At 41.0% G+C, this 69,052-nt stretch overlaps 1 protein-coding gene, 1 long non-coding RNA gene and 1 other non-coding gene across 11 annotated transcripts; 2 read left to right on the forward strand and 1 right to left on the reverse strand.

The window, feature by feature from the left end:
* The first annotated feature begins 14,247 nt into the window (after positions 1–14,247).
* Positions 14,248–19,935, forward strand: LOC129734700 (uncharacterized). 8 transcript variants are annotated; one of them, XR_008730201.1, is made up of 5 exons: positions 14,248–14,487; positions 14,720–14,879; positions 15,048–15,187; positions 15,873–17,300; positions 18,838–19,236. It is a non-coding gene; the product is annotated as an uncharacterized LOC129734700 (long non-coding RNA). The 8 variants fall into 8 exon arrangements; XR_008730202.1 differs by lacking the exon at positions 14,248–14,487 and adding an exon at positions 19,800–19,919 and having other exon boundaries at positions 14,504–14,879; positions 18,838–18,976; XR_008730205.1 differs by lacking the exon at positions 14,248–14,487 and having other exon boundaries at positions 14,504–14,879; positions 15,873–16,022; positions 16,128–17,300; positions 18,838–19,919.
* Positions 15,534–15,662, forward strand: LOC114016281 (small nucleolar RNA SNORA47). The gene has a single exon (XR_003560665.1). It is a non-coding gene; the product is annotated as a small nucleolar RNA SNORA47 (small nucleolar RNA).
* On the reverse strand, positions 17,095–40,887 carry AGGF1 (angiogenic factor with G-patch and FHA domains 1). Of its 2 annotated transcripts, none has more exons than XM_055698804.1 (14): positions 40,482–40,887; positions 39,624–39,720; positions 38,980–39,185; positions 38,002–38,148; positions 36,892–37,080; positions 31,849–31,918; positions 25,935–26,046; positions 24,075–24,126; positions 21,820–21,921; positions 21,303–21,468; positions 20,976–21,058; positions 19,851–19,978; positions 18,848–18,947; positions 17,095–18,016 (listed from the first exon to the last, which is right to left on the reverse strand). In XM_055698804.1, the coding sequence occupies exons 1-14, from the start codon at positions 40,650–40,652 to the stop codon at positions 17,816–17,818; spliced, it is 1,824 nt and encodes a 607-aa protein (XP_055554779.1). In that variant the 5' UTR covers positions 40,653–40,887; the 3' UTR covers positions 17,095–17,815. The 2 variants fall into 2 exon arrangements, with proteins under 2 accessions (XP_055554779.1, XP_055554777.1); XM_055698802.1 differs by lacking the exon at positions 31,849–31,918 and adding an exon at positions 27,693–28,044 and having other exon boundaries at positions 40,482–40,886.
* Between the last annotated feature and the right edge of the window lie 28,165 nt (positions 40,888–69,052).

Here is a 69,052-nt window from a genome sequence, read left to right on the forward strand (position 1 = left end):
ATACCAACAGTTTTACTCGGAAAGTGGTGATGTGATATCTGCCAAGCCAAGGGCTCCCAGTCTGGTTGCAGCCTGCAGTTCCTCCAGCCTGCAGGCTCCACAGGGGTGTGGATGGACTGCTGGAGTGGCAGTAACCAGCTCCTACCTACCTTGCTTCCTTCTTTGCCATTGTGCTGGGCTGCTGTATGTGCTCTGCATGGCTGTGTAGTAGAAGTATGTGTCTGCTTCCTCCCTGGTTAAGACAGCAGAACACTCTGGGCCTCTTGTCAGCTTCTGTGGTTACAGCAGTCACATGTCCTCCTTTAGGAGAGACAGACCAACTGATCTGCTCACAGGCCCCTTAGGCTAGAAGGGTTATATGCTGGTCATACTGCACAGCCTGTGAGATGTCCAAAGCAAAACACTCCTGACGAAAGTCACAGACATAAGCAAAGCCACTACCCAGTTGAGTGAAGGCTTCCGATGTAAGGATAAAGGGTATGAAAACTATGACTCCTCCCCAACTCTCTTCTGATTACAGAATAAACATATGAAATCACAGGTCAGAGAGCAGTCCTACCAACTTCTGGAAAACACCTTCTAGAAAATGTAATGAACTCCAAATGTGAAAAAATAGGCTTTTTCATTCTGCATTGTAATCTAGAGTGTGAGACCATTTGCAACAATATGCAGGTGTTTGCAACTTGTTTGCTGACCCAGACCATTTTCATCCACAAGTCATGTTGGTAAAATATTCTTCATTAGCAGTCAGAAATCACTGTGTGCAATGTTTCCAAGCTCCTATCAATAAACCAAATTCAAATCCATTTTAAAATTTGACCTTTAAAATGACATAATGGGTTTCTCAGTGCATTGTGTGAGAGTGATTATTTTTCCATAGTGGGTAATTTCAGAAAATAATGAATACCACAACTTCAGCTAAAGAAGGAAACAAAATCCAGGAAAAATGATGCTGCCTTAGACTTACAACAGTACCAGTTAATTTTCTTTTTTTTTTTTAAAAAAAGAAGGATATGTGCTTTTGCAGAGACTATCCTGACTCAGTTTCCCTTCAAACTTCCAAATTCATCCCATTATTTCTCCCTCCCTTGTATCTTTTTCCTTTTCTCTCTTTAAGCAGTTCCCCTCTTACAATTTTTGCCCTTTTCCCCCAGCTGCCTACAGGGGTACACCTTGGCTTTCCATTAAAAAAACTCTTCTCCTTGGCTGTAACCGTTTATTAAACTAATGCCTTTTCTCGCTGTTCTTCTCTTACCTCCAAGATTGTGGACTATGCTGTTTGCTTTCTTTACTTAATTTTCTTGTACTTAAATGATGAACCCTTAGAGTAGGTTTCTGGCTTATGCTTTCTCTTTATTCCATCAAATTACTCTTTTAAAGGCTGATGGTGTTCTCCATCTATCGGAGTCCCCCATACTGCTGGAAGAGTAAAGAGCAACAGTGACCATTTACTCACAGGGCAATCTGGTCACCTCAGAACAATCAGAAGCATGATTCTACGTACAGGAAGGATCAACTGGAAACAAGGAATGATCAAATACAACCAAGGGAGCAAGACTATCCCAAAGCAGTTCTGCCTCTTCCTATCTTGACCATTATCTCATTTTCATCCTGTCTCATGGCCAAGAGTAGCAGGTGATCAAACTGAAATGAATCTAACAGCATTCATATGATATTCCTGCCCATTGTGAGGTGATCATCTGCAGCTACCACTGCTCTTTTACTCACATGGCTCTGAAATGAGACTGGTAAGAAATACAGAAGGCAGATGGATTATTGCCTTCTCATCATCCTTTATGCAAAGTAGTTTAGCAACAGCTAGTACTTAATGAGACCACCATTATACAGATACGTTTTCTTCAGCAGAAGGTCAACAAAACCTCCCTGAAGAAATGTGGTATCTGGTTCCACAGAGAGGCAATGGAGGAAAGGATAAGAGGCACAATCCGGCGAAGGGAGTGACCTCATTGAAACTCTAAGAAAGTTCCGTGTCTTTGTCCCTGAAAGACACATTCTTAGCCCAAGTAAGTAAAAACTCTGGTTTACTCTGGAGCAATTTAATCCGCAACATGCCTGCAGAGCTGTATACAGCAAAGGCACTCAGTTCTGTATCCACAGGGTGGTCAGGCACTTTTCCTGACCTCTTTCTTGACAGAGACTTTCTCTCCTTTTCCCCACCCAAATCTGTATGTTGCGAATGGCCTACAGTCACACACTTCTTGCTCATCTGGTGCTCACTTTCCATCCAATTCATTCATTCTAGGAACCCCTTAGAAGGTGGGAATTGTTTTTTTTCAGCTATAGTCTCCCAAACCTACCTTTAATTAAATAATTGTTCTTTACAATGTCTCAACCTATATTGTAGACTGGAGCAGAAACAGAAGAATGTAATGTTGTTTGAGTTTTGTTGGCACTGTGTAGGTATGTGGTGTTCCACAGATTACTTAATTACTGCTAAAGCCTAGTTCAGCTATGAGGCAGGTTGCCAGCTATGAATCTCTCTTGACTACGAAAAATTTCCTCTCTTTGACCCCGGAGAGTGTATAAACAGTCTATGTGCAAAGTTTTTAGCGTCACCACACAGGCTCCCTACCTGGTGGAGTTTTTTTAACACAGGGTGGTGACATTGCATAGCACAGTGAAATGTACTTTCTGGGAGAGCTGCAACAATCATCAAGCATGAGGCTTATTTAAGTGCTATGTATTTGCTTAGGCTTCTTAGTATAAGTGACAAAGTGAGCAATTTTAGTACATGGAATGTCTCCTTGCATGGGAAATGGAAGTTGGAAGGTCTGGAGAAAACAAATATGCTTAGTTTTGGGAGGGGATAGAGGAGGGAGTGAGCTAAGTACTACAGGTTTGCTTACCCTGAAACGGTCCTAGATCCCTGGATGCTACCACATCTATTTTAATAACTTGGAAGCTCTTGTTTAATGCTGGTTTTATGTCTGCTGTGTGGTGAGTCACGTTTGGCCGTGATGTGAGGAGCAACGCAGTGAGACTGTGAGGTGCTGACAAATGCCATTAAAACAGCATCAAGATAATGAACCAGTAACTCATTCAGCAAGAGTCTCTCAGCTTGCAGAAACTCTAAATAAAGAGACAGAGGGAAAACAAACAAGCAAACAAACAAAACAGCCAAAGCAAGTAGGAGGATGAGAATTAAAGCCACAACTAGCTGCACAAAAGCCAAAAATCTCAGAACTGACGATTTACAAATTCCCGGTAATACTGCTATCTGAGCACCCTCTAGTGGTACCTGGTTGAGAATAAAGAGCTCGGAGATGGAAATGTGACCTCACGGCGAAAAAATAATCAGAAGACATAGCGTCTTATTGACTTCCAATCCCTGTGACAACAAGATCTATTTTAACTTAAGTGCAAATACATACTGAACTTGTTTGGTTTGAAGAGAAGGCTCTTCACCATTTCGCACTTCTGTTTAATCTGGAAAAGGAGTGGAGACTGGTCTAATCATGCAGTGATCACATATCACAGCTTTATAGTTCAACATTTTTCCAGAAAATCTTATCTGTGAACAGAGTATGTTTCATGTTTGCTCTTTTCCACAATTTTTTTGATTTACAGTACGTTACCACACCTTACCTGAGCTTCCTACACCAGGGAAAACATTGTTGATGAGTATATCGCTGTTGATTCCTATGGAAAATAAATGTGTTCTTAGGGTTATGGCCTGAGAACAGACAGTGGAAAAGACCTCATGTCCGGGATGAATGGCATGGAGGGTAATTACTCCTCTAAGTAATTAAAAAATCCAGGGTAATACATCACTCTAAAACCGTCTTCAAGGTGGAGATCTAAATTCTGGAATATTTAAGACAGTTCACAAAGTCTTGTGAGCTGACTACTGCTCAGAGTTCTGAATACAGCCATGATACACTAAAAATGCATTTTCCATCTTTACCAGTCATCTACTGAGGGAATAAATCAAAGTGAGGACCTAGCAAATATGTCTGGTTTCCAATTATCTCTTATTTTTTCATCTTCTCCTTAGATACGTGAGAGAAATAATTTCTACCTTGATCATAAGATACACAGCCAGAGGGGACATTTAAAATCTTGGTGGAGCATGTATTTGAGAAATACAAGCAGAAAAAAAAAGTCTTCATTAAGTTAATTACAGTTAAAATGGATTTGGAAGATAAACTACTCATATTTTAAAGTCAGCCATGGAAAAAAATGTAATGAGAGCCAAACCCTGATCTGCATTTACCCCAGTTTGCATTGATATAACTCTTCTGCCTTTGGAAGAGTTTTTCTCCCTTTATACTCCTCCAAGTGAGATGAGAATCAGGCCCATAGCATACCTGCCCACCCTTGCCATGATGATGATGATAATGATAATGAAAAAATTAATGGACCTGGAGTCAGTATTAAAAATTGCTTGTACCTAATACTAATTTTCTTCATGGCTGTGAAGTCCTCTTTTTGAAATGAGAAGGAAAACAGAACAGTTACCAGCTGTTCACATAATGACAAACACTAAGGGAAGACATGCATGTTAATGAGCTGGGGGAGGGGAATAAGAGGGGGCACTCATCAGTGTGCAGCTGTAAGTGCAAATCCTTTCTCTGAGTATTTTGGAAATCTGATGACATGTCACACTGGCAAATAGGCTTGAGACTGAAATCAGTCCCAGATAAGGAAAACAGTACTTCCAGAGTCTGCTTCCAGCCCTGGCCAGGTGGAGATCACCTGTCTTTCATCATGCTGTTAACAGTATTAGGGCAGGTATTTTCACCACGTGTGACATCTTCTAATAAACTGTTATTGCAGTCACAAATGAACAGTCAAACTGAGATGACCTCATGGGTCCAGCAGAAAAAAACAAGTGAAGAAAGAAAGAGACGTGTGGATCAAAGCTGGGGGGGAAACAACGATTCCCTTTGTATGCTTTGGTCTGCACATCACGCAAACAAATTGAAGCTTAAAGGCTTGCCTGCCTGCAGAGTTATAGGGTCTTCTTTCAAAGTGTTATTTAAAACCTGGTGTAGTTGATTTAGTGCAAAGCCCAGCGAAAATCATTCTTCCTTTAGTTTAAATCCAGCTTCTTTTCATTAGGTTTAGGTCAGATAAGCCCAGGCTTACGCTGAAATATGCCATCTAGCCCAAGGTAAGGTCTGCATATACACTGAGAGCACTCTAACTAACCCACTTCAGGTATATGCAGACAGGACCTGTCCCCAGGTCTTGTAGAGGCGATGGACTTCAGGCTACCATGGGTGCAAACCCCTTACTTGCAGTTCACTTCCTCCTAATTTTCTGTAAACAGTCTGAAGGGACATTAAGTTCTTGGAGGACCTCAGCAACATGAGTCCTGGCAGTTTTATTAGAAGATAAATTTGTTCAATTTGTTCACCCTGAGCAATCTTAGGAGGCTAATCATCAAAACTGAGCAATGTTAAAGAGTAGGTCTGAAGAAAGAGGCCTGCTTAAAAAGAAAATCTTGCTCCATAGCTTTTGACCTACTGAGGACTGCTTGGCCGTGTCCACAGGTGCCAGTCCACAGATCTATGGATTATAGTTCTAGACAGCCAGATGTAAGATTGCCAATATAAAGGAGAGTGTTTGGTGTGAAACAGAATAGATGGTGTTAAACTGCATAGCTGGGCCTATGCTGATTTACATCAGCTAAAAATGTCTTTTTTGATGTTTAAATAGGTCATTACAAAAGGGTTAACATTTCATGGAGGGATGCTCACTTACTAGGTTTTTACTTCTCAGTAACGAATATGGCACTTAAACCAGTACTGCAAGTTGCTATACCAATCTCCAGTCAGGCTCAGATTGAAGAGAGGCTGCTAGGGACAAGTTTTCTCCTGATTAATATGAAGATAGAGGGTTTTTTTTCTTTTTCTTTTTTTTCCCCCCATTAATGCAAAGAGGAGACTGAAGAGAAACATTTACCATTCTAGCTCCGTTTCTACAGGAAAAATGTATGCTGCACAGCAGTCAGCACTTCTAAGCAGGAAAAACTGAGATCAAGAACATAGAGAGATGTGAAATCAGGAAGAAATGGAAAATGTGATGATGAGAGATGAATTCTGAAAATCCTTTAGAAAAACTCATTTTCCTAGTAAGTTCTAGTTAGTCTCACAGAATGCACTGAAATGAAATGCAAAACAGGGAGTACAACTCCATCAAAATGCAAAGGTTGCACAGTATGGAAGCTAGTGAAATATGCATTCATTTAACTCTGAAAAAGTCTTCAGAAAACTAACAGCTTCTGTTGCTTTTGCAAATGGCTATAATGGCTGAGCCTGAGAGATGTACCAACACAGGATGAAATGCAGACTTAAAAAAAACCCCATTTTTTAAAAAGTGTTTTAAAACCTACAGTTGAGCAGATAGCACTTCAAGAGGTGAACTGATCTGATGCCTGCCTGACCCACAAGCTGATCCCTACCTGAGTGATCCAACAACATTGCTAAGTTACTCCTGTATATGTTTCCTGCAGCACTCAACAGCAGGGAGAACAGGGCTGGAAGAAGCATCAGGAGATCTGCCCTGGCTGCCTTCTTGAAGGCAGGTGCTGATGAAGGGTCTGGAGCACAAGGCTTGTGAGGAGCAGCTGAGGGAACTGGGGCTGTTCAGCCTGGAGAAGAGGAGGCTCAGGGGGGACCCTACTGCTCGCTACAGCTGCCTGAGAGGAGGTTGCAGACAGGTGGGGGTGGGTCTCTTCTCCCAAGTAGCAAGTGATACGACAAGAGGAAACTGCCTCAAGTTACGCCAGGGGAGGATTAGATTGGATATCAGGAAAACTTTCTTCACTGAAAGGATGATCAAGCATTGGAAGATGTTGTCCAAGGAGGTGGTGAAATCACCGTCCCTCGAAATGTTTAAAAAACACGTAGATGTGGTGCTTAGGAACATGGTTTAGTCTTGGCAGTCCTGGGCTAACAGTTGGACTTAATGATCTCAAAGGTCTTTTCCAACCTAAATGATTCTATGATTCTAAGAAGAGGACTCATTGGGGACAGCTTTCCAACTTGCTGCTATAAACGTGCACTCTGCTCAGAGATTTCAACACATTGGCCCATGGAAGGGGAAATTTTTCCAAACCTGGTTGTCTTTTGCTGCATGTTAGGATCATTTATACTTGTTTTTTCCCTCAAAGGTTTGGCATAACTGGGTACTAACCTCTTCAACACCATGTCTCCAAAGTCTTTGTCCATGTCTACCCACTCTTTATTTTAACGACAAACAAACTAAATTTTTCAGCTCAACCTCCCAAGCATGTTTTCCATTCCTCTAGTCATTCTTGTTATGGTTCTCCAGACTAGTTCCAACTTCTGTCACAGTACAAGCTGGGTGGTGGGAATGCACAGAAAAAGATGTTTCTGAAGTCCAAATGAATGCTCAGGCTGTTTAGATGAAGCTAATTCCATAAACAATCAGGAAGACCACTGCCATGCAGTTGGTGAAATCAGTCTTTGCAGAATTTCTAGCACTCTTCCTACATGCAGATGAAGGGCTTTTATTCTGCAGAAGCATGAGAGCAGAGCTGTGTAAGTCACTCTTCCAACCTGAGGAAACCCAGACCTCTTGTCCCCGTGATCATCAGCCAGACAAGCAGCTGCATTTTCAGATGCAACTGCAATTATAAAAGGTGTTGAAGCCGCCAGATTGGTAAGAACAGACCCTCTGCATCCCTTCAGTCCTCCTCTGCCTCAGCTCCCCATAACAGCTCATGTCAGGCTAGTGCAGAAACTTCTTCTGCACCTGGGAGTTGTGCACTTACATTCTTCTTGTGCCAGTGCTCTGATTGTAATCTCCACTGATGTGGCCATGCTGAAGATACAGTGGTCTCCAACTTTGCGCTTCTGGTAATAGTGTCACTGCCCTACAGGAATGAGGCAGTGCATAGCTACTGTGTGACCACTTCTGACAAGAAGCAAAAATGGAAAGTGTAGTGAAAATTTAGCAAAGGGAAAAATTATCTGTATGGCGTTGTAATTCTCAGGGTTCAAATTTGGTCAAAATACTTCCATGTGTGCTGAAAACCTTGTGGAAACCATAACGGCCCAAATAAGTTAAGATCTTGGATTTTTATCTCTTCTGGAAGGCTGCAGCACAGTTAGACACTGGCCAGGTACTGATCAGAGCCTTCAAAGATTGGTTTTGGACATCAAAACACGGAAGCATGTTGATTAACTTTAAATACAAGAATAACCAACAGGATAGCCAACATGACTTCAAGGGCAAATTGTGCCTGACAGATTTGGTGGCCTCCTCCAAAGGGGTTAAAGTATTGGTGATAGGGATAAGGGAGCACCATGTACCTGCACTTGTCCAATGCATGTGATAGTGCCCCGCAAAACATCCTTGTCTCCAGAATGCAGAGACATGGATTTGACAGATGGACCACTAAGTGGATAAGGAATGGCTGAATGGTTGTTCCCAAAGATTGTGGTCAATGGCTCAGTGTCCAGGTGGAAACCAGTGATGAGTGATGTCCCTCAGGGGTCCATACTGGGACCAGTATTATTTAACATCTTTGTTGGGGGTGTGGACAGTGGGGTGGGTGCACCCTCAGCAAGTTTGTGGATAACACCAGATCAGCGGTGTGGCTGATCTGTGGCAGCAGGGAAGGGATACCATCCAGAGAGATCTTGACAGGCTTGAAAGGCGAGCCCATGTGAACATCACAAAGTTCAGCAAGGCCAAGTGCAAGGTCCTGCACATGGGTTGGGGCAGCCCCAAACATGGATAAAAGCTGGGTGATGAGTGGATTGACAGTAGCCCTGTGGAGAAGGACTTTCGGTTACTGGTAGATGAAAAACTGAATATGAGCCAGCTATGTGTGCTTGCAGCTCAGGGAGCAAATCATATCCTGGGCTGTATCAAAAGAAGTGTGGCCAGTAGGCTGAGGGAGGCGATTCTCCCCGTCTACTCTGCTCTCACGAGAACTCACCTTCTGCACTGTCTTTCCCACAGCATAAGTAATCATGGACCTGCTTGAGTGGGTCCAGAGGAGGGCCATGAAGATGATCAGAGGGCTGGAGCACCTCTCCTGTGAGGAAAGGCTGAGAGAGTTGTTAGCTCATAGAAGAGTTGGCTCTGGGGAGACCTTACAGAAGCCTTCCAGTACTTCAAGGGGGCCTGCAGGAAAGATGGACAGGGACTCTTCATCAGGGCATGTAGTGATAGGACAAGGGATAACACTTTTAAACTAAAAGTAGATAGATTTAGATTAGATATTAGGAAGAAATAGTGTACTGCGAGCGTGGTGAGACCCTGGAACAGGTTGACCAGAGAGGTTGTGGATGACCCCCCTCTCGAAGTGTTCAAGGACAGTTTGGATGTGGCTTTGAGCAACCTGGTCTAGTGGAAGGTGTCCCTGCCCATGGCAGGGGGGCTGGAACTAAATGATCTTTTAGGTCTCTTCCAACACAAATCACTCTATAACTATGATTTTATGACTTGAAAATAGTAGGTGACTGATGTGCTTATATGTGAAATCATAAAGGAGTAATTTATTCAACTGTTGGCACCACTTGCTGCAGCTTCTTCAGCCTGATGTTCATGCACTAGTTGTAACTGTACTGCTGTAGCACAGATGGTGCAGTGCAGGCAGCATAGGAATCCTAATGATGAAAAGAAAGGATGGTCCAAGGAAGAACATGGGATTTTTGGTGCAGGCCAGAAGATGTGAATGGGAGTCATGAGCGAGGAAAGAAAAAGTGAAAAGAAAAAGTCTTTTCCAGTTGCTTGCTAGCTAAGCACACTCCCTTCTGTGCAAAAAAGCTGTAGAGGAACTTTAGAAATAAAGAGGGCATAAGAATATAATTATACATTACATTGTCAAGCAAGAAAACTGCATTGAAACAGTACTGTTAGCATCACACAGATAAACATTCAACAGCTGGAAATTCTAATAAATGCTAAGGCAACTATAGTTCTTGCATTTCTGCAACACTTGAGGGCCTGACTACAATGTTCACAACATACTCTTCATGTTGATTTTGTGTGGGGTATATCAGTGTGCTCAGGTATGTTTTGGTTACTACCTCCCATTCTGAGGATGTAGGGTTGGGGACCTATTTCTCTTATTAATACTAGTGTAAATTCCAAGTAACTGTATTGAACTCAGAGAGATGCCATCATAAAAAAAAACAAAACAGATGCAAGCATCGATGAAATGATAACTTGTTCTACATAATCAACAGAAACTTAGTGGCAAGTATCTGGCAAAAAAATATCACTGTGAAAGCCTAAAGTGAAGACTGCTATCTTCACTTTGCAGAAAGTGATTTTTTACTCTAAAAGAGCCTTTTAGATTCCAAAATATGCGTTGTAAAATCATTGCTGATTGTTAGATGATTGAATCACTCCAACTGAAGCCATTAAAAAATGGTGCCACTGCAGCTGTCAAGTTATGGATTTTAACACTCTATTTTTAATGGCATGTAAAAGAATACAAAACATGTAATTATTCAAATGAGAAATGTGCAGTCTGAAATGTGCAGCATTTTGAAAATAAGTAAGCATCCTGGCACCTGTAACGTTGCTACTATTTGGCTGGCACTATGATTACACCAACTATTAGTGCAGCTGTCACCCGAAATGCTGAATACAAGTGGGGGGTAAATGCTTCATTAGGTGAGCAAACATACCATGGCTTCTAAATGAATGACAATACAACAATCTTCCTTGGCTACACATACAAAATTTAGCAGGAGGATGGTGCTGTGAGAGAGGAATGCACTTCTCAGTTTGGGGTCATGTTCTTCCTCCAATGTCTGACATAAACATTTTAATTTCTCCTCCAGCTTGCAGAACTAGGGCATGTGTAGATGTGTGTAACTTCTGTGCCGGCACCTACGGTCTTACCTGCTTACTAACACTGGCCTATGAGCATCTGGGGCCAGATCATCAGCTGATGGAGGTCAGCATGCACTCAGCCAAAGACACATTGACATCCCAGTTAAAACTCCTGCCCTTATATTCCAGAATTTGTAGACTGCCCTTTCAAGTTTTCAAACCCCAGGCAACACAGTCTGTATCCATGTCTGCATAACAAAAACTTCTTTTCAAGGCAAAACAAATAAAAGCTAAGGTGAACAAAATGACATGACTCATTAGTTAAAATCCCCCAAGAAAACATATTTTTTACCTAAATCAGTTGTGGCATCTATTAATAATCCTTCCAGCTGTTACAGGAGGCCTCTTCAAGTGTACTGAGAGCTCAACTTAAAGGCCTCCTGACAATGCATCCACTGCAGCACTTCAAAAATGAGCCTTACACTCTGTTAAGACTTCTTAATCTTTATTTGTAACGACTACAGTGATTTATCTAGGCTTCAACAGTTCATTAGTTTTAATGGTGAATACTGGGAATTGGAATATTACCATACCAGGTGTCAGCAGGAAAGGGAAAGGAAATACTTTCTGAACACAGGTCACAGGACAGTGAGGAAACAAGTGGAGGCTCACATCACATTTTGTAGACAGTTGTTTAAACATTTCTGAAATGCTCCACCATCCCTTGAATAACTCCAAATATATAGCCTTGGAAGAAGCAGCTAACCTCAGTTTTTGCAGAAGGTCTGAGGAAGAACACGTTCAGTTTTCACTCAACTCTGGCTGTGTCAAAGGTCACCATAAATGAGCATTTGAGCAAGCAGGTGCAGATTTCAAGCGCCAGCCCAGTGACAGGGTCTCTGCAGGGTGCCACATGTACAGACATGTGGGAAAGAAGATAAGGCAGTCATCTTTCACATGTAATTCTCCATCAAGTCAAAATATACATAGAATGTCTCAATCTGTAATAAACCCCAAATATTGCAAATTCATGAGAAGAGCTATCCTTCTTTAGATACCTCCAAAACTTGCCACTAAAGGCGTGTAGTGGATAAAGCTATTTTAAAAAACTTGTGATTTTCCTCCTGGTGTGTATTGTGAGCAAATTCCAAGTCAAGCCTTTATTGTATAAAGATATGTGTAAAATTAAGTATCTATATGGTAAAATTAAAAACAGAACTACTGTCTCAAAAAAAATACTTCTCAAGAACATCCCAACTATACTCTCCTTCTCATGTAGTGCTTTAAACAAGCTCTAAAAAGCTGGAAGGGGGGCTTGTCCATGCAATTGTCTCGTGCTCAACCAGAACAAACACAAGAAGCCCATCTCCAGTGCTTCCTGGTTATCATTTCCACACTACACTGACCTTCTTAGCAGAAAGCTTAACAACTTTGCTCAAATCGCTCACTCTGCCAGAAGCTCTGCTGACCCACAGCAATCACAACCAAAAACCCCAACCTCTTGGTTGACACGGATCAGAAAACCTCTCTCAAAAAAATCTCCAAACAGACAACGTACCTCAGAAACACCTCAGTGGTGTTTTCCCTGACAGTGCCTTTGTGGAGGATCAATGCCCCTATATCACACTAAGCAATCATCTATGAATAGATAGTCCTATCCAGACCTGCCTCTGAGCAAACATTTGGTAATACCAGGACTTTGCACGTCATGCAACAGAGAATTGCTCTTCATAAAGCATGTGACATTTTGGAAAGCTGAAATGGTCCAGTCCTGTGCCACTCACTTGTGCATTGTACATTGTATCACTTAATTTTTTAATCTGCTGTTTCTTTTTTATGCTGCACAGAGGAATGCTGGACTTGCCAGGCTACAGCGCCTACTGCCATGGTGGCACCAACTGCTTCAACAAGGTCTGGTGGAATTTTGTTCTAGGCTTTCCACTCCATAGGCTGGCATTTACACTAAAGAATAGACACTTCTGTACTTTCCAAAACTCTTGTTTAATATTTACCCTCCAGACTCATCACATGCTTGCTGTTCTTCTTGCAGCTTAACATCTTCAGAGTCATGAAATCCAACCTCAAGGACAGCTGGTGAAAGGTAGGCTGGACAGCAGATTGTTTCTTACCATTAAGTTTTAAACTTCCCACTCTCATTGGGCTTTTTGTTGGTTTTCTTGCTATTGTTAGTTCAAGACTTCTTCCTGCCTGCCTAGATATGTCTATGGCCTCCACTCCTGTGGTATCCAACTGCCAAGCAGTTCTTCACTACACCTTCTGTGGTAATCACAGAATTGCAGAGTGGTTGAAGTTGGAAGGTACCTCGGGAGGTCATCTTGTCCAACACCCTGCTCAAACAGGGCCACCTACAACTAGTTGCCCAGGGCTGTGTCTAGACAGTTTCTGAGTATCTGTAAAGATGGAGTGAAACAAGTATTATTATTCCTGTTGTGCAGATGGGGAATCAAACAGAAAGATTAGGGTGTTGCCAAGGAAATTAAGGAACTGCAACTATAATTTTGATTCACATTAAGCCTTACTCAATATTGCTGGGCACTTTAGAGACTATTCCTGCACAGTGGTGGTATAGGCTAAATAAAGAAGATAAAAGTCTGAAAAACCAAATTCAGTGAGCAGTGTGATGGTAGTAACTCAAGTAAGTATCATATTTAATCAGCACTTTGGGTTTTGTTTTGGGTTTTTTTGTACTTTTTTTTTGGTATGGTATGGGTAGAAAGTAGCTAAATCAAAAAACCTTATGATCTAAAAGAAAAAAAAAATAGTCAGGGGAAACAAAAAGGAGGAAGGAAGTGAAGAACTGAAGGGGGAAAAGGTTGAAGATGAACAGATGTTAGCACAAGACTCAAGGTGCTACAAATTCTAGCCTGACCACCTGTGCAGACTGTTTAGCCTTACAAAGCCCAACAGCTGAGGTTTGGCCAAAGCATACTGTCTGCTGTAGCAATCAGGCTTGACCTAAGACTACTAAGACCTGTCTGCTGTCATCCTTGGTCAGATAAGAGAGAGATGGAGGGAGAGCGAGAGAGGCCGAGGAGCAGTGGTTTTAAGTTATTTACAACAGGCGTGCAGGGAATGGCAGAGTAAGAGTCAGCACTCCATGGGATGAGGTGTGCTGCTGGCCCAATGGCCCACGAACTGGCTGAGGCTACTGCCATGCTGGCTCCCTTGGTGGCTTGTACTGGCTCCTCCCGGCATTTCTTTCTCAGGATTGCTCCTGAGACTCCACCCATTCGTTCTTAGGATCATTGCTGATCCTAAATGTTAAAAAAAAGTCATGTAGGTGTACTTTAAAACTGGGATCTATGGCTCTCATATTCTTTCGTGGCTGTGTGGCCTCCAGTCACGTCGCCCTCCGATGGTGGACTCGCCGCGCCTGCTCCTCCTCAGCTGCAGGGCACCGCGACAACCCCCCGCCTTCCCCGGAACTCCTCAGCCCACGGCCGGGCGGGGCAGCCCGCGGCCCCGGTGGGAGGCGGGCGGGGAAGGAGGAGGAGGAGGAGGCGGCGGCGGAGCAGTTTTAAGTGCAAACGCGAGGTGCGGACCCGGGCCCGCAGCGGTGCCGGGCTGGGCGGGCCGCGCTCCTCCCTCGGCCTCCCCCGCGCCGTGCCTCTGCAGCAGAGCGCCGCGCCCGCTGGCCTGAGGGACGAGACGCGACAAGATGGCGGCGGGCCCGGCGGCGAGGTGAGGCGAGGCCAGGCCAGGCCAGGCGAGGCCGCCTGTGGCTGGGCGGGCCGGCGCCGCGGCCGCGCGGCTCCCCGGGCTCAGAGGCTGGGGCGGGCGGCGGGGGCGGGCGGTGTTGCCGGGCCCGGCCAGCTGCACGGCCTCTCGGACAGAGCCGCCTGTGCGCCAGGAAGGGCCTCGCCGGCGGGACGGCCAGGCCATAACCCTCGTTTTTTCCCCGGTCGTATCCAAGGGGCTTGAGGAGCAGCAGAAGAGGCAGCATGTGCCCTTTTGCGGAGCTGAAATAACACCGAGACACGTCAGCACAAACGGGTGAGAGCAGATGGTGCTGTGCTGCGCTCAGGGCTGTACCAAGATCAGTGCTTGCAAGGCCACAGAAACCAGTACCACAGGTATGCGCACCATCAGAGAGGTATTGCTGGATTATAGTAAGATGCAGAAAAAAAACGGTTAAAAGGTAGCAACTACACGAGGAAAAATTCCCACGCAGCACTTACAAAACCCCTATATAGAACAAAACCTTTTGGTATGCACATTTAAATACATCTTGTTCCTAACAGGATGCTCTTTTTGACATCTCTTCATGCTGCTATGGATTTGTTACCTACTGGTGGAAGACCTGCCTGGTACACTGCATACAACCAGTTGCTGCAGCAAAGGGTCTGTACTTGCTAGAACAGAAACTCCAGTTTAATCTATGGTACGTTTTGTAAAAGTATCTTCTCTGTATAAAATAGTTCAGAGCCCCTGCTGGCATAGGTGCTTAGTCCAGTGGCTTTTACACAGTGATGAATGTACCTACTCTTACTTTATTTTAAATTTCAGAAGTATGTTTGCTAAGTTGGTACTCTACAAAATTCACTGTGAGGATTACAGAAATTGTTTATATAAACTGATGAGTGTAATGTTATTTTTAACAGTTTTAAGATTATACATACTAGTAATAAACATACAGCAAACAGCTAAAACTTTTGACTTTTGATGTACAGAAAAGCAACTTTGTCTAAATTACAAGTATCATAAATTGAAAAAGACAACAGGATGGTTGGAGGACTGAGAAGGTAAGACAGTTAAACTTTATGCTGTATCTTACTGGTTATAGCCTCCAAAATTAGAATAGTGCAATGACAACTCATGTTTCCCTCCTGACGTGAGGGAAAGCAGTACTGCATTTGCACATAAGGCTTGCACACCTCTGGTGGTTTTCGCCTAACTCATTTGTACTTAAAACTTCCTAAGAGGTCACTAAGGTAGGAGATGAAAAGCCCTATTTAGCTCAATACAGGTCTTCCTACTTGGCACCCAGCTGCTTGATGAGGATTAGTCAGACCTTATTTTCAGTTGTTAATGCTGTATTAATGGCACTGCTTTTTCTACTTTCCTAGGAGCATCATAAGGTGGTAATGGGATTTGTCACACCGACTAAACTGAGACTAACCTTTAACCCTTTATATGGAACTGTCTGTTGAAAGAGGAACCTGCAGTACTGAAAACAGTCAGTGCTTGACTGCATGAGGCTGTGCCTCTCACAGAAGGTGAATGATGGCTTACTTAAAACTTTTATAAAATGAAGGCTCAGTTAAAGCCTGTTGTGTTTCTTCTTTGCAAGGCAACAATAAACCAGTGATTGATATTTACAGTTGTTACTTGAATAACTGGGGAGAGGACAACTAAGGTTCTTAATAAGGTATGTATGTACAAGCAGTCTTGCTCTCCCTTCAGGTTAAGATTTGTAGTTTGAGTTACTATGAAGACCACGCAGGTCAGCTTTTTTTTTTTTAAAAAAAAAAGGGCAAAAACTTTCTTTAGCGCACAGGGTTGTTTCTTTCCTCCTACTAGCAGAAATGCCTTTTTAGATACATGGTGAACTAAAACTTAACATGTAGCTGTTTCATTAAGAACATTTTTTTTTTCACAGCTGTTAAGTAGGGAGCCTCTGAAAATGTGAAGTTGGCAATATAAAGGAATGCAACAAGAAGGCAAGCCAATAATTCATAATTATCACTAAAGCAGTAAAAAATAGCTGTTTACAAAGGCAAACAGTGAACTGACTTTAATTAAGCAATATTGCTGCAGGCATTTAGAGTGCTCATAACTGTATCTTCAACTACTGCTCAAGGTGTGCTTCAGGTTGTTAAACTTGTGTGCTTTAATGATTTAAATTACAAAGATTGACTGCTTTCCTTTATATTGTATGTGTGTCTAAGCATACAAGATAGCAACTTGCCTTGGTTTTACTCAGCAGTGCTTGACAGTTGCCTGCATGATCTGATAGAATGGCGATACCTACCCAGTTTACTTGGACAAGTATCAGAACTTTAACTTGACTAAAACAAAATCAAGGTTTTCTCAATTTAGAAGAGCACTCCTATCTAGCATACGTGCAAGATAGTATCAAGAAGCACACTGCTTAAACTGACAGTGATTTATTGTGTTTAGGAACATTCAATAAATGCCAGTTTTAGCTTCAGTTTGGCAATCCTTCCCCACCAAAAAGCAGTTGGTTCATTGTGTTTGTGTTTTTTTTGTTTGTTCTAGCATGAACTCCATTGCCAGCAATGGATTTATCAGAACAAGTAGTTAATAAATAATACACAGAGACAGCAGTTTTCTAGACATACCTCATCTTTTTAAAGGCATGATACAGATTCACTAAACAAATGTAAAGTTCTTCACAGAAGAAAATTTTGCTACAATCCATCTCTGAACATTGTTTTCTTCACTAAAGCTGGCAGTTTATTTCATGGAGTGCAGTATTTCTTTTGCAACAGTACTGATGAATCTTTTCAAAACAAGGTTTTTACCCCCATAAGGTAAGCTGAGACATGTAACTAGTACTGAACTCTATGAATCTGAGTGGTGAACTTGCTGAGCATACAAAAGAGGAAATGGTAGTATGGATGCTCTGTTAGTAGGGGTCCAGGGCATTTTCTGTCCCCCCCCTTTTTTTTTCCCTCTTCATTTGATTCAGCTTGCTTTTGAACCACTGTATCATATTTAAATGTAACAGATGTTTTGTTTGACTTTCCATGAAAAATTGTGTTAAAACACAATTAAACTTTCTGCTCATGATAAGAATCCCTTTTCAGTGCTTAAACTTGAATATCCCTCTAAACTCCATTGATTTCTTATTGAAAGTGTGTTTTTATAAAAGCATGAAGACTACAGAAAACCAGTTAACATAATAGGGTTAATCTTGTATCATTTTTTCCACAACTGTATTTTACATATCACCAAAGTTCTGCTTTAGCAGAAGAAAAAAGAACAAAAATAAATTCTCTCCCAACTATTTACACACAGGAATTACCCTGCTGTGGGACCAGATACTTTACTCCACAGTCCCTTTAACCCAAGACGTAATCTTAGGTGATTCCCTTTGTGATGTAGGTTCTTGGAAGTTTTCAGCAAACCTTTCTCTTGCTTTATCCCAGTTCTTCTTATTCTTGCTCTGGATGATCTGAACATCTTCAATAGAGGCTGGTCTACTGGTACCCAAACCTGCATGTGTCTTATGTAACTGAAGGTAGATCTGTCAAATACATTAAACATTGTTGTAACTGCAAATTAGGTATTCTAAATACCTAGATTCATACTTTATGATCCCAATTCCCCCTCCCCAAGTGCTTTTCTTTAGGGCTCTAATATACCTAGATCATACATGGACATCTAAAGTACTGTTAAAATGATGTGTCAAATCACCATCTCCAGAACTATGATGTAGAGTGCTGAATGATGTCACCTGCCACTAACATTACTGGGAAGTACTTCTCACTAAGTGAACGGTGTTATGCCCTGTGCTGCATAGTCTGACAACAAAATGTAGTGTTTTGCTCTGAGCAGCACTACTGCCAAAAGACAACATGTCTGGTGACAAAAATGGGGCTAACCTAGCTGCCACAAAGGCCCAGCACTTGGTGGCTACAGTGACTTCAGCCAGCTTTTCCTCTGTCATAGCTTGTCATCTAGCTTGATTTTTGTGCTATATCAGCCTTCAAAGTAGAAGTGAAGAATTCCACCATAAGCCATCTTGAAGTCACATCACTTACAATTATCTCAGTCTTCCTCCAGACTTTGTATTCAAATCTTGGCTTAGTAATTCAGTGGCTAGAGCTATCTGTCCTCCCTTGCTTACAGTGAGCCAGCACTGGCATTTTCTACTGAAGGGACAAAATAATTGAAAAATTTCAAAGTATTTTATTAGTCAAGTAAAAAATTATTTGAGATTAGTCCTAGTGAGATTATTCCTTCCTAACCAGGATTTTGAAATTATTCAAGTGAACAGTGGCTTACAATTAGACATTTTTCACAGCAAGTAGATTTCTATTCCTTTTTGGTCCAACTAAAAACCAGAAAGACCTACCGGATCCTTCATACCACCACCATCCTTGCCCAGGCCTTCCCCCTTCTTCCATCCCATCTTCTCCAACATTTTATGTCCTTTGTTGCTGTTGCTGATTTCACTTTGATGAAGAAAGTTTAAGATAACTGGGTAAGTAAGAGTCAATACAAAGAGCATGCTCTCTATTCAATTATTGAAGGACAAACATGCATGCATATACTGCTCCAGAAACCAGGGCTCAACTACTCTGCTGTTCCTAGCTCCATCAAGAGCTATCCAAAAGACCGTAGTGCTACCTTTTGCAAGTTCCTCCATTAATCTCTTTGGTTACCAAAGCTATTCCAAGCTTCTGGTCAATATCAACTTTCTTAAAACTCCTTCTGAACCACTTAATTCCCACCTACCCATCATGTATCTTACAAATCCTAAAGTAAGTGTCTGCACTAGTGAAAAGGCAGTATTGCTACCTCACCACCAAATTATCCTAACACATGTATTTCATTGTTTCACACTTCCACGTTTCTTAAAAAAACCACCACAACTTCAACTACAAAAGCAAAGAGTAATTTAAGAGGAAGATTAAGTGTCATTTAAGAGGTGTGTAAACGTATGCCCTATGATAGACTGGATACTGACAGTGAAAAACTGCAGGTGAAAAATTTGCATGTGTACTATTACTGGGATTGGATAGGAAAAATCAAAATTGAGACACTTGAAAAACAGACACTACTGGAGGTGTCAATAGTGCAGCTGGGGAGTTCCTTGATTTTTTGAGCTGGTAAGAAAGTGGTCTCAGTATCCTTATTGCCAAGTTGAATTCTATATGGAAGGTGAAGAGCTAATAATAAGACCAAGTGAACTGGAAAGTAGGAATAGCTTAGATTTTCTGGCTCTCCTAACATATATGCAGGTAATTAATAATCTAACAAACTGTATCCTAGTAACTAATTGATGCTTTGTCATCTTTTTTTAGTATTTACTACAGAATGACACTGAGGATTCCCCCCTCTTCAAATAAACTTACATATGAACAGAAGCTGGACTATCATCTCTCTGGAAGGTTCCTTCACTTCCGATGGTCTCTCTGCGTTTTCCTGCTCTGTCTTTGTACTTTGGATTCTTCACTGCTTTGTTGTCTTCATACTCTGTGTTCTTTATAAGCAGATTAAATTCCATCAAGACAAAGAAAGTGAGCTTTAAATTATTTCTGATTAACTTCACTGCTTCCCTCCAAAAATGAGGCAGCTTCAGCTTATTATATTAATTCTAATATCATTTAGTAGTTTCTTACATTACAGCCATACCTTGTAAGGTATGTTATTGCCATATTCACATAATAATACAGTATTGCCAAATTAATCTATTTCATAGAGGCCACAAATAAATCAACATACTCTCTTGAATCTTCTCTTGGTATGAAGAATCAATCTCTCCATATCAAGCATAAAACCATATGGACATGCCGCTGGATTTCTATTTAAACATTTAGGCTGTTCCTCAGCAGCTAGTTCTTCAGAGTACAAGACAGAACTAAGCGCATGTATACATTCTGCATTGATACTATTTTGGTAGCTGAAGAATTCAAGACAAATGACAGCATTCTGCTTTCTACATGAGTACTTACTACAAGTGCTTGCTGTAACCCTGTTGTTAAAATAAGCTCTAAAACAGAAGTTGAATGCTTACATATTATATTTATTGCCTCCATATTCATGCTGGCATTTTTCTGTGGCAGAGTGGACTTAAAAACTTAGAAGAATTTCCCTGTTCCTTCCATCATTTTTTTCAGTTGCTCATTATTCTACCTTTCCAAATAAAAGATAGCACTGTAATTTAGTGCAAACTTAATTTTCAGAAATAAAGATAGCAATATCTTAAGAAATCTTAACTTCAAAAGGATGACAAATCTTGCAGATGTTGGAACAGATTTTCTTTTCCTAAACCTTTAACAGAGTTGTCATGCCCTGTTACCATCATCTCTCTCTGCAGAGGTTGGTAAATTGTTATTGTTTAGTGTACAAAACACAAGCTTGAGTTTTAAGTTTGTGTGCATTTGAAAACTTTCCTTATTCACTGAAGTCTATGGCTTAAAACAGGAATCACAAAGTAGATGTAAAATTCAAACACTTAACTTCTACTGTAAACTCACCTGTAAACCATATTTTACCCGTATTTGTTTTAATGCTTTTCTCCTGACTAACTCTCTCTCTTCTTTGCTAAGTGCTGGGCAAACTAAAAGGAAGAACACAGGATTGAATTTCTAATTAATAATGTAACAATGTTTTGAAACAGAAAGACAACTGAGAATTTTCATTCTAGTATTACACACAGGCATACATCCAAGAAGAAAATACATTGCCATCTATCACAGAACTGTTCACAGTTGACAATAAAACTGTAAAAAACCTGAAGTAATTGTCATGTTTATCAAGTAAAGAGCTGTAATAAAAATGTAACAAATGATAACACAACTAACCAGAAGATTCTTTTTTCCTGTCCAGGCGAAGATGTGCTCTGACTTGTCCTGGTTCACATCCATCGCAAGTATCACTGCCAGGATGTATATGAAAAGAAAGCACAGTTTCACCAATCTTCACTTCATCTCCATGCTCCAAGATGTAGGGATCACATTTTGTTTTAGGCTACAGCAAAAGAAAGTTTAGGCAGCATGTTAATTAGTTACTAATGTAGAGCATGAACTCTATTTCAGAACACTACTCATAATTCAGTAATTCAGTTTAGTCTCACAAATGCAGGCAAGTATTTAATTGCAATGGGCATTTCACTCTAGCAACTGCAAACAGTGGATTTTTCTTAACAGAAGCCAAACGTGAAGTACTGTAAGTAGCCCTAAAACCAGAACAGAACAAAGAGACTAACATATGAAAGGAAGCCATACAATGACATTGTTGGCAGTTTGCCATAACATGTTTTAAGTGACCACATGACTAGTTTTTTGCAACATACACAGCATTGTAACAACAGGTACTCACCTGGAGAATCTGATTTCCATTAACAACTGTTCCATTCTGACTGCCTTGATCCACAAGAACATAATTTTGCAAATCGTGGTCAAAATATACTTCTGCATGGAACTGATAAATAGAAGCCTAAGTGAAATGCTCTTATTAAGCAAATACTACACAATTGATATGCCATTTAAAAGTAAGACTTCAGAATATCTTTTGAGGCCTTTTAAATGAGCACCTCTGGTACTCTTAAGTAAATAAGAGTATTCCACACCTTATAATTTCATCCATGTGAAACATAAATGAATGGGCCAGAACAGCATGAGCTAAAGTATAGAACTATTTCGACCATAAACTGATTCAGGACTGAAAAAGTATATACTTCCAATGTGCAATCATCCTTTACCTAAAGGACTACAAGATTAGGTAATAGAGTATTTTTAACTTTCTTATACATGAAAGGCTTTTTTCTTGTATGTTACAGCACTCCATTTTTAACTCTTTCAATTAAAAAAACCACCTGATCTCATTCTACAGCTTCAGGTTACCTGGTCTTTCATATCTGAAATAGCTCCTTAAATGCCATGCTTTTGTATATTTCACATAATTTATCTTCACCTGCATCTTGATGACCAGCACACAATGACCAGGCATCATTTGCTGTTCCTTTTATATCCTTTATGAAATTGAGACTAACAGTCTCTTTTTTTTGTTGTTGTTGTTTTGCTGTTGCAATTCTATATAGGCATTACTCCCAAGCCCACACAGAACAGAGAAAACGCAACTCCTGGCCAAACTCACAAAGATACGTACTACCTCCAAAAATAGCCACTGAGAAAACCAAAATAAAATTCTGAAGCCTACTAAGACTTCCAGTAAAAAAAATAAGTCTAAAAAAGCAACTCTTTCAAATTTGACAAGCAAAGATCCCTTTTGCTATAGTGGAGAAAAAAAACCTGGGTCAGTCTGGAAATAAAGTGTTCATTTAAACCCAAATGTCTTCTTATCTTTGAGCAACAGCAGTTGCTACATTCAGTCATTAAAAAAATATTAAAATACAATTTGGTAGATTGGCTAGCATTTACAACAGGAATACTCCCTTAGTGGTGGATATTGACTAGCTCATTCAATAGATTATTGCATTTCTACCTCTGTTATATTGAATAGGATGAACGCAAACTTCTTCTAGAGATGCTAAATCTGCAGGATGTAGCACTGTTTTTTAAAATTACACTTTACATTCAAGAAAAGCAAATGCCTAAGTGGCTGTTAACCATGAAGAGTGAGGTTAACTACCAGTTTGTTTTCTTTTTGTTTTGTTTCTACACATAATGTGATTTATCTTCTTGCCTTTGACACCTTATCTGCAAAGTGAAGTAACTCCTTATATAAGTAGTCAGGTACCTGTGAAGTACTAAAATTGTAACACTACAGAAAAATAAAAGCCTTTTGGCCCTTGATGCTCCCTATTTCAAATACATGCCTGAAAAAGTAATTAAAACGGGAAGATTTGCTCTGGGAACTGTTCAGTATGAAATATGGTAAATGGCTGATTAATCAGAACTATCATCTGGAACAGACATACTAAAGCATACTTCAGATACTTCCACTTGCAGATGTTTTTATTTTTATTTTTTTTTTGCTTGTGATGACATGTCTTTGTCAATCTACATTTTTTTAGTAAGAGTGCTATAGTATGTACCGTCTGTGTTACAGTAGTTAGCAAAACAGAGCACATAATTTATTTTTAATCTTTCTTAACCAGAAGAAAAATTTTCCTTTAGTCTGTCACTGAAAGAAATTCTGTTACCTGTACATCACATGTATTTATACAGCTGCCTTGAAGAAAAATGAAATAAAACCTGTTGCTCTGAGCTCTACTGCACAGATTACTTTATGACAAAGTTCTAACTAGTTGACATCAATATTTTATATACCATTAGTACTTAACAGAGTAGTTATTAAACGTGAGAAAAACTTATTAAGAAATTCAAGATTCAAAGTATAATTTTTTTGTCCTGTGGATTAGTAAAACTCCAATTTTAAAAAAGACTTGTTCTTATAGACATTGAAATCACACTGCTGTTCATGTTAAATTCCCATTCAGTAACATACTGTATGTCTTCCTTTTTCTAATTTCAAATGTGGCTAAATCCCCATCTTATTCTAAAAGTTCTTAAAAAAATTTAACGTAAGATTTTGCAGAATTTAAAGCCATAAAAATCTAAAGCTTCATTCATACACTGATCTACCTTTCAGCAGACAGAAACAAAAGTTACCTTACTGACTCCAACTTCAGGAATCTGAAGTGTGTGTCCCACATCTTTTTCTCTGAAAAGTTAAGTTGATAAATAAATCAGAACAAAGTAGAAATAGGTCTAACAAGTGGCTTACAAAAGGTGTGTTTCAGCTGAACCTTAATAACATGTTTCTCTTCTGAGCTATTAGGATGCTTTACAGATATAACACACTGTATTGCTATATACACAACGTAAAGACTTGCCTCAGGTCCTTTCTTCCATCTACAAACTATACACAGTAGGCAATAAATATATGATAAAGCTGTACTGTTGAATTTTTATCTATAAACCTGACACTTCTATCTGAAGTTTTATCCTCGTACAATGCCTGTGAGTAACAGTCTGAACTCTGCATCCTTCAGGCTCTTCAGTGCATCTTGTCACCAGTCTTCAATGCTGAAGTTGAATTCTTGGTAGAATTAGGCAGGTTAATACAAGCAATGAAAGTAATCTGTACAGGGTGTTTTTTTTGGTCAAAAGTACTGCAGTAGGAGGAAGGGATCTGTGTATTAGTTTCTTATACTAGGGAATGAAGAAGCAATGCAGGTAGTAAGGGACCTATATGCAAACTGCAAGCAGAATTGTCATCTGTTAATCTTCACATAAACGTATCCATGAAACTCCAGCTGTAAAAGCAAGTCAAAACATACCTATGAGCATTAGATAAAAGCAGCTGAAAAAGGGTGAAGTTTTCAGTAAGCATGAAAGAAAGCATTAATTCAACATTAAATTAATCATCCACAATGAACAAAACAGATTGTTATTATTTTTTTTAATATTAGAACTGGAAGAGCACAACAAGCTAGTACAAACCCCAACTTTTTATTCAAAAACGATGAACCAGCCCTACTAGAATCTGAATATGTGAGGAAGTCCAGGATATGCTTTCTTGTGATTCTGAACTTCTGAAGTGTGTTCTTGCGCTTCTAAAAAAGTTATCCTAGTGGCCCAGAGAAAAAGTTTACTTTCTAGAAGAGTTTTCAAAGAATGACTTGCAGCTATGCTGCCATTAGGACTCAGACACAAGATCAAGTTATCACTAAGAAATTTTGATGCCTGCTGAGCTACATTAACTGTGTATGCTCTTACCCCAGCAAGCATGACATTATGTGACATGACTTAAAATTCTCACTGTGGGCTAACCTAACTTAACGAGTACATCATAACTGCTGCACACTAGGAGAACAAGCATGAAGAGCAGGGACAAGCAACCCTGAGTGGCTTTCACAGCTTTCAAAGTAAGGTACAGTTTCAGACTGTGTCTGGTAGTAGCTGGTATGGTGCTGTGTTTTAGATTTAGCACAAGAATAATGTTAACACACTGATGGCTTTAGTTGTTGCTAAGTGACATTTATACTAAGTCAAGGACTTTCAGTTTCTCAGGCCCTGCCAGCGGGAGGGCCGGAGAGGCACAAGAAATTGCGAGGGGACACAGCCAGGAGAGCTGACCCAAACTAGCCAAAGGGATATTCCACACTAGAGAACATCATGCTCAGTATATAAACTGGGGGGCTTGGCTGGGGCTGGTGGATTACTGGTCAGGGACTGGCTGGGCATTAGTCAGTGGGTGGTGAGCAAATGTATTGTGCATCACTTGGGGGTTTTTTCCCCCTTTCAGATTTTATTCCTCTCTCTCTCTCTCTCCTCCCTTTTCATTACAATTGTTATTATTAGAATCAAATGTTATTTCAATTATTAATGTTCTTATCTCAACCCACAAGCTTTACCTTTTTCCCCTGTTCTCCTCCCCATCCCATTGGGGAGCGAGTGAGCAGCTGTGTGGGACATAGTTGCCAGTTGGGATTAAAACACAACTCATAAAATTCCACTCAGTTTTACCTTCCAATTGTAGCAGGTTTCACAGCTGTGATAATATAAAGCGATCCAGTCTGTAGAACTGGTGATCTTATTACAATTACTCTGATACAAGGAGGCCAGATCTTTTCTTCATCTGTAATTACAAGAAAATAAAGACTATTACCACCAACAAATTACAATTTTACCCCTATATTCCACAGCTTTCAAACAACTGATACACATTCAGCCATGACCTGGCCGAATACTATGCAACTTTCAGAAAATAAATGCGTAAGCACATCTGAGAGAAAACTTTGACAAGGCTACTGTTTCAAAAGCTTTTGGACCACAAACTGAAGTACGAAAAATCTTCCTAATTCTGGTTATTTTCATGTGCACAACTGTTTAGTTACAGCAATAAAATACAAATACATTCAAAGAATTTACTAGCATAGTATACATGTATGGACCATTAGTCATAACAGATTAGAATACAGTTTTAAGTTTGAGAAAAGGCAGCACCTTTTTGTTCACATCACAAACATAAAGCACACAGAACTTTATATTTGGTAATTTCTATGTCAAATGTAATTTTACTAGTTTTTACCCTTACTAGCACTGTGCAGCAATACAGATAAGAAAAAATAATAGAAGAGCCTACAGATGCATATACTTTTTTGCCTCAGCACCTGTTAAATAATTACGTTCTAACAGCTATATGAATTCTGTCCTTGGATGTACATTTGCAGAAACAGTCTCCAATGATCTCAGATAGGAATAGACATAGTAGGATGGGAAGACACCAGTTCAAAAGATACTAGGAGAGAGAAATTGTCTCCAGTTTTTATTACTCCAGCATTAACTGCAGAACTGATTATTAGAAAATAGTATGAGAAGGAAATTTAATCTGAAAGGCTGATGGTAGCAAGGACATTTTGGATGACATTAAACACTCAGAATCTGAGTAGCTGAGTAAGTAAAGCAATGAAAACTGAAGAAACAAACTGGCTATTTAACTATAAGCAGGGCTCAGGCTGCAGTACAGACTTCTATAGGTTGTATTTCATTCTATGATTTGGAATATCCTTTGCACATACATAGTTCCCATTAATTGCATTGAGTTTTTCACAGGTTATGTTTGTTTGTTCTGTTTGGGGTTTTTCCTGTTCTGTTTTGCTTTGCTTTTGCAAGAGACCATTCAATTCTTGAGGAGGTCTTAAGGACCTAGGAGAACACTTTCTTTGGTACAAAACAATATACAAGTTTCTTCTCTATACCCATTTCTTACATGTTGCCACTGGACTACACACAAAATAGGATTTCAAATAGTACTGAGTACTCCACATTCAGCCTTTTCACTACAGTGAACTCATCTTATGCTGAATTATGATTGTTTATGAACAGTACCCAAAATATTATGTATTAATTGAAGAGAGTCAATACATAGAATTACTGGGAGTTCTGTACTAGAACCTCTATTTTAGCAATAGTCTTTATTTTCTCCTGTCACTATCCTAATCTAAACAAATCTTATTCTACCACTAAGGTTTCTACAGAAGCACAGAACATTATACCCCTAATCAACTTTTACAAAACCACCACTACTTACTCCTGACTACTGCGCAAGTAAAGAGAAGGAAACAATTACTAGTAACATATAGTTCTTCTTAATTCGAAGTATCTCAAGTCACTTGTTTTCATATATATTTTTTTATATTATCCAAATTTTCTTGTAGTTTGTTCCTAATGGGCTCCTGGAAAAATACAGTAATATCATACATAAAAGCCACAATAATTCACCTTCGTTTTCTGAGTCTCCTGAATCAGCAGTTTCTTCACTTGTTAATTCATCCTCACTGCTATAGGCTTCATACTCAGAATCCATAATTTCACCTTCTTCTGGCTCACTCTCTGTGTCTGCTGTTCTACTGTCATCTGTATATGCTGCAGTATCAGGTGTGCTTTTGCGTGAATGTGAATTTACACTGTCTGTAGAAATTGATTCTTTGGCTGTTAGACTGTTTCGTGGTTTTGTGTCCACTTTAGTCTTCTTTCTTATATTTGGAGACTCTTCTTCTTCAGAACTTACTTGCTCAGTAGTGGAAAAGCAGTTCAGGCTGTTAGATGATTTCTGCTCTTCTGTGTCCACATCCTGGAGGGGAGTTACAGAATGTTACATTCTTTACAGACTGAGCTATTCTAAAGTCTGCTATAAGCCTGGAATCAAATTCTTCACTAGGAAGAATTATTTTTACAACTATAAAGAAATGGTTACATTTCCAGAAAGTTCTGTACATGCAGTCAACAGAACATTTCAGCAGAAACATTTTCACATTCTGTTAGTCATGACTGAAACCATCTTCTATTTGGGAAGGTGTGACTGCACTCCTCTTCTAAATGTCACTTATTCTTTCCTCTTTTCTCACACAAAACTTAAGATCCTTGTCCTCACTTTCAAACTTGTACAACACCATCTTGACTATTTTCCAGTTTTGCTTTTATGACACTTACTTTGGTCCCTTTCTTACTCAATTCTTGCAACTTGTTTAAACATTCTTTAATTGATCTTCATCATATCTTCCTCCTGGTTTTGTCTTCTCATTTTTTTCCACAATGGTCTAGAATATCTGGAATGCCCACCCATGCTCCCCTAATGACCTGCTCTTCCTCCTTTCAAAACTGCAACTTTATCAAAGCCTTTCAAGATACTGTAGAGAACTTAAAGTTTAATTTATGCTGTGTGTAACAGTTCTACTGAGAATCCATTTTCTACTGCAACAAATTTCTTTACTGAATACCAGACAGATTAGGTCATTGCAGATTTTTCCATTGCCATTTGATTCCATCAGCAGAAAAACAGACCATCAACTTTTAACCGAGAAATCTACAGTTTCATATTTATTTTGCCAAAGTACCTTGAAAATGTAATTCTCAATCTAGTAGCTTTGATGACCATCTTTAAAGGAAAAAAAGAAAGAGAAAAAAGAACAAACCTAAATGGCTTTAAAAGAGAAATTAAAGACAAAAGTTTACTTGCCATCTTGGGTTCAAAATGAATGCATTCAATTCCCCTGAATTACCAAATATGCAACACAGCAGTTAAAATAAAAAACACCCTTGACTTTTTTCAGTAACTTTTCACATAAAGCATTTTACATTCCAAGATATTGTGAATTAATGTGTATGCTAACACCATGAAAATTAAAGCACTTCCACTTTTCAGAATTGTAAAAACTCATCAGTGGCACAGCTCTTAAGACAAAAACAAGAATTTCTCTCAGTCCAGGAAGGACTATTGGTATGTTTAGGGTTTCTCTATAATGCACTAGCCCCCCTCCCTGAATCAACTAACTACTAAAAGTAGGAAGGAACAGAATCAGAAGGCCACTGCCTAATATTGTTTATTTCAAATAAGAGATGTAATAATCCTGCCAAAAGTAAGACTACACAGTCCACACGTCAGACATTAATTATATTAGAAATTTTTTTGGCAAATCTGGTTTTCACTTCTATGAATGATCTTTTCCCATGTATTTATCTTTGTCAATATTTATGCTTGGTATGGATTTTAGAATGATACCAAACATACCAAGGTGCTCTACAAACCTAAATGTATTTCTTTCCATAGTACTGTAAGCTACCTAAGTTTCAGTTATCTGATCTGAAAACAGAGAAACCAAATAGTCTGCTCAAATCACAACTGAGGCAAAGGACCAGATGACTGTGACGCACTGATGACGAAGTATAATGCTCCAACCACTGAGCTCTTTCTCCACTGTGAATTCAGTGATACTCGTTTTGGGCATCACTTCAGATTTGCTGCATTAGAAAATAAAAAGGTGCTCTTTCAAAGTCCAGCTACTAAAGAGTAGACTCTCTGTTCTGGGTTGAAAACAGCAATTTTAAGCATTTATATAGACAGACCAAGAATTTTGTACATACATTCTGCCAATATGACCATTAACCTGTTCTCAGCAGTTCCTCTGGTTTTTCCACTACTACTACCATCAGCTGTTAAGAAAGCAAATAAACTAAATAGTTAAGTACTGAATGTAAAATGTGATCTTTGCATTTAAAAATGTGTGCAACATTAAGGATTTTAAAACCGTATTCCTAAAGAAAACATATTTTGAGCACTTAATGATTTCACAGATCTGTATTAAAAAAACACATCCTGATGATGCCTAAACATTAAGCCTAGGAATGCTGAATGTATTCCTAAAGCATGTGAGAGGATCTTTATTTGCACTGAAGAAATCCTTTTCTGTTATATACAACCACTAGTACTAGCACAGAACATATGTAGCATGTATTAAAGTGTAAATATAGAAACAACACTTAATACCCTGCCTCCATATAGCCACTGCTTAAAAACTAGGAAATGGCAGTAAACAGAATGTTCAGTATTATCCTGAACGACCTAACAAATACTAGTAATGCACTTCATTTCTATGGCGGGATATTTAACTCCTCATCTCAAACATCATACAACACACAAAGTCTGGAAGTACGTGCTCACTATAACCATGTTTGTTACAGCATCATGTGTTGTTTTGCCTAATATAGCTAAATAGTCAGTAGACCTACCCAACAGTCTTATGTTGGATATGGATTGTCTACACAATTCAGCTTTGAAAAACTTCGTACTTTTTGGGTATCACATGGTCTCTGGTGCTTCTCTCACTGAGTAATGAGTGAGAGAACATGAGTAAAGCTGAGAAGCAGGATTAATCTGATCCATAATAAACTATTTCTTAACTACAGGGTTGAGCTGGTTCATATTCACATCCACTTCTAGTGGATGGTGTCCCTGCCCAGGGCAGGGGGGGTGGAACTAGAAGATCTTTAAGGTCCCTTCCAACCCAAATCATTCTAAGATTCTATGATACCTCTGCATCCGCGACAAAGATAGCCAAAGATGCAAGTGAGATCAGGATTTTTATGTACCTCCACGGGGAGTGATCTTGTAAGAATTACAAATCATGCTTGTGTGACTGCAACTGACTGTTCTACACTAGAAAGAATAGGCCACAAACTCCTGAACACAATGCCCTTCTGAAGCACAGATTGGTCTACTTATAAAATACACATGAATGATCATACTCTGACGTGTTTTTAACAAAAACCTCAAAATATTTTAAGCATTTAACTATACCTTTTGCTTTAGTGTGACAGAGCAAGACATTTTGTCTTTCAAAACTTGCCATTTTTCTGTATTATGCCTGATTTTATACAAAGCACACAATATACAAATACAACTTTTCAGAATGTGTAGCCTGTTGCTTCTTGGTTTGCTAGAAGTTCAGTAGGTGACTTAATGGAATCATGGGCACTCAGTGCTTTCATCTAAAGGGCTGAATGATAGCTCTTCAGCACTGGCTGTCTTGATTTGAAATATGAACCTGAAATTCAGTATTTCACTAAAGAAATATTTTCAAACAGTTTAAAATAGCTTTTTACTGTAATGAAAGCACTTACTAGCACTGTTTTCACAAGTACTTCAGTTACTGTCTTCCACCCTACACAATACTTGAATTTCCAATGCAAAAAATCTAATTAAAAGCCAGAAGAAGAGTAAAGCTCTTCCTACATTCATAAAGAAGCAATTTTATATACTGGTGGACCGTTCTGAAATACAGGAAACATAAATTTGCCCTACCTAAAGTTTGTTTAGTCAGGAAACTGCGTTAATACAATGATGCTAAATACGTCTCTTTGTAAATATTCTGGAATGCCATCAAAGTTTTCTTCAGATGTTTTACTTACTACAGTGTTTCAAATATATTTCAAAGTTACTTCATAGATGAAATTATTCTGATCAAGTACCTTAAAAAAATCAATTCCTTTAGGAAAAGAAGTATCTAAATATCAACTACTAGATATTTTTCCTTTAATAAAAATACCAAGGTTCAAGGTAAACATCCACATTCTAATGTGTGTGTTATCTCAACTCTACCTTCACCAGAAGTTGCCAATCCAAAAGAAGAAATCTTCAGATTAGCCATGGTTTCTGCCAATTGACGTACCTAAAGATGGGATGAATATCAGCAAAAAGTAAACTGTATGTGATAAAAAAATAAAAATCACTGCTTCAAGAGTTCTATGGGAAATGCTACTACAAAACTCTCGTCTCTCCTACAGAAGTAGCTAGAATACATCTATAACAGAAAAAATATGGCAGAAGTAAATTTTGAGCACCACAGTAAAATAAAATCTATTAGATGGTAGTTTAAGAATAAACTATAAAAATTTTTAGAAAAAATGGCAAATGTCAGACCTTGCATCTAAATTTTGCTATGTATTTCTAAAAGCCCCAATCCAACGACAACTACATGATCACTACTGCACAGTCTATTCTCCAACCAATATGGAAGTGCTGGATCTAGATATTGGGCCAGGGACCACATTATCATTTATGCCACCTTCTGGTTTGTTGTTTGTTTTTTTTTTTTTTTTAAACTTTTCCAAATTTACATATTTAAAGGTTTTTATTCTACAGGAGAAAATATGATATTTCCTGCCGTACTTTTTTTTTTTGGCCTACCACCAAAAAAAGAGATCAGAACTGGACTACACACCTGAAAGCTCCAAAGCATTCTACCGATCCTTTTATGCAAGCTGCACAAAGGCTGTCTAATACTTCATCCTGGCAAATAAAATCCCTGATTGTCTATTAAAAGCAAACACGTGGGCAGCATGCTTAGTTTCACAAGTCAAAAGAAAACTACTTGTAATATAGAAGTTTGGTGACTGAAAAGAGAGACTCTCTTCAAAGAAGAGTACTTGTACAAATCGGGAACATTCCTCAGGAGATACTGAGCACAGGAGTTCCCCTCCTGTTGTTTTTGCAATTAGAAGTACCGTCACACTAGCATTTTCTTGTTTGATGATTCAGGTTGTTAAAAATACAGTAATATTTTAAAAGATTAGTATTATTCTTTAGATTATCTGATTTATATTGCTTTTTCAAGAATGCTGTAAATTTTGTGGGAATACCTCCTTGCATTTCCTGTAGCGTTAATCCTCCCAGCTTACTCCTTATAAATAGACACTATGTGTAAGATAGCTGAGCCCCTCAAATTCTTCACAATAGCTACAAACTAAACCACAACTAAAAAACCCTCCTGCAACCAGAAACAATAAAGTTAACAGATTGGCCTCATTATGATCTTTTTTAAATTAAAAAGATGCTAACTTTGGTTTAAATAGAATAAGTCATTCAAAAAATCACATGCAATTTTTGTAAAAGCTATATAGTTACTAGTACCATGCATGTAGAAATATTTGCTGTAATAATCTATACACACAGCTGATAAAACTTGCCAAATACAAGAAATAAGGAAGTCTAAGTAATGCTAAATATCTATCAATACTTATTTACATTTAATCCTTTAACTGAAAGAGAGAAAACAAGTTTGACAAGCGTTTTGTGTACTTAAGGTTCTATCATTACTGTTCACGGTCCTCCCTTGCTTCACATGCATATTCTTATAAACTATCTCATCTTCATCCAGGAATAAAGTCCTGGGAATACGTATGACGTTCCCAGAATGAAACCCCACTATTGCTTTATTTTCCACTATTAGTGGTCTGCAAACCAGGCAATAAACCAAACCATTCTCTTACATATACTGGCTGTCCAAAAAGAAAGTCGAGTACAAGCTACTGTGGTCAAGAAAATAGCTAATGTTTGGAGGCATTTTTCAGGCTAGCAGCATAATTTAATAACCAACTGGGAAAAGCAATAATGAAGTACTAATCTTCAAAATAATTTTCACAACTTCAATAATTTAATGGGATTCAAGGACAGGTTTTATTTTAACCTGTTTGTATTTATTTTCTCAAGAGTGGAAGAGAGAATGGAGGGAAAAGGGAGAAGGCTGGGCATAAGTGTCCAGGAAAGCAGTTCCACTTAAACCCAGACATTTCTGGTTTTGTTTTAGGATGTAAATAACACAATAACTAGCATAAAATAATTAGTTCTTTCACCAATACCAGATTAAACTAGATAACAATAGTATTGCCAGAAATACCTATGAACTGGACTGTGCAGCTTATAACCTATTTTTCAGTTTTGTAACGGAAAAGTCTATAATCTTTTATTCTAATAAACCTTAATCTTTTATACTAACGTAACTTTTTTTCTATGCTAATGCATGGGTTTCTTACACGATTACAAACAACACAAGAATAAAGTGCTTTCAACTTAGCTACATAAAATATGACAGTAAGGTGCTTTGTTTTCCCTAAATCTAACAGTGCATTTACATAGAAGTGACGACAAAAAGGCATTCTTTTCTTTTTGAAGTTATAGTGAAGAGTAATTTTTAAATTTCACTTTGTGAATTCTCTCTCTTTTTTGTTTTACAAATGTAGAAATAGCCTTGATTCTTACTATGGCACTAACCTTCGCTTAATGTTCACAGATGCAAAGATCTGTGTGCTACAGAGTGTGTTTTATATGGTTTTTTCGGTTATCTTTTTAGTCAAACAAACTTGTTCATAAATAAAGCAGAGTACTCAGTTCACTATCAATAAAACACATCAGAAAAAGTGGATGTTTACCTCCCACCTTGTGACTGTGGAAGCTTCACACAGATTTGTTAACAAGACCATCAATATAAAATAAGCTGAAGGCAAGTAGCTATTTCTAGTATAAACAGATGACAGAAGTGGATTATGATGGGATCCCACAAAGTAGTCAACGTTCTTCATTAGGTCAAAGCTGTATATGCCACAACTATTATAAATACACTTGTTTATTTAAGTCAATACATAACAGTTAATCACAGAACTAAATTTAAGAGATTTATTAATTGTGCTATACAATAAAGGCTTATTTCTACAAGCTATGGTGAAAGTTTATTGAACTGATTGCTGCTGAAAAACTCTTTGTGTTTTATTAGGAATTGTTTAACTTGGGACAGTGAGCTCAGGGAGCTCAAGGACAACTTTAACAAGCGCATGGTGTTTGTCCCGAGTCCCCTGAAGCAAGACATGAGCAGGACCATCCAGACAATAAATAACTGCGTGCAGCTGTGTCATGACAGGAACACCATGCTTGGGTGTCTGGCTAACATCCCTGGCGTGTGTGAATCTCACAAATTGTGAGACAGCGCACGCCTGCACTTGGCATAAACTTAAAAGTCTGCGTACACTAGGAATGTAAACTGTTTTTGTTTTTCACCAAGTATAAAGGCAGGCAAGCTCCAGGACTGGGCCAGAAGCCTCACCTATGGATGGATGCACCACATAGCAATTTCCCAGTTACCAAGAGACTCCTGGTAGTGGGACTTCCCTGCCATAGTGTGGGCCTGGATCCTTTTCTTAGTCTTTGTAATGCTTTGCAGTAATATTTGGACGCTTTGTTCCTGTTTTCTTTTATCATATTGTCCATAATAACCAGTAGTTTCCTTTTATCATATTGCATGATATTTTCCTTTATTATATTGTAATATAACAAACTGCACTTATTCTTATATTTGATTTGGTATTTTTGCTTGGTATCCAGTCAATCAGCAAAACACAAGCTTTCCATGATGCTTTCCTGATGAATAAAGTTCTGTATTAACAATACCTTTTGAAAGGGGCAGAATGCTAATTCAGCAGTTGCACATAGCATACCCAGAACTTGCATGATGGTAAAACTCCTAGCTTCAACTGCATCAGCTCCCCTCTTTTGAGTCTAAAGGATAGTTATATTTCGTGTTGCGAAGTATCCACCTCAAGCTTTTGCAAGGGAATCTCATGAGAAGAAATTCCCACATTGGCCACAACCTACCTATAAAATCTGTAATCAATCAACTACCACTATCCACTTAACTGCCTTCACTGGTCCTTAATGTAAACAGTTTCCATTTTCAAATCTTTCAGAAGACCTCACTCCTGACACAAAATTTTTAAACTCTGTACTGATGCTACATAACTATCATGTTAGAGTATTTGTATTTCAGATTTCAACCAATCAGCTTGACTGATGCCTACATAATGAAATTATGCAATGGTTAAAGCAATAGCTTTAAAATATGCAAACTAAGGAACACTGTAAACTAAAAAAATCAATACATTCAACTAAATCTTAAGTAATAAAACATTTGCTGACTAGGACTATACAGATTTGATTCAACATCAGTAATAGTGTTCATTGAGAAAATGCTTCTTATGGTTTAATAGCTGTCTTACAATAGAACTGCTGGTGTTTAAGACTGAGTAATGTTTTTCAAGGCAGTCACTATGTACTACATGGTATGCTTTCTTAGCACTTAGAACACCAGAAAGGAAACTATGTTTTTTTATAACTTAAAATACAAGTTAATTACGACGGGCATTTATTAAGATGTACAGCTTATCCACACACTATGCACAACAAAAATGTAGACCAAACAAAATATCAATAGGAGAGCATAATATGCCAAAAATTAGAAGTTAACAGACATTTCATCGATTCCAAATGATAGTATAGACACAATAAAATGGCAATGGAATGAGCTTTGGAATACAAAGTCACAGAGAACGGGTAGTGTGTGTTTTCAAAAACCTTCAATCATTTTTCGATCCATCACATGAATTAAAAAAAAACAACAAACAAACAACAAAAAACCACAAGCCAAAATCCCCAAACCAAGACACTAAGGTAATGCTGAACTTCTGATATTAACCCAGCCCATGCACAGCCTGAATTCATTCTAGCGTGCTTGCTAACTGGAGAGATTCACCGACGTTCAATTTTAGACATATATACAGTTGCATTGTAATAAAGTAACATTGAAAAAGTGAGGGGATCAAAGTTTGGAGTTTCATCTTTAATCACTCAATGGGAAAATTATCTGAAGACTAACTACATGTTAGCAACCTGCTGTACATAGTTTAAAGATGTTTGAATTCTTCAGAAAATAAGCATACACCCTCTACATAAATCCTAACCCACAACCCAATAATTGCTATCATGAAAAAAACCCAACAGGTTTTGCATTTTCTATCTGTTCAGTTCTAAAGTTACCTTATATTCGTTTGCAGTTATCCTCTCTGGTTCTTTTCTCTTCTTTTTCCCTTTTTTATCCTTGGTGTGCTGAATACCAGATGCCTGATAAGACTGCAGATCTACTCGTGAATGAAACTGGTATCGGCCACTTTCCACGTCACAGTAGTAATAAATTCCAGTTGCTGGATCATAATACAGTTGATTTTCCTTTACAAGAAACAAAGAACAATGTCATCATCACTTCAGTAGATACACTGTTCAAAGAAACAGCTAGTTTAATATAGGACCACATAAATAAATATAGGACCACAGAAATAAAATACTCAAATGTGTTAAAGGACTGTGGTGGCTTGACCCTGGCTGGCTACTATCCAGCCACTGTCTCAATTTCCCTCCCCTCCTCAACAGGACTGGAGGAGAAAATAAAAAGTTCATGGGTCAAGATAAAGACAGGAAGACGACCGTCATGGGTAAACTAGATCTGATTTGGTGAAAATAAATTTAATTTACTGTCATTTAAAAGAGTGCCAGAAGATGAGGAACAAAGACAAAACACTCTTCCCTGCCCCTTTTTTCCCCAAGCTGTACTTCAGCTCGTTCACTCCCAGCTCCTCCACCTCTCTTCCGTCTGCCTGAGTGGTGCAGGGAGATGAGGAGTGGGGAGTTTGCAGTCAGTTTGTAACAGTTCCTCTCTGCTGCTCCTTCCTCCACCCAGTGTATTGTGAGTATTTTGTGCATTTTCTCTCAACATGCTTTTCATTGTGGAGAAGCCACTGACTTAGTTCAGCAATTTGTCTTTTTCAAAACAAGTCACCATTTAGCTCAAGCTTTGAAAGAGTTACAGAGCAGCTTTACAGTATAAAACTTCTACAATGCCAAGCAAGTTAAAGATGTAGGAGACATCAAAAAGAACTAAATGAAAATTTAGATTTGTATCTTAGCCTGCTATCTTAAAACTTGACTGAAATAATGTGACAACTAATTAACAAGCTTCCATTACTATTTATCTTCAGTAACATTTTTCAAATTATAGTCAGCTTGGATCTTAGTCCTTTGTTCACATTGACTTTTACTACCAAAATTTTGCAATAGAGAAAAAATGCCAAGGGTTTTGAAAATAAACCTTACTGAATTATAGTAGAATCCAGTGCTATGGTCGTAGTACAATCCTGTATTTTCATCATAAATAAATCCAGTTTGTGAAACAGCAGCCTCTGCAGCAGCTCTCAAGGTTTCTGCCAAAGAACCCTTTTGTACTGTAGTATCTTCTACTTCCTGATATACGAAAATAAGAAATTAAATTTTCTTCTTAGAAGAACCTTGTTGGTTCTTTAGCATTTTACAATCCCCTATTTTAAATTAGTGCTCTATGGGCTGGATTGTTTAAAGATTAAACAAGAAGGCAAAAATCTAGCTACAGTTTACTGTTAAAGTCCTACTGATTTCAGTGGGGCCAAAACTACATCTTGTGCCTTTTGTTTTACCCAACCTTTATTCAAAACTAGTTCACATCAAAAACATACAGAGCCATGACCTTTAAGTACATTCCCAGAACAGATTTCTGCTCTCCGCTCCATTTCAATTGCTAGATGCTAAGGCACAAAATCAGTTAAATAATTAGGATTAAGAAGAGATGAAGCAAGTGATCTCTTGATTTCTCTCACGGGAAAGCTGGATAGCAGGGAAAAAAGGCCCCACAAAAAAATAAAGACTAAACCACCCCACAATTTTCTTCTCCTTTTCTGTTGCCTCCTTCTATCAATGGAGAATAAAAAAGTACACTTTAAGAAAGTCAGCATGGCCATATTGAACACACTCTGCTGATAAAAAAATGCCATGCTTTCAGGCTTTGCATGACCTGTGTTTCAGAATGTGCTGCTTTTGTTTTTCCAAAACAAATCTAGGAGTATATTACACTTGGAACATATGACAAAAAGAACTAGTTTCAAAGCACAAGGATATTTGTCTGTTACCATCAGCACCAGACCATCACAAAAAATCACTTCTTACAGTGACATCAAGACCAAAAGCACATCTTTTAAACTATATGAAACATTAATAGAGTGCTGACTGGAAAATTGGTAAAACCCCAGACAGTTCTATAACCTGTGAACTCTGGATGAGATTTTCCTCTTCTGCACCTTCAGCAACTTTGGTGCCATCCATCCTTAAAGGAGTATCAACATTTGTCTGCAATTCCTCTGGTGAATTATGTTCAGTGCCTTCAGTTTCATGATTGTGCTGCAATGGCAGTTCAGATGCACAATCTTGAGTGTCAGTGTGATTGTAGTAATTTTCGTAGTAGTAATAATCTGCGGGAGGGTGGAAAGTTGAAGTTGCATAAATTAGCAAAGCAGTATTTTATACAGTAGAGTTTAAGGATCCTAAATCTTAAACTGGAAATTTATGCATGTAAGTAGTCCAATGAAAATCAATTATTAGGTAGTGCCTCTGCTTTGAATTTATTCTACTCTTCCTGAAGAAATCAGGTCTTGAAAACAGGTATGTGTGTAATGTATGAGATCACTACATAACAGATCACTATGGCATGAATTCTGCTACAGTCCATGCTACATTTTATCCTGTTCTATAAGGAATGGCTTGAATAAATGGGAAATGGTCCAAAAGATGTCAGGTTACTGAGTTTAATGCAGCTAAGAATACAGACTTGAAATGTATTTTATGTTAAAAAAAAATCAAAATAAGATACTGTTCCAGATGCCTGTTTAAGCAATCACCACCCCCTCTACCTGCTTGTGACCACGGAGCATAGTGCTCTGTCTGTACTTCTACGCTACATGCATCTTTCTCCTTTGTATTACGGATTTCCTTGGTGAGCTCTTCAACCTGAAAGAAAAACAGCACATTACAGAACACAGCACTGCATTTTAGGAGTCTACATCAGAAAGAATTATCAGCCTATTTTACATTCTGTAATTCAAGCAAAACACTACTGCATCATCGGTGTTTCAACTGATCTTTGGCAGGAGACTATTTTCTACTTGAATGGTTGGCATAATGAAAAGGAGATTTGCTCATAAAGCATACAGGAACAAAGACAAGTATTTAGGAGGAAAAAGAAAAACTTAAACAAGGTTTTTCTTCAGGTGCCCATCCTGAAAAGTCGGATTTCTGGCCACAACCACTACTCTGTGGTGGCTGTGGCGGCTGTGGCATTTATTTTGCCATCAGCATCCACGGGACAGCTCTTCCACTCATCCTGTGCCTCATCCTGTTTATTAAGCATCTTTCCTTCTGCTAAATACAGTTTTTCCTTCTGACTGTGAAACCAGCTTTGCAGCCGAGAAGGCCCTACCGCGCTGCCCACCGCCACCTGCGGGGCCGGCCGCCGGGCGCTCGCTCGGGACGGCACCTCCTGCCGGCAGCGGCAGCGCCCTCCCCGGCCGCTGCACGCCGGCAGCGCGGCCCGGGCTCCGGGAGGCACCGGGCCCGCCCGCACCAGGGGTCACGGCAAGCGGAGCGGGGCCTAGGGACACCCGCTCGGAGGGTGACGGCGGCAGGGGTGCCTGGCAGGGCAGAGGCCAGGTGCCCTCCGGCCCGGAGGGGGAGAGAGGGGCGGGGGAGCCAGTTCCGGCGGCGGGGCCTACCTGTCTCCTCAGCGCCTCGCTGCCCTGCCGCGCCTGGCGGTAGAGGCGCTCGGTGCGGCGCAGCCGGCGCTGCACCCGCTCCAGCTGCCCGCGGCAGGCGCCCAAGTCCGCCTCTAGCACGGCCACCCGCTCCCGCAGAGCCCGCTGCTCGCCGTCGGGCACGGAGGCCATGCCCGCCCGCTCCTCAGCGCCCGCCCGCCGCCCGCCGCCCGGCGCCTGGGACAAAGCGGCGGCCGCGGCCCCGCCCGCCGGCCCCGGCCATGGCGCCCGGCCGGGCGCGAGGGCAGCAATGGCGGGCGCGCGCCCCCCCAGCCCGCGCGAGCTCTGCCCGGCGGCGCCGCCGCAGGAAAAGTTTCCCCCGGTGCGCGAGGACCTGCCGCGGGGCGCGAACGCGGCGCCACCCGGAAGGGACCGCGAGCAGCCGGAAGCCGCGCGAGGGGCGGTGCGCATGCGCCTGACGCCAGCGTGTGGTTGCCAGGCGACGCGCTGGAGTGGGCGGGGCCCGGGGCTCTAGAGCCGCTGCGGGCGGGAAGCTCCGAATGGGGGAGCGGGGGCTGGTGCGGGCAGAGGCACTGAGGTGGCGTCGGGGAGGAGCTGGCGGGTGGCCAGAAGTCCCAAAGAGAGCCGAGGTGTTAAGCTCGGCGCGGTTTCGGGGCCGGAGGTGCTGTACCAAAATCATCGTTCTTCGCCAGGAATTGATGCCAAATGGCGGAAGGAGAAATGTGAAATAACCCAAGGAACTGATAAGGCTAACAGAATATGGACGGCATGCAGACATACTGACCCTGAAGAGTCAGTGTCATGAAACTAGGGTAAGGAAAACATTTGCAGACCCACTAATTCCTGAGACAAACTACCCAAAAGTAACCTGTCCTCACTGTAACGTAACCATGGTAATAAAAGTCACTCCCCTTGAAGCAGAAACTTTGAGAAGTCAGCCCTCCACAATCTCTGGAGCATGCACACTGTACATAATACTGCGTAAGGAGTTACAGCCAATCATGTACAATGACTAACTTCACTGTTGAACTGTATGTAAACCTCCTAAAACCAGGAAAAGGTGTGTTAGCTTTGTGGATTGTCCACCCAGCACCCATCTCTGTGCAGATATGAAATAAACAAGTATCTTGACTCAGGGCGTTAGTTGGGTTTTGCATCACTGGGTGAAGAACTCTCATTTTGGGACAACAGAAGTGCTTATAAATTAATGGCCACAGCCAGCACCTATGCTTGGTCACACCAGAGGGAGGTTGCTGTTGGTGTACTCTAAGGTTTCATTTGTGACACTTGATAGAATGAAAAAGAATTCTAGCATGTACGCTGGTCTGCAAAATCACAGTGTGGTTTTGCTTGGGATTTTTTTTGAGGGTTTTTTTTGTGTGTTGTTTTGTTTCTTTTTTTTCTTGAGATTTCTCAGTCTATACCATGGCAAACAATTTCATGACCTGGCTGAAAGTTGCAGTGTCTGGCGGGTATTGCAATTGTAGCTGTCTAAGCAGCATTCAAGGCTGTGTTAAATCTAGGCTGACAATTTCAGCTCCTGGGTAAATTTCTGTTGCTGGAATTTCTAGAGGCACCTGCAGAGCATTCTTGGGGTTTTCCCCCACAGCCCTATTTCAGTATGATAATTTTCAAACCTTCACCTCACAGGCTTCTGTTTCTTAAGTGTGCTTTGGTCTCTGATGAGCACAATGCTTTTCAATTTCTAACTATAAATGTGATTTCCTTTGTCACTTTTGTGCCTTGCTCCAGAAACAGGTATATCATAGTATGCCTAATAGCTTTTAAACCTGACAATATTGAATGTATCGCATATGTTGACATCTACTCCTGTTATCCTAAATCTGGGTTCTTCACTCAGTGTGCAAGAGCCAATCCACATACAGAGTTGAGATATTTGTTTATTGCATGTCTGCAAGGAAGTGTTCACTTGACCACTTAATGTATGCATTTCATATAAATGTGTGTATACATATATGTCATATGTTTTCAAGTTGGGTTTTTTTTTGCCTTTCATTGACTGCTGGTTCTTGCTATGATGAAAGAGTCTCCAAAGGAATGAGAGCTTTAAAGTTTTCAGTGTGTCACGATGCAGACCACAAAGTTGTAGCCATGCTTCTGTGGCCTGCTTTCTGGCTGCTGAATACAGGGGGAGTGGCTTATTGCCTGTTAAATTTTTGTCACAGTATCAAATTATTGATTATTTTTGCCACTGAAATCTATCTAGGCACTTCTGAAATGTTTTTATTTTGTCCTCATGCCATTAGTTCCTAAAGCTTAGTAGCAATTCGGGACTATAACAGGTTTCAGATTAGACCTCACAGCAACACAAGCTTGGATCTTGTGTAGCTCTCTCTTGTGGAGAGCAGGTAACACAACACTTTCAGTCTATGAGTTAGAAGCTGAGGTAGTGCTACTTTTATTCACTTTCTTGTTGCAGCTGCTGAAATAATGACCCATTTCCAATAGATAAAAATCCAAAGACAAGTGAGCTCAAAAATCATAGTATGTTTCAGTGTTATTTCAGCATGAACACTGCTTCTTACTGCAAAAGCAATTGGGTCATGCGCTTATGCGCAGCTCATTAAGTACCATTCAGACAAGAAACTGCCAGAACCAAATGCTTGAACTCCAGAGAGTGGTCTACATAAGCAAGCAAGAAGCAAATCTACATCTATTCATACCCTAGCTGAAAGGAAATGGACAAAAAATGTATGTAGCTTGTCTTCTGTAAAGCCTTTTGTAACAGCAGGTAAAGCTGCAGTGTGAGCTGTAGGTCCTAAGAGATATCAAAGCAAAAAACAGGGTTTCAGACCTCAGTTTTGCTCCTCCATAGTTTCTCATTGGAAAGGTATGTCTTATAGGCTGAGAATTAGTGTATTGTCTGTATAAAAAAGTGTTTTATTTCAGTAATGCTTTTGTTTGTATCAAGATGGTTTCACTTAACGGGTATATGGAAACAAGGACCTGACTGAAGGAAGATACTTTCTGAAAGAGCAAAGATTTTATCCACTGTCTTATATTCAAATGTGTCAAGTTAAGGGAATTGCACTGTCTTCTTATTAAAAGATTGGCCTAATCTCAGGCCTTTGATCTGCAAGTCATATATTTAATTGCAAAAGTAATAGATTATGAAGTTTAAGCAGTGAAAAGAGGATTAAAAATCATACAAGCACTTCACAGAATCACAGAATAGCCAGGGTTGGAAGGGACCTCTGGAGATCATCTAGTCCAACCTTCTGCTAAAGCAGGTTCACCCAGAGCAGTTTGCATAGAATCATGTCCAGGCAGGTTTTGAATGTCTCCAGGGAAGGGCAGACTTTTCCATCGCTTTGCCACCCTCACAGTAAAGACTTTTTCCTCCTGTGTTACACTTTGTGCCCATTGCCCCTTGTCCTGTCACTGGGCATCACTGAAAAGAGCCTGGCCCCATCCTCTTGACACTTGCCCTTAAGGTATTTGTAGACATTGATGAGATCCACTCTCAGTCTTCTCTGCTCCAGGCTAAACAGGCCCAGCTCTCTCAGCCTTTCCTCATAAGGAAGATGCTTCAGTCCCCTAATCATCTTTGTAGCCCTCCGCTGGACCCTCTCCAGTAGTTCCCCATCTGTCTTGAACTAGGAGCCCAGAACTGGACACAGCACCCCAGATGCAGCCTCACCAGGGCAGAGTAGAGGGGGAGGATCATCTCCCTGGACCTACTGGCCATGCTTCTCCTACTGCATGCCAGGATCCCAGTGGCCGTTTTGGCCACCAGGGCACACTGCTGGCTCTTGGGCACCTTGCTGTGCTCCAGCACTCCAGGTCCTTCTCCGCAAAGTTGCCTTTCAGCAGGTCAGCCCCAGCCTGTGCTGGTGCATGGGGTTGTTCCTCCCCAGGTGCAGCACCCTACATGTGCCTTTGTTGAACTTCATCAGGTTCCTCTCTGCTCAGTTCTCTGGCCTGTCCAGGTCTCACTGAACGGCAGTGCAGCCTGCTGGGGTATCAGCCCCTGCTCCCAGTTTTGTATCATCAGCAACTTGCTGAGGGGACACTCTGTCCCTTCATCCAGGTCATTGATGAATAAGTTGAACAGGACTTGATCCAATACTGACCCCTGGGGAATGCCATGAAGTTCAGGCCTTCAGCTGGGCTCTGTGCTGCTGATCACAACCCTCTGAGCTCAGCCATTCAATCAGTTCTCAGTCTACCGCACTTCAAACGGTACATGTTCTAAAGGTTTGCAGCAGGTGAAAATGGAGAGGGTGGAGGAGATGTACATCCTTACCAGCTGGAGGAAACCTGTTGGGGTGCTTTGGCTGTTAACACAGGCTGTTGTTCCACTATGCCTTACTGTCAGGAAGCAGCAGAAGGGAATAGCAGCAGACCGGGTGGAGGAACAGCGTATGCAGAGTGTGATTTGTATCCATGTGCAGTGGTGTTAAGTTTGAAGAAGGAGGAGGTGGCAGCTGCCACCACAACCAGCTAACTTCTGGACATACCTCTTGGTTGGTGAATGGTTCAGCCATAGGTCTAAGGTCTCAGTTCTACTCTTCTTTGATCTCATGATAAACCAAATCTGTTGGTGCCTCTGAATACACCCCTGTGCTGCCCATGCTCTTGGTGGGCCCCTGACATGGACTGATGAGGTGCTGTTGCAGCCACTCCTGTCCATACTCCTTGCTCCTCTGGGACGGGGTAGTTACACTTGCAAGTATAGGTGGCATCCAAACCCAGCTAAACAGAAAATGGATGCCAGGTTCCTGTACCTTCTGTATTACAGGGAGGGGAGGTATTTGGTTGCAGGGGCAGGAGATAGAGGAAGATGAAATTACTTGTAGGAGGCATGGACAGCAAGGCTGCTGAAACACAGACTGTCTGGCTAAGGGCAAGATCTCCAGGAGAGTTCTCCTCCCTACACAGCTATCACAAGTCCAAACTTGCATGGAATAAAATGCTACTATACATGCTGCATGAGTGAAATTCAGGAGCCCAAAGCCTACAGGGAGGGCCTGGAGGGGTAGAAAGGGTGAGGACATAGAGCTCTATCACTGCCTGTTTTTTTCCCCAGGCTGATGCCATGCAGGAACAACCAAGAGTTGCAGGAATGTGCTAGCCCAGCATGTGTGGCTCTGAGTTTGCTCTCCCTGGTCCCTCATTCACCTGCCCCAGTGGAGGAAGTGGTCCTCATCTGTGGCTGTTTCTGTGTTCCTCCTTGTCCTGAGGGGCAGAGCAAAGAGGTTGGAGGAGTGCTTGAAGCCATCTTTGCCATCAGTCTTCATGACCTGGTCAAACCACAGTCTTTTACAGTTTACAGCAGGAAATAATTAAGGCCTTTACAGCTTCTTCTTACAGTAATTTGTGAAAGTGGACCCACTTGGCCCTCTCTTGTTGTCTGCCACTGCATGTCTTATATGATCTGCCTTTGCCAGTGAACTGTGGACCTGCCCCTGCTCTCTCACAGCTCAGCTGCTTTGCTCAGCTTTCTGTCCTGCCACACTGTTCAGTCATCCAGATACAGCCTGCTTGCCTGCGGTAGCTGTCACTTTATGTGTAACATCAAATCAGCTGCCCTGACTGTGCTCTGTGCTGTTTCGGATTAAGAAAATGAGGAATATCTGAAGAGAAATGGGTCTTTATGATTTTGCTTGGTGTTTCAGTAGGGGGTCATGTGCCTGATCAAAAGTGCCTCTTTTGACTGAGGCAATTGCTTTGTCCCATCTCTGAGGTATTAAAGGCTTCTGTAAGTGAGATTTCATGTGTGTGGCAATGCAAATGTTCTCTGTTGTAAAAGTGAGCTTAAACATAGAAATTCCCAGTTTCGTGTGATTTGTAGTCTTGATGCTTGTTATCCTGCATCCTTGTGCATCTCCTTCTCCATGTGCATTTTGGAAGCCAGCCCCACTGCAATGCAGGTTTGGAAGTAGATTTCTGGCTGCTATCTTCTGGTTTGGGGTTTCTTAGGAAGTGATGTTGATGGGCCTGACTGATAACTTGTTTCTAGCCTTGCAATGACATTGAGATTCTCCAAGAAGTTGTTCAGATGATGATAACATGCTGTGAGCTGTGCATTTTCACAGTAAAATCCTCAGAAGTCTTCCTGGAACTTAATGATTCTTTCATTGGCATATAACATTTGATCAGGCATAGACATATTCCAGGTTCAGTGCCCTGACAACCTATTTTAGTAATAGTAACACTACTGCACACACCACCACTTATGTGCATGTCTTAAAGAGAACTCATCTACAGGGAAAAGAAGTGAAAGAGAAAACAAGTTGCAGCAGATCAAGCTGCAGCTCTTTACAGCATGGAATCCAGAAAATGGCTTTTTCCACCCTCCGACTACCCTCCTTTTGATATGGATGTACATTGCTTGAAAAATAGATATCTCCAAACCTGATCTGGTGTTGTCCTAACTTTCTTAAGGGTGGAAGCATTGGCTAGAGTGACACTGCTTGGAGAATATGTTCTTGGCCTCAGCACATCCACTGGGATCACATTATCTACCTCTTGCTGCAGTGCTGCTTTGGAGGATCCAGATTGCCTGGGGATGGATTAAAGGCACATCTGCTGTAATGCGGAGCTGAAAGTACAGGAGAGCAGTATGTCTGTGGTGTGCCAAAGAACTCCATCGAGTTGCTCAGAGTTTGGGAAGGTCACTGGCCGAGCCTTGATGTAGTCTTGGGCTGGCCAGGGGTCCCAGCAGCATACTCGCAGAGACACAAGGGGAATTTCTGCATAAATGCAGCCCTAGAACACTGTGTGTCCAAACAGGAGGAAGCTGGTCAGTGTAATCTCTTCTGATAGGTACTGATGACATTGGGGCACAGGGGTTTTTATCAGGCAGCACCAGGAAAGGCTGCAAGGTACGACTAAGAGGCCAGTAATTTTAGTTGGAATTCATGCTCTGTGGAGTATTCTAGCCAATGTTGGCAGCTTGTTTGACCCAGCACAGGGATTTTACATAGAATCAGTGAACTAACTTTTGGTGCTTTGCTTGGTACTGCTTGCTACAGTCTTGGTGCAGCTTTTTTGAACCAGTTTTAAGATACTGTAAAACATATTTTTGCTTTAAAGTTTCTCATGTAAGGTTCTTTTTGTCCCTGCATTATGTGTAGCTGTTTCCCCTCCCAGCATCCCAAGGCTTCTGGGTTCACATGGAGGCCTACTGCATGTAGGAGACCTCCTGTTGTCCTGCTGCAAGGACAGGGTCCTCATTCATAGCTATAGGGATCCTGCTGCCATGCTGAGGCATTTGGAAGTGAGACACCACAGTACACGGCACTGCAAAGCTTAAGTCCTGTGAACATATTTCCAATATTCCTAGTGCTTCTGACCTCATGACATTCAAGGATAAAAATGTGAAGGAAACTCAGAAAGTCCAAACAGGTCTAACTATGACTTTGCACAGTGCTCCTTGTCCAGCTGCATTTCTCCGTAAAGCAGAAATGTAAAAAGACAGTAGCTTTTACCACTAGATGGCATTTAAAGACTGGTTATTTTTAAATTTCCTGAAACAGCCTAACTAGGTAAAATGATGGATTTCTACCCTAATTTTCTTCTCTCTCCATGCCATTTGGGCTTGGGCACACAAGCAGGTTATAAATACAGAAACACACAAACAGGGCTATAAGTTAACGTGAATGAGCTGTGGAAGCCTGCCTTACACTCCTCAACCTCACCAAAATTTTCTTAAAGAGCTGGGCAAAAGCAGTGGATGCAAAAAAAAAAAACAAAAAACAAAAAAAACCCCAAGCAAATCATAGCTTTGTTGAATCAACTGGTGCTGGGGACAGCCACCAAAAACAGTTTGTTGCTGTCCTTTGAGGTGATCTCATCTGAGGGCTACTAGCACAGTAATATAGCAAGGCTTCTTGTTGCCTCTGTAGCAATTGGTACCCTAGACAGCATCACCTTTCTTTGTACCCTTCTTAGGAATCGCTGCTGCTGGTAGATCCCCATAAGTCTAGTGCTGCAGAGTGAACAGACACCTCAACACAGGCATGCAAATTGCTCCAGAGTTGGAGTGCTCTTCTCTGAACTTGTTATTGATGTTAACTGCAGAGGAATAAACATGGATGCCCCTTTTTTTGCTGTACAAGTGATAGCATTGTCTGCATTTTCTCATTACCCACTGAGCAGCTGTCTCAAACAGCACATGGATGTATAGAGCTGTTGCTGTGAGTCACTGTCCACCTGCCAGCAGGGGCAGGTCACAGAGGCAGCACCAGCCTAAACTCTTTGGCTTAGATGCTAACTCTAGTTCCCTGTTTTATAAAGGCTATTAATTTTTTTTCCAGTGGCATAAAGCTGCCAAATGTCTGACATCTTCACTTAGTGATTACAAATAAACTTAACAACCTTGCTCAGTTGTAAAGGCAAAAATTGACTAATACAGGCAAGAGACAGAGTAGTAAATGTAGGCTGTTCTCTGAAAGAGAGGAGAGCTCAATACCAGGAATTCAGGCTGGAGATCCCAGAAAGAAGAATATCTGCTATTAATGATGCCAAAATTATTGGAGCTAGACCTCTCTGGGTTGCTGCAGCTTCCTGTAATGAGTATGCTACTAGCATGACCATCACAGTGGATTTGATAGTTTGTGTCATGCATACCCCTTGCTAGAGCACCAGGAAGAGAGGTTATTCTGTCATTTCTTAGGGTATGCTGTTATGGTGTTTACAATGCCTGTCGTGTGCTTGCACCCAAAGAACATGCCTTCCCACTCTGCTTTTTCCAGGCACCCATGTGCAGTTCCACTTCCATCTGCTCTGTCTGCACTTCTGCACCAGCCCTGCTGATGCTCCTGCTTCTCACACTGGCCTCTGGCAAACCTTGAACTAATAAGGGCCAGGCAATGACATAGAAGTTGTTTGCCTGCATGCTGTGTACAGGGCCGTTCTCTGCCTGTAGTGTGACCCAGAAATGAAGATGACTGTTGTTGTTACGGGAAGAGAAACAGTTACACAGGCCAATATAGAAGGAGGTGGCTCGAAAGCAAGAAAACTGCCTCTGAGTTAGTTACCATAATAGTAGGGCAGAAAAGCATGCTCATCTCTCCCTGATTAATCCTACTGTGAGAACATGCAGGTGTTAACACCTATTTGATGTGCAATACTTAAATATTAGTTGTGCAGGTTGCAATCTTCCCACTTCCCTCCATCATGGTCCTGCTACAAGTTGCATAATTTTTAAGTTGTGGTTTTAATAAAGAATCAAAAGGAGCACAGAAATATTGGATGGTGTGCAGGTGTGAATTTGTAACACATTGTAAACAAATAGGTGACGATTAAAAGGATTTCTTGAAAGGATTTTTTCTTGCAAATGCAGTCCTTTTTTGTCTGGGTCATTACAGCAAAAAAACACAGAGACTTTTTTTGAGGGAAGGTAGGAAGCAACCTCATCACCAGGTTAATTAAACTGGCAGCTTTGTCCAGCTGACTCATATTTCATGAGAAATTCTATAGGTATATTATCATTTAGTTAAAAAATAACTGGAAATGTGATCATAAAACTGCTGTAGTCATTTATAGCCATGGAGGGATGCATGTAACTATTCGTATGGCAATGCATTATGTTGAGATTCTAATTAAGAACAAATCAGGTGTGACCTGTTTTGATAAGTATGGCATATGAATTACCTGGTCTTCCACTGAAGCTTGATGAATTAAAATGAGCTCAGTAGCTTTATTACCTGAATAAAAGCCAAATTGGATTTAATCTAGTTAAAAAACAATTATTTTTCAATTTTTACTATTAATTATTAGATAATTAAATGAGATCCAAATGAAATCCAATGTCCAGGCTATCAGGTTTTGATATGAAGCCAGATTTTTAATTCTTACATTTCCTTAGGCTGAGACATAGGCAATACATCTGATTTGTGTCTAGTATGTACTTTTTTTCTGCAAAAATTACAATATTTTCTATTCTGGGGTAAAGTAACATTTAGGATTGCGGGTTTTTATCTCCTTTTTAATTCTCAGCAGCCTCTTGAGTCTGATTCATTCCTCACACCCAGAACAGCCTCCATCTCTTTGGAACCAAACAAAAGTTGTGTCAAATAAGCAATGTTCAACATGATATCCTGTTCCCAATTATGCCCCTATGATTCTCCTGTGGTTTCTCCTCTGGGAGAACATTCTGTCTTGGAAGAGAAATTTCAGGCTGTAGTTTTTTCAGAGTTTTCCCTCTGAAACAGGGTCTCCCAGTATAAACTTTAAAAATGTATTTGTGGATGTCCTGTAGGAACTTGTCTCTGCATTTAACTGTAAAGTTGTATTTGCATGTCACACACACACATTTGAATCTAAGAAAATTTACTACTTTTGTCATGTGAAATGCAATTTTTTGAGTCATTCTACTTAGAGGGACATACCTTTTTTACCCCCTGTCGTCCTCATTAGAAATATTTATACCATCTTCCCAAAATATTCCATTAAGTTCTAAACCAGATCAGGAACAATATTTATAGTGAGGAGGAACAAAACATCACTGGGAAAGCCATGCTCTTGAAGGGACATACTGTACTTTGGGTCAACAGCTGAGGTTCAGCTCACCTCTAAAACCACTACTGAAAAGCCAGAGAAGGGAGGTGTAGGAGGTGTTTTGGAGGGATCACTCTGTATTGTGCTGAAACTTGTGGTATCTTTCTTTTTCAGCACCCTGCTTAGTTGGCTTCCCAAACATCAATAAATCATGAAAATCAGCATTTCTTAAATATGAACAGAGCCCTGAAAAAAATTTTCTTCTTGCTTGTTAGAAAAGCACAGCAAGTAAGCTGGAATGCACCTGTGTTTTGAAAGCAGGAAGGTTAGCAGAGAAAATTCCCCTAAGACCATGATTTCAAAGCAGTTCTCAACCTGAATTTTTTTCCCTTCCTCAGAGGCTAATGCCTTGGTTTCTTTCCACATGGAGATTCTTTTTGCAAACCAGTTGCTTCCCAACCTTTGGTTTAACCAAGCCCTTCTCTTCACATGGCATTTCTTGGCTGTCTTTCTCTCAGGCACTTTTCCTGGATTTTTCATTAATTCATAGAACAGCTCAGGTTGGAAGGGATATGAAAAGATCATCTTTGTTGGATGAACAAAGTTGGATGGATGGAGAAGTCCAACATTTCATGGCGAAGAAAGCCTAGATGAGATTATCTAGTAGCCTGTCAAAACACATCTTGAAGATGTCCAGCAATGGGGGCTGTACAATATCCCTGGGGAATTTGTTCCAGCAATTGTTCTCAATCCATACTTACTAATATAGGTGGCTCTTACCTTGAGTATACTAGGTTCCCTACACCAGAACTTTATAATCCTTATTAAATTTTGCTTTGTCATTCTGTCCTTCTGGTGACATACAGCAGAGACATAGCACGACCGAGTTTTACTTCCAGTGTGATAAAGGAGGACTTAATGAGATAAGACCTGTATATGTTGTGCAGATGTGTATTGTGCAGTAGCTCTCAGTGGAGATTTCACTGGCCACAAGCTCTCAGAGAAAGGGAAATGGTGACTCAGCATGAATATGAAGAGGAAAATGTAGGAGAAAGTTCTTCCCCAGGTGGTAACAGCCACTTTTCTCTCTTTTCCAACATAAGTATGTTAAATTCCTTCGTTAGAATTATCTTGATAATTGATAGCCTATACTGCTTGCTTCCTACTATGTTCTCCTAAATCTCCATTGCAATTTACGTATGCATATATACACGCAAGTCACCACAAGATTTCTATTAAGATCCGCATCAGCTGAAAAGCATTGTAGCTACCTCTTGTTATTAACCACACCAAAACTCACTTTTTGGACTTCTTGTTCCAATTCCAGAGTGCCAATTTGCACACCCTTTTTGAAGGAGTGAGACTGGCTACAAGTGAGGCCAACAGAAAACCAAACTGCTTACTGTTACTGATGTGTTTGATACCTGATACAGCTACCGAATTAGTGATGATGAAACAACTTTGAAATAGTACCGAGACTGAATGAAGGTGTAAATTATATATGATGCTGCTAGCTTTTTTCTCCCTCTTTTGTTACTCTTCTGTTCCCTGCTGCTAGTGTTGACTATGCCAAGTCTTTCAGCAGCCCTCTTTTTCACTGCAGATGGAGCACAAACACTTTTAAAAGTTGCTATGCATGCCCGCAATGATGCTCATAAACCAGCTCCTCATTTCAGGAATGCTGTAGCATGAAAGTGTAATGGTACTCATCTCTGTTCAAAAGACTTCTTGGTGTTTATCTAACTCTGGGGCAAACATCTATATTTTCCTCTGCCTAACGAGAGGATTTAGGGTAGAATTCTGTTATTATATTGCCAATAAAAACTAATCATGTCTTCCTTGAGAAGCATAGTAATAGCTTTTCAGATGAGAGGAAAAAAGCATCTGCCCTGTGCTAGCTTGATTTTTCAAGGTATTTTAATAACAAATAACAAATTTAATAAAGAAATTAATTTTCCAAGATATTTTAATAACAAATTTTCAAGATACTTTGAAACAAATATTTAAAAACTAATCCTTTACTGGAGTAGTCATGAGGGACAGAGATATAAAGATATTGCTTTACTTTTTGGGTAATTTTGAATATAAAACTGGGTAAGAATTGGGAAATTATTTCAACAGCTATAGCATACTGAGAAATAAATATATTCTCAAGCCATTAAAACTCTCAGAGGGACCAGATGGTTGCCAGTGGCAAAGTCTGTGACTTTGATACATGCACCTTTGTTTAATGAGTCTTCAGAGAAATATGGAATATTTCACAACACAAAAATTCTTCCTTAAAATCAAGTGTCTCAGACCACTTTGTGTCACAGGGTGGTTAAGTTTTCTCCTTTGATCCTTTACCTCTCATCGGTCTTTCTGATTCCCTACAGGGCTGTGTGGAGGAGTTGGAGATGGACTGCTAGGCCTTACTACAGGTGGTGACAACTAATGGAAAAGACCTTCTCTGAACTGCTCAGGGCTAATACTTGGGGCCACAGGCTAGCTCTTTCAAAAGTCGTCATCAGCAACTGGGAATCCAGACCCTCAAGCCTGGATTTGCTGAATGAAAACTGGGTCTGAGATTGCCTGATGGGAAGAAGAGGAGGCCAGATGTGACATGACATCTTCTGAGGTCAGGTTCTTGGTGAAACTGCTGTTACACAGGGGCAAGAAATGTTCTTTAGGGGAGGGGAAGTGGGACCTGTTATGCTTTCCAGTGACAGTGTCCTAGGGCTACTGTGGCAAGTAAAGCAGAAGTAGCAGGTATGTGCATTAGCATAGCAGCTGACTGGAGCACGGGGTGAATCGCCACCTTCCTCATCACTTTGTGACTGATCACAACAAATACAATAATGTCCACAAGTCTGCTTGCCAAGACTGAGATCCTCCTTGACTGTTTCAGCAGCAGTACCCAGGAAAGTGCCTGCAAGAAAAGACAATCCCTCTCGAACCAGTAATGGGGCAGCTGACAGAGCAGGCAGAGGCCACAGCTACAGCAGTGGCCACATCCTGTGTGGTCCCAGCCCTCAGCCTCAGCACAATCCTGTGACTGCCTCTTGCAAATGCAGAAATCAAATGGAGGAGGGAAGAGCAGCTCCTTGGTGGTTCTGTGCCCCTCATGCTCCGGCCTCTACAGTGGCCAGAGCTGAGAGGCACCAGCTTCTCTGCCTGCTGCCCACCACCCAGGACAAGGGTGGTCAGCAAGGTCCTGCTTCCCTGTGCAAGAGCAGTGGAGACACAGGCATGGTGGGTGTGATGTGCAAGGGTGTTGTCTTGGGGAACTGTTCTTGGGACCATCCCTAGGTGTGCTTCGATTTGTTAGTGTTGATGCAGCTGTGCTGTATCACTCTTCAGCCTTCCACAGCTTCTAGGCTTCTGGAATTACACAAGCAAGCCTCTTCCTTCCCTCCTGCTGCACAGCTGTATGCCAGTACTGAAGGTATGTGAGGGTACTCTTCAAGGCTCTTGTGACTCTCCCCTTGAGATGTTGTGGTAAAATTGAGATTAAAGAGAATTTTTCAGGGATTTCTAACAAATACCTTTTGTCAGGGGGGAATATTTGAGGACTCACATGGGCTGCTGAGATGCTCTGTCTCTCAGAGGAAAGTATGTTGCTCCTTAAAGCTGCAAGATCTTACCAGTAGGGTGATGTGCAGGATCTAGTAGCTATGAAGGACAGCAGCTGAGACATAAGTCCAGCAAGGTTGTGTGTCTGGGCTTAGGAAGTATCCATCTCCTTGCTTCATCTGTGACTAACCCCAGCTTTTAAGTGAACTCTAGTCCTTCCTAACTTTTTAACCTCAGAACGTTACAGACGTAACCAGTGACTAACTGACTTTAAATAAGTAACATAATCTTGTACACATATACTCCAGATCTTCATCCAGAGGAAAAGATAAATTACCTTTAGCTGAAATCTACATCCTTTAGTGACACATTTAAGGTAGAGCTAGCTCTCGCTGCTGCCTGTAATGTGCCTGGACCTGGACCATGCACAGAAATGTAATTCAACCTGGGGAAGTATCACACTAACACAGCTGAGCCACTCCTATGACTGTTAACAGGCATCACCAGGGCACTGTGCTTTGTAAATAAACTTGCTTGCTAGCAACCGCTTTATAAATTTATAAATTACTAATGCAAGACCCACTGCATAGCACAGATAAAGCTTCAGAGGCAGGTCTTACAGAGCATCCAACACACACAAGCAACAGCTGCAATATCATTTCAATTGCTTCCCTAATCAGACTAGAAAGCCCATGCTGAAGTATTGAAGACATGTGACAGACTATGTGTCTATCTTCTGCCTTTTCCTACTAGTTTAAGCAGGTCATGAAAAGTTTTGCGTACTTCTCTTCAAAACAGCAGATTAAGTATAAAGTTGCATATATATAGATCTTAATTTTTTAAGTTATCCTTACACAGACTTGACATGCAAAGGTGATAATATTCACAAAGAACTGACATTGAGAGTTGTCCTGTAAATAAAATAGAAACTTCTTTAATGTGTAAGTACATGGTATTTCTTAAGATACCTCTGAGATATCTGACTACAGTGACTGAAAATATGATCATTCAAGGCTGTTCAGTAAGACCCTTTGATCCTGTTAGATGCTGGTAGACTCCAGTCCAAGCACTCGCTACTGACAGCATGATTTTGCAAAGTGATGTAATATTGTTTCATCCCTCCAGATGAGATCCAGCCCCTGGCCTGTGAACCTAAGCGGGTTTGCAGCAGTACTGATGAGGTCACAACAGGGAGAGTGTGGTGGGTTGACCTTGGCTGGTTGCCCGCTGCTCAGCAAGCCACTTTATCACTCCTCTCCTCAGCAGAACAGGAGGGGAGAAAGTAAGATGAAAAAAAAAACACTTGTGGGTCAAGGTAAAGGCAGTTTAATGAAGCAACAGCAAAATTTGCGCACATTAAAGTGAAGGAAAACAAGGTGTTATTCTCTACTTCCCATCAGCAAGTGATGTTTGGCCACTTTCCCAGGAAGCAGGGCTTCAGTATGTGTAGTAGTTGCTCTGGAAGACAAACACCTTAAATAACAAATGTGTCCCCCCCTTTCTCCTCCCTTCTCTTAGCTTTTATATCTGAGCAGATGTCGTATGGTACGGAATATCCCACTGGTCACTTTGGGTCAGCTGTCCTGACTATGTCTTCTCCCAAGATCTTGCCCACCCACAGCCTGCTGGTGAGATGCTGGGGGAAGGTTGGAGAGACAGCCTTGATGCTGGGTGAGCGCTGCTCAGCAGCAGCCAAAACCCTGATGTGTTATCACCACCTTTCTAGCCACCAATACAAAGCACAGCACTATGAGGGCTGCTATGGGTCTCAGCCAGACCCAATACAATCTCCACCTCTTATTTCATATCATTTGCATCATGTTTAGGTCCCACATAACTTAATTCATATATATATATATATATTCTAACCATTCCATTGTATTTAATTCTCATTACTGAAATTCCTTCTTGCCAACACTTACAACTTAAACTACATACCTAAACCATCTTTATATGCAACATGCAGATTTATACATTCTCATTAACTACTATCCCTTGTCCCTTAACAGATAGATATTACTCTTGCGTTCCATGAGCTTCCTGTAGTCCTTCAGAAGTTCACAAAGAGGCTATGATTTGGGCCCCATCTGTCAATATGGGTACTTAAGACAAAAGAAGCAGTATGTTCAATTGTTGGGCTCCAGCACCAGCTTGGTTTGGGTCATTGTTGCACTTATCTAGTTCCTTGTGAATCTCACTCTTTGTCAGTTCAGGTCACTCCACTACATGACTTCCTACAACATATAACTCATACCATGGATTATTTTTCTCCCAAGGTTAAATCTCCTTGAGACACACACCAGGTCTCCTCATCCTTCTGCATTACCCACCAAGCACACACAGGTCCCTGAGTGAAGACAATTCCATTAATGGGTTTGCCTTTTCCCATGGGAGGAGCAATCCATTCCTCCTCCCCCAGCCACTTCCTTATGTGCAATGTGGGGACCTTATCTCCTGCCACAGTATGTAGGTTTGGTTTTTTTTTGTGCAGGACTAGGATGGTTAGCAGATCCTCTGGTGTTACCCAGGCAAGTGGCTTCTGCTAAATTTGTATCCCAATGCTTCCATGCCCCATTGCCCAATGCTTTCAGCGTGGTCTTTAACAGTTCATTATATCTCTCAGTCTTTCCAGAAGCTTGTGGGTGATAGGAGATGTGATACATCCATTCAATGCTGTCTTTCTTTGCCCAGGAGTTTATAAGATTATTTTGGAAATGAGTCCCATTGTCTGATTCAATTCCTTCTGGAGTACCATGTAACCGCAAAATTTGTCTTTTAAGGCCTAAGATGGTGTTCTGGGTAGTGGCATGGTTTATGGGGTATGTTTCTAGCCACCCAATAGTTGCTTCCACCATGGGGATTATATAGCACTTGCCTTGGTGTGGTTCAATATATTCAGTTTGCCAGGCCCCACCATATCAGAGCCAGACACTGCCCTCTGTTCCAGGGAGATTTTACTTGTGTCACTTGCTTGATTGCAGCACATTTCACATTCATAAGTGACCTGTGTGATGGCATCCACAGTCATGTCCATGCCTCAATCACAAGACCATCTGTATGTTGCATCACTCCCTCCATGTCCCAATGTTTTGTGGGCCCATTAAACTACAAATCACTCACCCTTATGCTCACAGCCCAGGTCCACCCAAGCTACTTCAATTTTGGCAGCCTCGTCTATGTGTTCATTGTGTTGATGTTCTTCAGTGTCACAGCTTTTGGGCATAGGAGCATCTACATGATGTACCTTTAGAACCGTGTTTTTTACTTGGGCAGCAATGTCCTGCCACAGTGCAGCAGCCCAGATGGGTTTACCCCTGTGCTGCCAACTGATCTTCTTCCACTGTTGTAGCCACCCTCATAGGGCATTAACCACCATCCAGGAGTCAGTACAGAAACAGAGTACTGGCCAGTTTTCTTGTTCAGCAATCCCTAGGGCTGGTTGAATGGCTTTCACTTCTGCAAACTGACTTGACTCTCCTTCTTCTTCAGTGGCCTCAATGACTGGTTGATGGCCTGACACATCAGACCCACAGAAATACAAAGCTTTGGTAGACACTGGTGCACAGAGTATGCTGCTGCCATCAGGTTATAGGGGCACAGAACACGCCTGGATCTCTGGAGTGACAGGGGGATGACAAGAATTGCCAGTATTGAAGGCTGAGGTGAGATTAACAGGGGACAAGTGGGAAAAGCACCCCACTGTGACCAGCCCAGAGGGACCTTGTATGTTTGGCACGGACTGCCTCAGGAGAGGGTACTTCAAGGACCCAAAGGGGTACTGATGGGCTTTTGGTGTAGCCACTGTGAATACAGATAAGATCACACAGCTGTCTACCCTGCCTGGCCTCTCAGGAGATCCCTTCATTGTGGGGCTGCTGCAAGCTGAAGAACCGCAGGTGCCAGTTGTTACCAGGATGGTGCACTGGCAGCAATATTGTACAATCTGAGACTCCCTGGCTCCCATCCGTGAGCTGATTCACCAGCTGGAGAGCCAAGGAGTGATCAGTGAGACTCACTTACCTTTTAGTAGTCCCATGTGGCCAGTGCAAATGTCTGACTGAGGGTGGAGGTTAACAACAGACTGTTGTGGCCTGAGTGAAGTGATGCCACCACCGACTGCTGCTGTACCAGAGAGAGAGAGAGAGAGTAATTTGGTAGTAGTCAGGCTTGTATTTTCTATCATAGCCAGAAAATCTGGCAGGCACTGAGAGAGGAAAAATGGCTGGGGCAGGGGCTGGCAAGAAAAGGAGGTTGTTACTCATATGATCAGTGGCCTTTGATGTGCAAAGATCTCCCAGGTCACAAGAAATCAGAAGCATCAGTTCCCCTGAAATGCCCCACAAATACAGGAGATTAGCAAAACCCCCAACACAACAATGTGTGGAAGAACACATCAGTGCTGAGCAAAAGTGTCAGTAGCTGAAAGAAGGCATGCTATATACGTGTAGGCCATGGCCAGTCATTGCACAGCTTGTACAAGCCCATGCAAGCCAATGCAAACAGTTCTGTATGTTCTCTGCCTCCATTATGTAAGATTCCAGCTCCAGATTGGTTTGTGGGGTGTTTTTTCCAAAATAAAAATGCAGTGTAACTTGAAATCTGTCTTTGCTATAAGAAGCTGCAAATCATTAATGATCAGTGCTCCATGCAGATGTTATCAGTGCCTATAACTCATCTTTTTAGCCATCATGGTAATGGGACATGGTAATGTACCACAAGTTGTGTATTTCCTATGGCTGAGAAGATGATTTCAGTAACTGCTAATAAAATGCGCTATAGACATCCTGAAAAATGCTAATCAAGCAGATGTCTACAAAGCTCTTCCCCCCAGTGATTTCTCTGAGAAATCATTTGAAATACTTTTTTTTTTTAAATTGAGACCCTCGGAAGGTTCTTTAGATGACATTTTCCCCTGGATTCCAGTAAGGCAGCACCTTCATTTTTCTGAGAAGGTGTTCAGGTGAAGTGAAGCGTAAGATTGCTCCCAAGTAAACATTCAACTTTACCTAGAAATGGCCTCATTACTCAGCAGGTCATACATTCATTATGGGTTTTTGTCTCGAGAACTTGCAGAGTCACATAGCGTCTCGTCTAAGTGTTTTAGCACTGGCAAAAATGGGTATTAATGATTTGCCCTAATAGGGCCACATTGTAAGATTTGATTTGAATGCCACAGAGTAACTGGGTCATCTAGAGTTGACCTGCCTGAAAATGTCAGCACAGCGTGCAGCTATTGAGAGAGTTAGGTGCTGCTGTTTTGATTAGTCATTTTATGACTCTGTCCCTAAATCCATCCATTCAGTCTTTTTTTGGCTTAAAGCCAATACCAGCTGCTCAGGCTGGGAACTGCCTTCTCTTAGGAAGACCAAAGGAAATGTTGATTTGTGGCTGTGTCCGTTCGAACCAAAGATCAGCAGGGGAGACTTTCTTCCAATCACAAGTGAATTCAGTGCTGTGGGTGACAGGTAGGACACTGCTGTAGTTTATAATGACTCTAGTTAAATCCCCACCTGCATACTTTAAGAGCAAGTTAAATTAAGATATTGCACAAAGAGGGTTCCAAATGTAGGTGTCTTCCTTTCTTAAAATAATACTTAAAAAGCAGTCACATGCCTAAAAGTCTATGATGTGGAAAAACTTTTCTGCCAAGCCATGACAGGTACTGATGGGCTATGCAATATTTGAATGGAAATCTGACTCCACCTCTGACATTAGCAAGATGCCGTCTGTTGAGGTAGCTGTCACTAGAGTCGTCAGTATTACTCAGAAGTGTAGTTGCATACTAGATTAAATATAGAGATCACAATTATAAATAAAGTGAAGTGGTTACTGATTGTGGTGACTGATTTCAGAAAAATCTGGTGGTCTCTACTTTTCAGCAATGATATCCATATAGTCTGTGTCTGATTATAGTATCATAGGATAATTCAAGTAGGAGGCGACCTTCAGAGGTCCGTAGTGCAACCTCGTGCTCAGAGTAGGGTCAGCTATGAGGTCAAAACAAGTTGTGCAGGACTTGTCAAGTTACTTCCATGTGCATCAGTCTCTGCAAGAATTCTGTGCAGCTCATCTGTAGTTTTGATCTTTGCCCTAATCTCCTTTCCTTCTGCCCCGTCTGGGGATCACATACAGTTGTTACACTCACCAAAACAGTCTCCTAAGTTTGCACTAAATTGTTTATTATACGTGTCAGCAAAATGCTGGAAAACACACCTCAAAATGCCTCTGTGCTCATTCATACCTAAATAAGTAAGTTCAGTTCATCCTTAGTTTTGTTTCCTGCCTCACACCCTTTCTTCAGGCTTAGATAGGATCTCACAGAGTAACTTCCAATTTCTGCTTTAAAAAGTGTTTAGAAAAATGTACTGTATTTCTTGGCATGTAGCTGTCACTTTAATATGAATGTCTCAAAAACTATTTTTTTTTATACAGCTTAATTATATTTCTGAGCTGCTCACTCGCAGCAGGTCTGGAACAATTGGCTTGGCAGCCCTTTCACATTTGTCTTTCTTATGCCCTCAAGTACAGACTTTCCAGTTTATTTTCTATGTGAGCGGAGGTGTCTAATGATACCATAGTCCAGCTTGGCAGTTGATTGCAGGGTTGTACAGATTTGCTACCCTATTTCCACCAGTGCCTGCCACATCATTCATTTTCCTTGGAAAGGTCTTAGATGATTTTATACTTTTAAGCACTTCAGAGAGATACCTCCATTTATTAAGCTATGGATGGTACATCTTTAACATAATATGAGCAGAAACATTTCCAAATCAACACCACTCCCTTCTGCCTGTGCAGGAACTGGAATGAACTGTGGAGGGAACTCCACACTGAAGCAGCCTGGATGCCCTCCCGTACTGCTGCAGAGAACTTGGCTCTTGGCTGCCTGCAATTGGTAGTGCTAAAGTGGAAGGTTACCGATGCTGGAAGTTAGGAGAAAGCAGCCAGACAACTTCTTTTGCCTGTTCTTCAGCTTCTGTATACCAAGCACATTCTCGGCCTGAAAGTATCTTGGACCTATTGAGGAAATATTTCAGGATCCTCATGAGTCTTACTCATATACTCCACCAGATGTCAGGGAGCCATCAAAGTTTTTCAGGGTCCAAACTCCGGTTCTTATCCATCCGCTCAGGGATAATAAAAACATAGTCTGGACATGACCAAAATATACTTGGAATGACATAGCACAGGGAGAAAAACTGATAGCAAGACAACTTCTCTGAAACATTTACCACTCTGCAGGCCACAAATGTTCAGAGCTGATGTTGGCATCCTTTTGCACATTATCTTTAGTAAGCCATCCTTTTGTCTCTGTGCTTATGAGGAATATATTTAAATGATTACCTTGAATATCTATCTGAAGGCCCCACAAAGCCATTTTAGACAACCAAGGCTGAGCTGCCCTGGTGGCTTTTGCATAACTTTGCTGTGTCCTGCTGCAGGCTGATATGGAGAGCTGTGGTAGATTTGGTGTTGAGAAAATGAAGACTGCCTTTGCCACCAGTACCTAAAGTCAGGAAACGCAGAAACAGCATCCAGAAAAAAAGCCGTTGCTGAGACAATTATCTATGGGAATTGCATTCAGTGACAGGGTGTCTGAGGAATAAGGCTTTTCTCTAATTGGAGTTAGGGAGTGAGTTTTTGTCTTTGGTGAGAAATCAAAAATTATACATTTTTATGGGTAGCTGAGAGACTTACTAGTCATAATAGAAATCCTTACATAGAATCCAGCTTCTACTAGAATAGAAGCATAGAGGGTTGTTTAGCCTGGCGAAAAGGAGGCTCAGGGGAGACCTTATCACTCTCTACAGCTACTTGAAAGGAGGTTGTAGTGAGGTGGATGTTGGTCTCTTCTTTCAAATAACAAGCAATAGGACAAGAGGAAATGTCCTGAAGTAGTGCTGGGAAGGTTTAGATTGGATTTCAGGAACATTTTCTTCACTGAAAGGATTGTCAGGCATTGGAACAGACTGCCCTGTTGTTGGTTGAGTGGTTGAGTGACCATCTCTGGAGATATTTAAAAGAAGTGTAGATGTGGCACTTTAGGACATTGTTTAGGGGTGGCCTTGGCAGTGCTAGGTTAGCAGCTGGACTCGATGATCTTAAAGGTCTTTTCCAACCTAAATGATTTTATCCTTCTGTGATTCTAAATAACTATTCAAAGTGAAAACAATCTGCATTATTCCATATAATGGGTAAAAAAAGAAGTATAAATCACACAGGGTTGAAGCTGAAGTCTCTTTCTGATGACTAATGTATTGTTTCCAGAAGAAGGCCATACATAAGGTGTATAATAAAAGAAATATAACTAATCATTTTTAAAACTTGTAAATTGTAGAGACTCCTTTTTCCTCCCTTATCTGCTTCATCAATGCCGTCACAAATTTATCACCTAGCCAGCAGAAGAGGTAACACTGCACCAAATATGTGCAAGGAACTGGGAATCAGATAGTATGATAAAATGTAATTATGCTATTTAAAAAATATATTTCTTTGGAGACATTCATATTAAAGTGACAGCTACATCTCAAGAAATACAGTACATTTTTATAAATGCTTTTATAATGTAGAAATTGAAAAAAATTGTGCAAGATCCTACTTAAACCTGAAGAAAACAGGCTCAGTTTCCAGTCTAGGTAAGAAGCATGTTTTCCAATTTGTTCTGTAGAATTGTAAGATTCTGACATAAAAGAACAAAAATGAAAGATGTATTCAGTAGTACTTGGGAGAAGCCGGTGTGAAGGCCAAGAAAGGGAAATAAGGGAAAAGCTCTGCATTCCTGATGTGAACTTTAGGCCTTTTTCTTTGGATTCTGACTGATCAAATTTCATACTTCCTACCTGATCCTAAACCCAAAGGCTTCACAAGGCAATAGATGAGTAAATTATGCTTCGGCTGTAGAACTTACAGGATATATTCAATTGGGTGAAGTTACAGCCTTAGTTAATCAGTTGAGAAAAATGCAATTTTTTGAAGGCTTTTTCTTGGGATTTTTTCATAGTACCAAGGATGTTTGCTTCTTTTGTCTTTAGTTGCCTAGTTATAAAAGACTTCAGAGAATGTTCACCAAGAGAATAATGACTATTTGCAATTTTCCTTTTCCTTTTGAATGACCTTTTCAAGGGAGACTCACAAACATCTTACCAAAACAGTTCCCATGATTTCTCCTGGGGGAAGGTTCACTGCTGTGTGTGCTGCCTGTACACATTTGTTTGTGTTTGGCTCTTTAGGGAACTAAAGCTGAATAGACCAATTTCAAGGATACCTTGATGACTGATAATGCCTGAATATCAATAAATACCGGTCTGAATTAGTTTCTTTTTCTTAACACCTAAGGAAAGAAGCAGATCAAAAAAAACCCCCAAACAAACCCAAACAACAAACACTATTAGTCTGTCATGAATATTTGGGTACATTAAAGAAAGGACATCAGAGAAGTGGGCTCATATTATGTTTGTAGGATGTTATTTCATTTCAGTCCCCATCAGTTCTTGATGCTGCAGAGAATGCAAAGACATCAGCTGGGATCTGAGGGCTTTGTCATACCTACAGTGAAGTGTTTTATTTGAATTTTGGAAGGATTTCCTGGTTCAGTATATCTTCCAATGACACCTTTACTGCAATGCCAACATAAAGTATTTCCACCTTCCACATGCAGCCAAACATTACCATCCCATTGTGCATCCCCCTGTTTGAGACTGTCCAACCTTTCCTGGCAGTAGCTAGGAAAAAAAAAGGTTGCTTTTATCCTGCCCCATTTTCCTTTTCTGCTGTACAGTGCTGCCCTACAAAAACCTACATCAGTACAACTGGGTGGTGGGAAATAACTGGATGAGATCTCCAGTACTGTCATGGATTTGTGTCAGGGTTGATGAACTTGGGCAAGCCCTCCCTCAGCAGAAAAAGGGATTTCAAAATGGTTTGCCCTAACAGCTGCTGCTGTGATGCAGCTGGGCAGGAGCTCAGCTATGTGGCTTGGCCTGTTATCAGGGCCAATGATTGCAAGAAGCCCCAGAATATGCTGGTGTTCCCCAGGAGGGGATTTGGAATTGCATCTGTAGGCATGTGGGGGAAGGCAGTGCAGATCCAGTGGCTCTGAGCTCGAGGTGGCAGTGCTGATCATCGTGAGACCAAAGCCAGGAGCCAGGAGACTGCCTTTACTGAGGCCAGGCAGGAACCTCCCAGGGACCCAGCAAGGCTGGCAAGAAGCTGGGAAGTGCAGTGATTCTCAGCTCTCAGGAGCTGTCTCCAAATATCATCCCTAATTTCTTAAGCCTTGCCTGGCTTTCAATAAACTAATTTTATTCAACCTTAAAGTGAATCTAATATCAAGATCTGTTTCAGGTACAGAGGTAGCAGGTCCCTGAAGTTGCCTCGGGGATGCACGATTCTGAAACAGAAAAGCTGGCTCCACCATTCCATCAACAAGTGCTTCTCACTAAGTGCAAAGGTTGGTTTGCAGCTCAGGAAAATGAGGTGTTGGTCAGAAAGAGAGTGAAATGGCCTGTTTCCCATCACTAATGGCAAGGCCATGGCTAACATTTCCTTTTCCAGGGGTATGGCTTATTTGTGTCCTGTATCTTTTCTATGTCTGCTCTAGTACTATTATAGTGATGATTTCTGGTACTCAGTTAGTGACTCAGTGGCTTTAAAATGGGGCTTTTAACTGCAGTCATACTATATTTTAATTGAATTGAAAATGTTTTAATTCAGACCTGAATTGGGCTGGATTTTTAACTGCACCTCTGACTGAAATAAATAATACAGTAAAATACATGGGCACTGAAACATCTTGCACAGCCAGTTTAGAAGTATTTTAAATTGAAAAAATAGAGCTAATTGAACATGAAATATCTTTCAGCCATTGGAAGTAACAGTTCAGATGCATTGAATACCTTTCCTTTTCCTAAGCACAAAAAGTAGTTATTTCTTCTAAAGATCAAAATGTCATGAATGTGCCTTTCAACCACATTTGTTAAAAAACTCACTGAAGGATGCTTAGAAAGAAACACAAGTTTTAAGTGTTCTTCATTGTTTACACTGCTCATTGTACAGGCTTGGAGCTCATTCACCCCAATTCAGCAAAAGAAACCGTTATTTCCCTGACTCACAAGCAGTCAAACAAATATGGAGTGTTTAGGTACTAACCTGAGGTTTTCTTGCTCCTTGAAATAAAAGCATTCACAGCTGGTTAAAAACCCACATTGATCAGAGCTCTAATTATAACAGAGTAGTAGTAATTGCATTCAGGAGCTCAAAATGTTGCCACAGCAGTCAGCTGTCTCTGCTCTTGTATCCCAGGCTTTGTCTTTGCTAGGTATGGGACAAGACACATTTATGTCTTCCAAGAAGATAAATTAGCCTGACATGATCACCTCCTTTTAAAGCTAAGTAAGATTTAGGGGTTTCAGTAGAGACCACTACTAGCTTTGTAATTTGAAAACGATTGCTATTAATGAACAGCTTTCTTACAAAAGACACAAACCACTTTTCATTTCCATTGCCTATTCTGCCAATGTAGTAAAAGGCATCTGAAACGTCAAGGATTGGTTTAGTTTAATCAGCATTTGTACTTACTCATCTGTTGAGAGATTTACTAAGGAGCAGTCTCTTGTTGGCCACTCCCCGGACTGGTAGAAGGGGTAGTACTGGGCGTTTTTGGAGGAAAAATTAGGGAGGCAGCTGATGCATCATTTTGACTGTGAAGCTTAGACAACACAAACATGCAGATACTGTGAAAGGAAAGAACAGCAAAAGACAGAAACCCCAGCTCTGTTTCTGGTGATGAGTCTCTTAATCTCAGCTTCACTGCAAGAAAAATGCAGGTGTAAAACAATCCTATTAGACTTTCTGTGGTCTCACAAGCTCCTATGGAGCTTTTAAGGTCACCCATCCTACTGCCTTCTGGGTCACAGGCTCCAAGCTGATTGGCAAAAGATGCAGAGCAGGGCATGCTCAGAAGAAAAAGTAATAGTAACACGATAAAAAAAAATCTGTGAAGAGGAGGGTAACTCAGATCTCCCACCCTGTTGAGGACACAGCTGTCTCTGCAAGAGCTGGCAGCATTTCGCTGACCGCAGTGGCCAGTCCTGGGTGACTTTGGTTACTGAGGCCACCTTGGTCTGGGAGCCCCCAGGCTGGAGCAGGCCACCTGGGTCTCCAGGTCTTGGGGCCCAGTGACTTCTCCAGAGCATACCAGGTACCCCACCAGCACATTTTATACACTTGCCTCAGAATGTGACACCAACTGCTGCAACATTCTCAGCAAGGCTGGTATAAAGGGTACAGCAGAGGTGGGACAGAATGAAGGTAGCCCCTCTCACTCACCTCAGCTGGATGAGGTCTTTCAGCCACATTTTTACTGAAAAGATTAGGTCCAGAACAGAGGCCAGCAGCAGACCAGCAGTTACCCAGTGTGGATGGCAATTGGTTCATCAGCCCCATTGTGTCCCTGGCACCCTCTTATTAAATGGTATAAGTATTTCCAGGGAATCGTAGGAATCAAAATCCAGGATAACAAACAAATTACGCCATTCCATTCACATATCATTCTGCTTTATACACTTAACTGGGTTTCCTAAAAAAGGAAAAAATGGCTTCTCTGTGTTTTGCCCACCAAGAACAGCTGTATTTCAGCATCCAGTTTTGGCCCATAGATTTTTCCCATCTTGTACATACCTTTTCTGATGGACGTGAACTCAGGCTTTGGCTTGGATTAATTCTATGTTATCTATCTGAAACATTTTTGATATTAAACATAAAGTCTTGTACAATTGGACTCTAGTTCCTACATACATCTTAAAGTACTAGCTCCTTCCACTTTACCCAAATATCAGCAAAAAGAAATGGACTGAAAAACCTAATACCATTACAGCTAAAAGATGATCTCAGTTTGTATCCCTGAGCTCATTCTCTTTAAGTCAGTGTGGAGGGAAGAAGGGTGGGAGGTTTTGGACCCTTGCCAGGGTCCCTATTAAAGACCAATTTATTTTTCATTATTTAACAGACAATGTTGAAAATACAAATACCAGTGGGATAAAAAATGGTTTATGTAAGTAGCAGTGGGAAAACTGTGGTAAACCAGAGGTGGGACTAATCCCTTAACAGAGAGGAGAGTAATAGCAGCTGAGTCAGACAGAGCAAGGCCTCACTGGGTGCTGAGTACATCTGTGAGGAGCTGAGTGTTTCTGCTCTGGTGACAGTGGTCACTACAGGCACGCAGGAGCTATGTAAGCAGTGAATCCTTCGTGTGCTGGAGCCTATGAGGATGAATAAGTCTAACAAAGGCAACTTGGAGAAGACAAGACACATGAAGGGAATGCTTGAATTTCTAATGAAAACTGACCAGGTGGCTTTTTAGCTATTTGTATAGTTAGAATTGTTGCTGTAGCAATGTATTACTGAGGTTAAAAATACTCCTTGACAGTCCTGCAAAAAAGAAAAAGAATCATTACTATGCTCCAAGTTAAAAAGGCCAGATAACCTGTTCAGGAGTGCTATTAATCGAGAAACAACATTAGCTGGAACAAGAGACCTACTTCCAATGCTCAATTAAGATCATGCACTTGATAACTCTTGTTAAAGGTGTACAACATCAGGACAGTTAATATGCCATTTCTCAGTGGAGCCATTTGCCTTATGGTATGTGCAGCCTGCAGCTTCAGGTTGCTCCTTGTTTCTACAGCTTTCCTAAGAAGGCCACATAAATAGAGGAGGAGAAGGATGTTGATTCTAAGTCTTTTTCCTAGATATTAATACTAAACAAAACAAAACTGATGGGTGGCTAGGGCCCAGACTGTGCTCAGAGGCTTGTAAAGGCAAGTCATCTTCTTTAACATATTCCATTTACAACCCCATGGGTTTTCCCTGGGAAGCAGAAGTTACCCACTCCATGATCCCAAATCAGTATCAGATTGTTAATTAGCTCCTTGTTCTTCCCAACAAACTGGGAAGGTCTCATGCTGTTCCAGTGACTTGCCTCTCCCAACATCAGCTACCTGAGCCTGCCCCTGACTTACAGTGGCTCACTGGGTCCTTTGCTGAGCTGAATCATCTTTCTGGCTCAGCAGAGGACTGATGTGACAGGTTAGCTGGGAGAGTGGGACAGAGGAGGGTCAGACACGTGCTGGAGAAGGTAGAATGAGGAAGAGGAGGCAGAGGAGGAGACAAGTGGTTGTGACTCTAGTCTCAGTCACTAGCAACCTCTGCCAGCTCAGCAGAGCAGTCAAAACCTACTTGTTTCCTGGCTTCTTTTATTTTCAGAGAAGAAGGAAACAGCTTTAGACCCTCACTCCCCACTGTCTCCTCCATCATCTGGGTATGATGATGAAACAGACAAAACTCACCTGCCGGCCTCGGTTGCTGATGTGTTTGTGTAGGCTTCTAGCACCTCACCTTGAGTGGGTGGTTTGGGGTCTCTCAGCTCCCTGGCAGAGTCACAGTGCTTGCCTGCCTTCATACTGCTCCTGAGGTTTATCCTATCTCAGGGGGGAAAAAGCAAAAGGGTGAAAATAAACTATGCTACAAATTCCAGTCAGATGTTCCCTTTTAGA

This window comes from Falco cherrug, chromosome Z, assembly GCF_023634085.1.
Source record: "Falco cherrug isolate bFalChe1 chromosome Z, bFalChe1.pri, whole genome shotgun sequence".
Taxonomy (NCBI): Eukaryota; Metazoa; Chordata; class Aves; order Falconiformes; family Falconidae; genus Falco; species Falco cherrug.

Excerpts from the sequence above, each read along its gene's own strand:
- AGGF1 (XM_055698802.1), bottom strand. The coding sequence starts at position 40,652 with ATGGCCTCCGTGCCCGACGGCGAGCAGCGGGCTCTGCGGGAGCGGGTG. Across the intron at positions 21,059-21,302 it reads CAGGAAAAAAGAATCTTCTG|TTTGCCCAGCACTTAGCAAA; the intron begins GTTAGTTGTGTT and ends TCTTCCTTTTAG. Across the intron at positions 18,948-19,850 it reads AGTCCAGCTTCTGTTCATAT|TGAAATCAGCAACAGCAACA; the intron begins GTAAGTTTATTT and ends TCTTCATCAAAG.